The sequence below is a fragment of the Scyliorhinus torazame genome, chromosome 5 (genome assembly GCF_047496885.1).
Source record: "Scyliorhinus torazame isolate Kashiwa2021f chromosome 5, sScyTor2.1, whole genome shotgun sequence".
Lineage (NCBI taxonomy): Eukaryota > Metazoa > Chordata > Chondrichthyes > Carcharhiniformes > Scyliorhinidae > Scyliorhinus > Scyliorhinus torazame.
In genome coordinates this window covers 159533889-159593032 of record NC_092711.1, presented here as the reverse complement: position 1 = coordinate 159593032, position 59144 = coordinate 159533889, and the positions used below count along the sequence as shown (strand labels likewise).

At 47.7% G+C, this 59144-nt stretch overlaps 1 protein-coding gene and 1 long non-coding RNA gene across 2 annotated transcripts; one reads left to right on the top strand and one right to left on the bottom strand.

Moving 5' to 3' along the window:
• The first annotated feature begins 29987 nt into the window (after nucleotides 1-29987).
• On the top strand, nucleotides 29988-58760 carry LOC140422230 (uncharacterized). Its single transcript, XR_011947330.1, has 2 exons — nucleotides 29988-30284; nucleotides 56056-58760. It is a non-coding gene; the product is annotated as an uncharacterized lncRNA (long non-coding RNA).
• LOC140422195 (uncharacterized) lies at nucleotides 40629-48710 on the bottom strand. Its single transcript, XM_072507222.1, has 2 exons — nucleotides 48596-48710; nucleotides 40629-47538 (listed from the first exon to the last, which is right to left on the bottom strand). The coding sequence occupies exon 2, from the start codon at nucleotides 47215-47217 to the stop codon at nucleotides 46459-46461; it is 759 nt and encodes a 252-aa protein (XP_072363323.1). The 5' UTR covers nucleotides 47218-47538; nucleotides 48596-48710; the 3' UTR covers nucleotides 40629-46458.
• Nucleotides 58761-59144: the final 384 nt, after the last annotated feature.

Here is a 59144-nt window from a genome sequence, read left to right as displayed (position 1 = left end):
CAGCCTATCGAGTCTGCCCCGGCTCTTGGAAAGAGCACCCTACCCAAGGTCAACACCGCCACCCTATCCCCATAACCCAGTAACCCCACCCAACACGAAGGGCAATTTTGGACACTAAGGGCAATTTATCATGGCCAATCCACCCAACCTGCACATCCTTGGACTGTGGGAGGAAACCGGCGCACCCGGAGGAAACCCACGCACACACGGGGAGGATGTGCAGACACCGCACAGACAGTGACCCAAGCCGGAATCGAACCTGGGACCCTGGAGCTGTGAAGCAATTGTGCTATCCACAATGCTACCGTGCTGCCCAAAGGTCAAGGGTGGAAAGGTAAGTGTTGGAGAAAGACATGTGGAGGTGATAGAGCAGTGGAAACTAGAAGCAAAATTAATATATTTTTCCAGGCTTTGCAGAACACCTCCGGTCCATCCGCAAGCAGTTCCCAGACCTTCCTGCCGTTTGCCATTTCAACTCACCGCCCTGCTCTCAGTCCACATGTCCGTCCTTGGCCTGCTGCAATGTTCAGGTGAAGCCCAGCGCAAACTGGAGGAACAGCACCTCATCTTCCGATTAGGCATGTTACACCCTTCTGGACTTAACATTGAGTTCAACAACCTCAGACTCTCCACCACCTTTACCCCATTTTTATCTCTCAGTTTATTTTTGTTTTCATTTCTTCCATTGATCGTTTTTTCCCTCCCCATTATTCCCCTCCCCTCCCCCCATTCGAATTATTTCAAGTTGCCCTTTACACACTGCTCACCTTTATTCTGCCATTCACACATTCTAACCTTTTTATGTACCACTATCAGCCCTTCTTAGCCTTAATTACCACCATTTGCATTCCTTTTATCTTCTGTTCTCAACATCTTTGTCTATATCTCCACCTATTGCTGGCCCCTATCCAGCCACACTGCTCCATTCCACCCCTCCCCAATACAGTACAAATCTGACCCCATTTCCAGTTCTCTCTAACTGTCACAAAGAGTCATCCAGACTCGAAACATTAGTTCCCTTTTCTCTCCACCGATGCTGTCAGACCTTCTGAGATTGTCCAGTATTTTCTGTTTTTGTTTAAGATTCCAGCATCCACAGTAATTTGTTTTCACGATTATATCTAATCTGTACCATGTAAAACACTAGACATATCTCTGTCCAGCATTTATTTACTGTCCCTTTAAATTTTAGCCAATTCTAATAATAATAATCATCATCTTTATTGTCACAAGTAGGCTTACATTAACACTGCAATGAAATTATTGTGAAAAGTCCCTAGTCGCCACATTCTGGTGCCTGTTCGGGTACACTGAGGGAGAATTCAGAATGTCCAAATTTTCAGACAGTACGTCTTTCGGGACTTGTGGGAGGAAACCAGAGCACCCGGAGGAAACCCACGCAGACATAGGGAGAACTCTGGGGAAACCAACCCTTTTAGTTGTGAACATTAGGCAGCGGACCACCCTTTTAGCCAGACAAATAAATGTGTCAAGCTGAGGGAGCAAAGGATGCCAATGTCTTTGAGAGAGAGAGAGACCTGGGCCAACCTTTCCAGAGTCTGCGACCTGACTGGATTCACTTCCTTTCCGTTCAGTTGCTGCAAGTCACCAATTGAAGGTCAGAATGGGGGAAGAAAATAAAGTGTTTTACGCCCAGATGTTGGAGACAGGAGCAGGTTTCAGTCTGTGTAATGGTCAATCTTCATTAACACAAAGTCTGCGTTCAGGGATAACGAGGTGCAAGTTTTCTATACACTATCAGATCGCTCTTTTTATTCAAGAGCATCTCTCTTAAACAGACATAGATTCAGTCATTTTTGTGTCTTTGTTCAGTGACCATGTCTCTATACAGGTTGAGATCGTTATCCCTCAACGTGTTACACAATCTTATCAAAACTTCACAGGACTGTTGTCCCAATCGCTGAGCTTATATCTCTCGTTATGCACTTGATATGTCCGGCAGCATCTCGGATTTTAAGCATGGGGCTGGATTCTCCACTGTCGGGATTCTCTATTGCACCGGCAGTGCACTGACACCTGGGAATTTCCCAACGGCGTGGGGTTGCCCACAATGGGAAATCCCATTTGTCGGCTGGCAGGTCGGACAATCCCGCTGCCGGCGGGGGCGGCGCATATACAACTGGTGCAGCGGGACAGAGAATCCCACCCATGGTTTTCCTTTTAAGGTTTCAGAAGCAAATGATCAAAATATTATCAAGAAAAAGGTAACTTATTCATCTCATCTACAAGTCCCTGAATCTCACTGGAATATAGGTGGACACCAGATTGTTACATTCCAGTTAACTACACCCAAGGTGAGTTATTCTATTTCCTTTCTGTCCAGGACAATCAAGCATTCCCATCTGATCCCAGGTATTAACATATTCTGTTTGTTTATTCTTTATTGTCAATGTCAGGCTGGGGAAGTTCACCTTGGAACAGAGGGGGGTGAGGGGAGATTTGATAGAGGTGGACAAGGTTCTGACAGGTTTAGGTCAGGTGGATAAAGAAAAGCTGTTCCCATTCGCTGATGGGACAAGGATGAGTGGGACACAGATTTCAGGTTTTGGGTAAGTGTTTCAGGGGGATGTGAGGGAGAATATTTTTACACAGCGAGTGGTAATGACCTGGAACTCACTGCCCACGAGGGTGGAGGAATTGGAGGTAACGACCAATTTCAAAATGAAATTGATGGGCCCTGGAAGGAAATAAACTTGCAGGGGAACGGGGACATCGAGGGGGAATGGGACTGACTGGATTGTTCTACAGAATCAGCATGAACTCCAGAATGGACCTTTTTGAAGGTAACTTTGTGACATTGAACCCGAATCTGTGCAGCTGTTGATCAAAACGAACAACTTTTTCATCAAATATTTCTGACTCTTGACCAATGGGAAAAGTGTTACCAGCTTCCCCACAACAAATTGAGCTAATCAGCTTGGAGCCTCTTCTAACGATGAACTAAAACTTGTATCAAACAGGGTGTCCGGGAATAGCTGGTACTCTGACCCCTTCCTGACCTTAACACCAGTTTTTTAAATTCTTAAACTACAATACAGTATTTTACACTTAAAGAGACATGCCACTGAAGACATTTAATCACCCAGCTTACGTACAGTACAATTTATTAATTACACAAACGTGTTAATGAGGTGATGTCTAACTGATACTGATGGCTGTCTCCAGCTATTCTCCATGGAATCACCGCTCTTTCTAGTGACTACAATGTACTGACATCACCAAACCTAAACACGTAAAGCTTCCATAGTCATCGATCCCCAAACAGGCTGAATGTGCCCCGGTGCCCAAAGCGGGGAGTCACAGGACCAGGGAACAGAGGAGCCAAAGAGAAACCATTTGGGTCCAGAACATTGTGAACATCCTTTTACTCTGGTTGTCTTTGATCCTCAAGTCATTTTCTGTTTTTTTTAAACCATGTTCGGTTTCATTAATAAACTTGTATCAGGAAAAGTATTTGATCTGGACTCTTCATGATTAGATTGATGCACTTTAGGGACAGTGGGTGAAAGGGATTGACAGGCTCTTCAACAGAAAGTGAGTCCCTCTGAGGTAATTGGCAAAGGAGCCAGAGGGGGAGATGAGATTTTATTTTATGTTTTGACACAGCAAGTTGTTCTGATCTGCCTGAAAGCAGATTCAATAGTATCTTTCCAAAGAGTAAATACTCGAAAGGGAAGAATTTGCAGGGCTGTGGGGAAAGAGCAGAGCAGTTGGATGAATCAGAGAGACCTTTCAAAGAGATAGCAGGGGCACGATGGGCTGAATGGACTCCTCCTGCAGCCTGTGAATCTGAGCCTCCTGTTTTTGTGCAGGTTAAAAGGGACAGATTTCATTGCAGCCTCTTCCCTGTATATGTATTTAATGGGACAAGTTTCTCTTTAGCTCTGAGTGACCGATATAACAATTGGTTGGAGGCCCATTTCCCAGTCAGTCCTCCAGCACCTTCCTGTCTCTATTAGTGCAACACCCATGGCAGTTTCCCAACTGGTATGCAGGCCCCATTATTCTCAGCTAAATCCCCCGCTGTTCCCAGACTCCTAAATGACCATCTTGTGGACTGACCTCATTAACACTTCACCCTGTATGCTTCATTCGATGCCGGTGCTTATGAAACCGATTGGCACTTGGTGCCCAATTTTGGACTCTCCTGCGATCTAACTGGCGCACTTGGATTCGCACCTTGCGCATCGTGGCCATTAGATCGTGCCCTGAGTCTCATTTGCTGTAAAAAATGTCAAAGGTTACTTGCTGTGTATGAAGAAAGTGCAATGAGGATAAATGTACTGACAAGTGAGACCTTCAAGCTCTGATTAGCCTTAACATTTGAAACTGTCTGAATAAGGGATTGTATAGAATCAGATGAAGGGATAGTAAGAAACAGTTCTATTGTATTCCGGTCTAAGATAATGAGAGAAGGTGTCAGTAATTGGGGATCCAATTAAATTAATCTAGTGACCAAATTGACCAATTATCATGTTACATCAGACCCAACTCTGACGTGAGATAATGGTCACTTTGGGAATAAAAGTCGAGGTTCTGAAGGTTTTCCTTGCTGGCCAAGTACTGAAGATCCCAAGGCTGTGTTCCAAGGAAATTACTGTCAAAGAAGGAGCCAGACTCCAGAGGTTGAATTCCACAAGAATTACTGTCAAAGAAGGAGCCAGAGAGGGTTACGCTTCTACAGACTGATCACCCACATGAAGTTGCAAAAGTCAATGTCTTAAAGTTATTCAGTAAACCTTTTTCATTTAATAAACTTATTTTTAAATTTACTATCCAGAGAATTCTGCCTTTGTCTGAATTGATTAAAGTATTGTCTGAACCAAAGTGAATTTTTTAAATGGTAAGTTGGGGGTGGCTGAAATAAATTAAGTTCCAGATAACAACATCAGGTAACATAAACCTTCAATTTAAAAACTTGGATTTCTATAGCACCTTTCACAACCACAGGACGTCCCAAAGTGTTTTACAGTCAATGAAGTACTTTTGAAGTGTAGTCACTGTTGTAGTGTAGGAAACGCAGCAGCCAATTTACACACAAGATCCCACACACAGCAATGTCATAATGAGCAGATGATCTGTTTTTAGTGATGTTGATTGAGGGAAAAATATTGACCAGGACACCCGGGATAACTCCCCTGCTCTTCTTCAAAATAGTGGCTGTGGGAACTGTTCCACCTGAGAGGGGCAGACAGGGCCTCAGTTTAACATCGTATTTGAAAGAAAGCTGTTCTCACAGTGCAGACTCCTTCAGTGCTGGGCCGAGGAATATTGGAACTGGTTTTTGTCCACAGGTCCCTGACTGGGATTTGATCCCACAACCTTCTGACTCAGAGGTGAGAGAGTTGCCCACTGAGCCATGGCTCACGCTATAGACAATACAAAGTTAGAAAGGGAAAGTTACCCTTTAAAACCCCCACCCTTTGCCTCCAGTGCCTAAATCTAACAATAAAACCCCCCAGTATAAATAAGATGTTTGACTGACAAATGTTGAAGTGTTGATTTTGAGACACAAGTTTTAACTTCCCATTTGAACCTCGGGCACATTTCTGTGTCTATTTCTCATGTCAATGACAGGCAGGAGACGGAGCTATGGGTCAAATTGGATTGGATTGGATTTGTTTATTGTCACGTGTACCGAGGTACAGTGAAAAGTATTTTTCTGTGAACAGCTCAACAGATCGTTAAGTACGTGGGAAGAAAAGGGAATTTAAAAAAATACATAATAAGGCAACACAAGGTATACAATGTAACTACATGAAATGAAAATCACTTATTGTCACAAGTAGGCTTCAAATGAAGTTACTGTGAAAAGCCCCGAGTCGCCACATTCCAGCGCCTGTTCGGGGAGGCTGTTACGGGAACCGGTCTATACCCATGGGCGAATCTGGATACAATTAAGGCCAATATCCATCCCATCAACGGGAAGGACCCCCAATCTAAAGGCCTCGCTTGATTTAAGCGTCTCTCCACTGAGTGGTCACATGGACGCCGATTAGTATTGGCCCACACAGACATGGACCAGGAGTCACCATACCGAAAGGTTTCCCGCGTCACTGGATGCCTCCGACTGGTCAGGAATAGGGCATGGTGGTCCCCCGGCCCAGCCCCTGGAACGTGCGCACCTTGGCACTACCAGACTGGCACCTTGGCACCGCAAACCTGGGTATTTCATACTCGGCCCACTCACTAAGATCATTCATAAAGACGAAGTCTTGATTTTGTGCAACAACCATGTCTTTTTCTCCATTTCAAATCCCGTCTGAAAATCCAAACACAGCGTATTGTGAAATTATTAGATTTAAAACAGAACTAGTTGTTGAGATTCACTGCCTGACAAAGGTGCAGGAAGGAAATTTAACTGTAACTTTCACAAGGAAACTGGACAGATTCTGTAGGAAAAGAAACTTGCCGTGCGATTGGACTAATTAGATAGTTCACTCGAAGAGCTAGCATGGGGACAATGGACAGAATGGCCTCTTTCATAGCTCTCTGAGATTCATTTGCATTTGAGGAAAGTGGGAAATATCTGGAAGCCACTTCCTACGATGCAGGTAGAAGCAGAGATGTTGGAATGTTTCCAAAGGGAAATTTGATGGGCTTTTGAGGGAAATAAACTGACAGGAATATGGGGATAGAACGGGGCAATGGTTTGATCTACAGAGATCTACAAGTTGTTAATCTTTGGAATTCCCTACCCCAGAGGGCTGTGGGAGCTCAGTCATTGAGTGTGTTTAAAGCAGAGACTGACAGATTTCTAAATCCCAGTAACACAAAGGGATATGGGGATAGTGTGGGGGAAAAGGCATTGATGTGGATGATCAGCCATGATCGTATTGAATGGTGGAGCAGGCTCGTTGGGCTGAATGGCCAACTCCTGCTCCTATGTCCCAATGGTATAATGATAAGGAGGAAAGTAAATTGTGAAGAGGACATAAGGAGCTTAAAAAGATATATTTTAAATGAGTCAAAAAAGATCTGCCAAATGGATAATGTGAGAAAATGTATGATTATCAATGTTGGCCAGAAGAATAAAAAAGCTTATTATCTAAATGGTGAGAGATTGCAGAGCTCTGAGATTCAGAGGGATCTGGGTGTCCAAGAGCATGAATCACAAAAGGCGAGTATACAAGTACAGCAAGTAATTAGGAAAGCTCATAGAATGTTATTGTTTATTGTGAGGGGAATTGAATACAAAAATAGGGAGATTATGCTTCAGTTATACAGGACATTGGTGAGACCACATCTGGAGCACTGTGTACAGTATTGCTCTCATTTAAGGAATGATGTCAATGTGTTGGAAGCAGTTCAGAGAAGGTTTACTGGACTCATACCTGGAATTGGAGGCTGGTCTTATGAGGAATGATTGGACAGGCTGGGCTTGTGTCTGATGGAGTTTAGGTGACTTGATTGAACCGTATAAGATCCTGAGGGGCCTCAACAGGGTGGATGTGGAAAGGATGTTTCCTCTTGTGGGAGGATCTAGAAATTGGAGTCACTTTAAAAGTAACAACTTGTCCATTTAAGGCAGAGGGGTTGGAGTCTTTGGAACTCTCTTCCTCAAAGGGCAGTGGAAGCAGAGTCTTTGAATATTTTGAACGCAGGCTGGATAGATTCTTGAAAAGCAAGGGGGTGAAAGGTTATCGGGAGGGCAGGCGGAAATAAAACCATACTAAGACCAGACGTAATAGGAACAGGAGTTAACCATTTGGCCCTTCCAGCCTGGTCCATCGTTCAATAGGATCACAGCTGATCTGACATTTCTCACGTTCACTTTCCTGCCCTTTCCCTGTAATCTTCGGTTCCCTCACTGATCAAGAATCTATCTCGGCCTTCAATATACAGAAGGACCCTGTCCCCTCAACTCTCACTGTTCCAGACTCTCAGAAGAATTTCCTCCTCATCTCAGTCTTAAATTGACATCTCTTTATTCTGAGACGATGTCCTCTGGTCCTCGATTCTCCCATGAGGGGAAACATCCTCTCAGCATTTACCCTGTGAAGCTCCTTAAGAATCCTGTATGTTTCAATGAGATCACCTCTCATTGTTCTAAATTTCAATGAGTAGAGTCCCAACCTGTTTAACCTTTGCTCCTAAGACAACCTGGGACCATCCTAGTGAACCTTCTCTAAATCTCCTCCAATGAAATAATATATTTTCTTACATAAGGGGATCAAAACTGCTCTCAGTTCTCCAGATGTGGTCTCACCAGCACCTTGTACAGCTGCAGCAAGACTTCCCGACTCTTATACTCCAACCCCCTTGGAATCAGGGCTAACATTCCATTAGCCTTCCTGATTACCTGCTGCACCTGTCTGCTAGCTTTCTGTGTTTCGTGCACAAGTTCCCCCAAGTCCCTTTGTGTTGCAGCTTTCTGCAGTTTTTCTCCATTTAAATAATACTGTTCTTTTGTTCTCCCTTCCAAAATGAACTTCACATTTTCCCACATTATGCTCCATGTGGCAACTTTTTGTCCACTTGCTTAACCTCTCAATATCTCTTTGCAAACTGTTTGTATCCCCCTCGCAACTTGCCTTTCCACCTATTTTTGTGTTGTCTTCAAATTTGGGCGCAGTACGTTCGCTTCCTTCCTCCAAGTCATTAATATAAATTGTACACAGTTGCGATCCCAGCACTGACCCCTGTGGAACCCCACTGGTTACAGGTCACCAACCTGAAAAAGAACCTCTTATCCCCACTCGCTGTTTCCTGCTCATTAGCCAATTCTCTATCCATGTCAATACACTACCTCCAACTCCATGGGTTCTTATCTCATGACTTAATGTTTTGTGAGGTACCTTGTCAAAGGCCTTCTGGAAGTTTAAATGCAACACATCTACTGGTCCCCCTCTATCCACTCTGCTTGAGACTTCCTCGAAACACTCTGATAAATTAGTCAGACACGGTTTCCCTTTCACAAATCCATGCTGACTCTGCTTGATTAGATTATGATTTTCTCAATGTGCTGCTATTACTTCCTAATGATTGATCCCAACATTTTTTACAATAAATGTTAGGCTAATCGCCCTATAGTGTCTCATCTTTGCCTCCCTCCCATTCTGAATCGGGGGGTTGTCACATTGGCAGTTTTCCAATCCTCTGGTACTTCTCCAGAATCCAAGGATTTTTGGAAAATTACAATCAATGCATCCACTATCTCTGTAGACATTTCTTTGAGGATCCGAGGATGCAGCCATCCAGGGGACTTATCTTATCCCCATTAGTTTGTCCAATACAACTTCTCCAGTGATGGTATTTAATTGCTCCATTTGTATTCTTTAGAATTAATGGGATAGTCAAAGTATCTTCCATCATAAAGACTGATGCAAAAAAATCTGTTTGAAACTCCTCTGCCATTTCCTTGTGCCCCATAACTGACACAGCGGCATGGAGGCACTGTTGCTTCACAGCTCCAGGGACCTGGGTTCAATTCCCGGCTTGGGTCACTGGCTGTGCTGAGTCTCCACGTTCTCCCCAAAACTGCGTGCGTTTCCTCCGGGTGCTCCGGTTCCCTCCCACAAGTCCCAAAAGACGTGCTTGTTAGGTGAATTGGACATTCTGAATTCTCCCTCCGTTACCCGAACAGGTGCCGGAGTGTGGCGACTGGGGGATTTTCACAGTAACTTAATTGCAGTGTTAATGTAAGCCTACTTGTCACAATAATAAAGATGCTTATAATAAAGAATATTATTACGCTCTCCCAAGATGTATTTTCTAAGGAGCCTCTGTGGAGTTGAGGTGTCAATCAGATCAGCCGGGAACTTATTGAATGGTGGAGCAGGCTCGAGGGGCCGAGTGGCCTACTCCTGCTCCTAATTCGTATGTTATCACATCCTTTATAATCGATTGTAGCATTTTCCCTCCTACTGATGTCAGGCTAATGGGTCTGAGGTTCCCCGTTTTCTCTCTCTCCTTAAACATTGGGGTTATATTTACCACCTTCCAATCTGCGGGAACCATTCCAGAATCTATAGAATTTTGAAAATTGACGACCAATGTATCCACGACAGCCACCTCTGTCAACACTCTGGGATGTAGAGCAGCAGCTTTTGGGCATTTATTAACTTTCAATCCCATTATTTTTTCCAGTACTGCTTTTTCACTAATACTAATCTCTTTCAGTTCCTCGTGTTCACTAGTCCCTTGGTTCTCTCGTGTTGTTGGGACAATTTCTGAATCTTCCTCTGTGAAGACAGACACACATTCTTTAGTTTCTCTGCCATTTCCTTATTCCCCATTATAAACTCTCCTGTCTCTGCCTGGAATGGACCCACATTCGTCTTTGCTATAATCTTTTCCTTTTCACATTCCTATAGGAGCTTTTCCAGTTCTCTCCAGTTTGCTCTCATTTTATTTTCTCTTCATCAGTTTCTTGGTCCTCCTTTGCTGAATTCTAAAACAAGTTCCCAATCCCCAGGCTCACTACTATTTGGGCCACTTTATGAGTCTCCTCGGTTGATCTAATGGAATCTTTAACTTTTCTTGTTAGCCACGATAGCTTCACTTTTGCTGTTTAATCTTTGCTTCTTAAAGGAATCTATATTTTATGTAAATAAAATGCAAGTGGTTGCCTGTCTATTGTCTATCATCATACAAAGAACAACAAAGAACAAAGGACAGTACAGCACGGGAACAGGCCCTTCGGCCCACCAAGCCTGCTTGGATCATGTCGTCTGTCTAAACTAAAACCTTCTGTGCTTCCAGGGTCTGTATCCGTCTATTCCCATCCGATTCATGTGTTCGTCAAGATGCCTCTTAAACGTCACTATCGTACCTGCTTCCACCACCTCCTCCGGCAGCGAGTTCCAGGCACTCACCACCCTCTGTGTAAAAACATTTCCCTCGCACATCTCCTCTAAACTTTGCCCCTCGCACCTTAAACCTCTGTCACCTGGTAACTGACATTTCCAACCTGGAAAAAAGCTTCTGACTATCCACTCTGTCCGTGCCACTCATAATTTTGTAAACTTTTATCAGGTCGCCCCTCAACCTCCGTCGTTCGAGTGAAAAGAATCCAAATTTATCCAACCCCTTCTGACAGCTAATACCCTCCAGGCCAGGCAACATCCTGGTAAACCTTCTCTGTACTCTCTCCAAAGTCTCCACATCCTTTAGGTAATGTGATGACCAGAATTGGAGGCAATATTCCACGTGTGGCCTAACTAAGGTTCTGTACAGCTGCAGCATGACTTGCTCAATTTTTATACTCAATGTCCCGACCAATGAAGACAAGCATGCCGTCTGCCTTCTTAGCTCTTTATCCATCTGCGTCGCCACTTTCAGTGATATGTTTATTGTAATTTCCCAATCTACCAGACAACTTACCCCTCATATCAAGACAGTTTCCTTCTGCGAGAAACACCCAGATAAATTAGACAAAAGAACCCTGTAACCACCACAGCCCATCTTCATGGCAACGTGGCTGCTTTAGGAACTAAATATCTTCCAACGTGCAAACACCTTTTCATTCTGTGCTCCTCGTCAAACTTGGAACCAGGTAATCGCAACTAGCCTCAAAAATGGTCAGCCCACTGGAGGCAGAGGTGTTAGACCGGCCAGTCCAGCAGAAAGAAACCCTCCAATCATCACCATTCACCAGATGTCAGAATGAACAGAATGCAGTCCTGGATGTCAGTGAGAGCAGAAACAATCACAACGGAGCCAACATCTGTAATTTATTGTGAACTTGTTGGGAGTCACAACAGGTGTGATGAATCACAAAACCCCTCCCCACATTGAGAGCAGATGAATGGTCTCTCCCCAGAATTAACTCGCTAGTGTCTCCGAGGTTGGGACGGATCATTGAATGTTTCCCCTGCTCAGAGCAGGTGAATATGGCTTCTTCCAGGTGTGAACTCGCTAGTGTTCCCGCAGGGTGTATGGTTATCTTAATCCCTTCTCTCACTAAGAGCAGGTTAACGCCTTCTCCCCTGTGTGAACTTGCTGGTGTGTCTGCAGGCCGGATAAGTGAGTGAATCCCTTCTCACACTGAGAGCAGGTGAACGGCCTCTCCTCAGTGTGAACTCGCTGATGTCTCCACAGGTCAGATGATTGAGTGAATCCCTTCTCACACTGAAAGCAGGTGAACGGCCTCTCCCCAGTGTGAACTCGCTGATGTCTCCACAGGATGGATGAATCACCGAATCCCTTCTCACATTGAGAGCAGGTGAACGGCCTCTCCCCAGTGTGAACTCGCTGGTGTCTCTGCAGGGCGGATAACTGAGTGAATCCCTTCTCACACACAGAGCAGGTGAACGGCGTCTCCCCAGTGTGACTGCGCCGATGAGCTTCCAGCTGAGATGGGGCCCTGAATCCCTTCCCACAATCGTCACATTTCCACCGTTTCTCTAGGGTGTGGGTTTCCTCGTATCTCTCCAGGTTTGTCGATCAGTTGAAGCCTCGTCCACACACACAACACGTGTAATGTCTCTCCCGCTGTGAATGGTGTGATGTTTTTTCAGGCTGCATAACTGGTTAAAGCTCTTTCCACAGTCAGTGCTCTGGAACACTCTCACTTGGGTGTGTGTGTCTCGGTGCTTTTCCAGTCTCACTGATGTTTTGAAGCCGACAGAAAAGACAAACATTTCTCCTTCTAGATTCTAAGTCCGGTGATATTCAGTTACAAGGAATTGAGAGACTCAAGTCAGATTGAGATGTGACGTTTGAGATTTCGGTCTGTAATTCCTCCTCTTCTAATATCCTGCAAAACCAATTTACAAAAGTTACTTTTCTTCCCCTCATTTTGGAGAAGGTGCCCTGAGGGTAACGACAGTCTGGCCGTGGGGTTAATCCTCCGGGTCCTCAGTCTTATTGAGGAATGTCCCCTTGGATCTATTGTGGTGGTGATTCTTTTGTATTTTTGTTATTATGGGAGGGTTTATGTGTTGTTGACTTTATCCTACTCTGGTACAGACGGGGCTTTTATCTGTGAAAGGAGCAGTTTGGGGAGACTTTGGTAAAGAGAGTTGGAGGAGGGGGTAATGGCGCACGCCTGATTGTGGCGTGAAAATCTGTTCCTGTTCTCTCTGTCGCCTAACTTTAAAAAAAATTTTTTTTTTAATTAAAGGTTTTCATAAAATATCAATAACAAAATGAGAAAGAAAAAGAACCCAACAGGGTTAAGTACAAAACACAATCTAAAAAAGCAACCCCCCAAACCCCTCCCCCTGTACATAAATAATAAATTAACATTAACACCCCGACTTAACACAACAGGTGTATACACCGCCTCAGACCCTCCAGTGTAAATAACATAAACAAAAATAAAGTAACCCCCCCCCCCCCCCCCCCCCCGCCCCGAGCTGCTGCTGCCATTGACCAATGTCTATCGTTCTGCCAGAAAGTCTAAGAACGGTTGCCACCGCCTAAAGAATCCTTGCACCGACCCTCTCAAGGCGAATTTCACCCTCTCCAATTTAATGAACCCTGCCATATCGCTGATCCAGGATTCCACGCTTGGGGGCCTCGCATCTTTCCACTGTAGGAGAATCCTTCGCCGGGCTACCAGGGACGCAAAGGCCAGAATTCCGGCCTCTTTCGCCTCCTGCACTCCCAGCTCCTCTGCCACCCCAAATATTGCGAGCCCCCAGCCCGGTCTGACCCTGGATCCTACCACTCTCGACACCGTCCTCGCTACGCCCTTCCAAAATTCCTCCAGCGCTGGGCATGCCCAGAACATATGGGTGTGATTTGCTGGGCTCCCTGAGCACCTAACACACCTGTCCTCACCCCCAAAGAACCGGCTCATCCTTGTCCCAGTCATATGTGCCCTGTGCAGCACCTTAAACTGTATGAGGCTGAGCATCGCGCACGAAGAGGAAGAATTCACCCTCCCTAGGGCATCTGCCACGTCCCCTCTTCGATCTCTTCTCCCAACTCCTCCTCCCTCTTACCTTTCAACTCCACCACCGAGGCCTCCTCCTCCTCCTGCATCACCTGGTAAGTTTCCGAGATCTTCCCCACTCCCACCCAGCCCCCCCGAGAGCACCCTGTCCTGTACTGTGTGTGGCAGTAGCCGCGGGAATTCCACCACCTGCCGTCTGGCAAACGCCCTTACCTGTAAGTACCTGAAGGTGTTCCCCGGGGGGAGCCTGTACTTCTCCTCCAGCTCACCCAAGCTCGCGAACTTCTCGTCCACAAACAGGTCCCCCAACTTTCGTATCCCTGCCCTTTGCCACCCCGAAAACCCTTCACCTGTTCTTCCTGGGGTGAACCGGTGGTTCCCCCGTAATGGGGTCCACGCCGAGGCCCCAACTTCCCCCCTATGCCGCCTCCACTGCCGCCAAATTTTGAGGGCCGCCACCACCACCGGGCTCGTGGTATACATCCGTGGAGGGAGTGGCAGCGGCACCGTTGCCGGTGCCCCCAGACTCGTACCCATACAGGACGCCGTCTCCAGCCTCTTCCATGCAGCCCCCTCCCCCTCCATCACCCACTTGCACACCTTCGTCGCATTGGCGGCCCAGTAGTACCCACAGAGGTTGGGCAGCGCCAGCCCCTCCCTATCTCTACTCCGCTCCAGGAACACCCTTCTCACCCTCGGAGTCCCTCGCGCCCACACAAACCCCATTATACTCCTGTTCACCCGCCTGAAAAAAGCCTTTGGGATAAACACGGGGAGGCACTGGAACAGGAACAAAAACCTTGGGAGCACCATCATTTTGATTGACTGCACCCTACCCGCCAAGGACAGCGGCAACGCGTCCCACCTCTTGAACTCCTCCTCCATTTGCTCCACCAGCTTTGTAAAGTTAAGCCTATGCAGGGCCCCCCAGCTCCTGGCCACCTGGACCCCCAAATATCTGAAGCTCCTCTCCGCCCTTTTTAGTGGGAGCTCGCCAATCCCCCTCTCCTGGTCCCCTAGCTGAACTACGAACAGCTCGCACTTCCCCATATTGAGCTTGTACCCCAAAAAGTCCCCGAATTCCCTAAGGATCCTCATTACCTCTGGTATTCCTCCTACCGGGTCTGCCACATACAGCAGCAGGTCGTCCGCATAAAGCAACACCCTATGCTCGTCCCCACCCCGCACCAACCCCCTCCAGTTCCTCGACTCTCTCAGTGCCATAGCCAGGGGTTCAATCGCCAGTGCGAAGAGCAGGGGGGACAGGGGACACCCCTGTCTTGTCCCTCGGTGCAACCAAAAGTACTCGGACCTCCTCCTATTTGTGGCCACACTCACCATTGGGACCATAAGACCATAAGAGATAGGAGCGGAAGTAAGGCCATTCGGCCCATCGAGTCCACTCCACCATTCAATCATGGCTGATTTCAACTCCATTTACCCGCTCTCTCTCCATAGCCCTTAATTCCTCGAGAAATCAAGAATTTATAAACTTCTGTCTTAAAGACACTCAACTTCCTGGCCTCCACCGCCCTCTGTGGCAATGAATTTCACAGACCCACCACTCTCTGGCTGAAGAAATTTCTCCTCATCTCTGTTCTAAAGTGACTCCCTTTTATTCTAAGGCTGTGCCCCCGGGTCCTAGTCTCCCCTGCTAATGGAAACAACTTCCCTACATCCACCCTATCTAAGCCATTCATTATCTTGTAAGTTTCTATTAGATCTCCCCTCAACCTCCTAAACTCCAATGAATATTGGAGGGAGCGTGGTGCGGAGCGGGGTTGGCATCAATGGGGTCTTCAGGGACTTCTACGAGGAATTTTACCGATCCGAGCCCCCACGGGAGGAGGGAGGGATGGGCTGTTTCCTGGACCAATTGAGGTTTCCAAAGGTGGAAGAGGGACTGGTGGCGGGACTGGGGGCCCCGATTGGACTGGAGGAGCCCAATGGAGGAACTCCAATGGGACCTCATACAACAGCCTAACCCACCTGACAAACCCCTCCCCAAACCCGAACCTCTTCAGCACCTCCCACAGGTACCCCCACTCTACCCTATCGAAGGCTTTCTCAGCGTCCATCACTATCTCCGCCTCCCCCCCCCCTCGCCGGCATCATGATAACGTTCAAAAGCCTCCGCACATTCGCGTTCAACTGTCTCCCCTTCACAAACCCTGTCTGGTCTTCATGGATGATCTGCGGCACACAATCCTCAATCCTCGTGGCTAAGACCTTTGCCAGCACCTTGGCATCTACATTTAACAAGGAAATCGGTCTGTAAGACCCACATTGTAGGGGATCCTTGTCCCGCTTCAGGATCAAGGAGATCAGTGCCTGGGACATCGTCGGGGGTAAAGCCCCCCCCTTCCTTGCCTCATTAAAGGTCCTAACTAACAGCGGGCCCAACTGGTCCATATATTTTTTATAGAATTCGACCGGGAAACCGTCGGGCCCCGGTGCCTTCCCTGCCTGCATGCTTCCTATCCCTTTGATCAGCTCCTCCAGCCCAATCGGGGCCACCAGTCCCTCTTCCACCTTTGCAAACCTCAATTGTTCCAGGAAACGGCCCATCCCTCCCTCCTCCCGTGGGGGCTCGGATCGGTACAATTCCTCGTAGAAGTCCCTGAAGACCCCATTGATGCCAACTCCACTCCGCACCACGCTCCCTCCCCTGTCCTTAACTCCCCCGATCTCCCTAGCTGCGTCCCGCTTCCGAAGTTGATGCGCCAGCATCCGGCTTGCCTTTTCCCCATACTCATAGACCGCCCCCTGGGCCTTCCACCACTGCACCTCCGCCTTCCTGGTGGTCACCAGGTCGAATTCGGCCTGGAGGCTGCGCCTCTTCCTCAACAATCCTTCCTCAGGCTCTTCCGCATACCTCCTGTCTACCCTCACCATCTCCCCCACCAGCCTCTCCCTCTCCTTCCGCTCCCTCCGCTCCTTGTGATCAGCTCTCCCCTCACCACCGCCTTCAGTGCCTCCCATACCATCGCCACTCGGACCTCCCCGTTGTCGTTGGTCTCCAAGTACCTCTCTATACTTCCTCGGACCCGCTCGCTCACCTCCTCGTCCGCCAACAGCCCCACCTCCAAGCGCCACAGTGGGGGCTGGTCCCTCTCCTCCCCCATCTCCAAGTCCACCCAATGCGGGGCGTGGTCCGAAATGGCTATTGCCGAATACTCGGTATCCTCTACTCTCGCTATCAGCGCCCTACTCAAAATGAAAAAGTCGATTCGAGAATAAGCCTTATGGACATGTGAGAAGAATGAAAATACCCTAGCCCCCGGCCTTGCAAATCTCCAAGGGTCCACCCCTCCCATTTGGTCCATAAATCCCCTCAACACTCTAGCCGCTGCCGGCTTCCTACCTGTCCTAGACCTGGAGCGATCCAGTGCCGGATCCAACACCGTGTTAAAGTCTCCCCCCAATATCAGGCCTCCCACTTCCAAGTCTGGGATCCGACCCAACATACGCCGCATAAAACCCGCATCATCCCAGTTCGGAGCATACACATTGACCAGTACCACCCTCTCTCCCTGCAACTTACCACTTACCATTATGTACCTACCGCCATTATCTGCCACAATGCTCGACGCCTCGAATGACACCTTTCCCACCAAGATCAAGATTTTTGGCATCTAGCCCCGAGTGGTTAGCATAATTGCTTCACAGCTCCAGGGTCCCAGGTTCGATTCCCGGCTTGGGTCACTGTCTGTGCGGAGTCTGCACGTTCTCCCCGTGTGTGCGTGGGTTTCCTCCGGGTGCTCCGGTTTCCTCCCACAGTCCAAAGACGCGCAGGTTAGGTGGATTGGCCATGCTAAATTGCCCTTAGTGTCCAAAATTGGCCTTGGTTGAGTGGGGTTACTGGGTTATGGGGATAGGGTGGTGTGGGCCTCGGTAGGGCGCTCTTTCCAAGAGCCGGTGCAGACTCGATGGGCCGAATGGCCTCCTTCTGCACTGTAAATTCTATGAATCTATGAAACACCTGACCTACCCACCCTTTCCTCAGTCTTACCTGGTCTGCCACCTTCAGGTGTGTCTCCTGGAGCATAACCACATCCGCCTAAAGCCCCTTCAGGTGCGCGAACACGCGGGCCCGTTTAACCGGCCCATTCAGTCCCCTTACATTCCAGGTTATCAGCCGGATCGGGGGCTACCCGCCCCCCTCCCCCGCCGACTAGCCATGACCCCTTCTCGGCCAGCCACGCGCCCGCACCCCACACCCGGCCCGTTCCCCACAGCGGCATACCCCTGTCTCGACCCCCCCCCCCCCCCACTCGCTCCAGCTCCTCCTTGACCTTAGCAGCAGCAACTCGATCCACCCCCCAGCTAGGACCCATCCTAGCTGGTGTACTCCCCATTGCACTTCCGCAAGTCAGCTGACTCCTGCTGACCCCGGCCACTCCCGCCTCCCCTTCGACTCCTCCCATTGTGTGGCAAACCCTCCTCTCCCGCTCCCCATCGACAGGCTCTCCCCCTCCCCCCCTCCGTTCTAAGCGCGGGAAACAATCCTCGCTTCCCCGTCCCGGCCCCGCCCCCCAGTCTTCGGCGTGGGAAAAAAGCTTGCGCTCTCCACCTACCAGGCCCCGCCACCAACCAAAACAGTGCCCAACCCGCCCCATCCACCCTCCCCAACCCGAAAGAGAAAAACACAGAGAAAAAGAAACCCAAAACAATGCAAAGCCCCCCCCCCCCCCGGCGAACCAAATATAGGCATAACATATCCACCGCAGTCCCCAATCGCCCATCCCGACCCTCAGTCTGTGTCCAGCTTCTCGGCCTGAACAAAGGCCCACGCCTCCTCCGGAGACTCAAAATAATGGTGCCGGTCCTTGTAGGTAACCCACAGTCGCGCCGGCTGCAACATGCCAAACTTTACCCCCTTCCTGTGCAGCACCACCTTCGCTCGATTGTACCCGGCCCTCCTATTCGCCACCTCCGCACTCCAGTCCTGATATATCCGAACCTCCGCGTTCTCCCACCTGCTGCTCCTCTCCTTCTTGGCCCACCTGAGCACACACTCCCGATCGACGAACCGATGGAACCGCACCAGCACTGCCCGTGGAGGCTCGTTAGCCTTGGGCCTCCTCGCCAACACTCTATGGGCCCCTTCCAGCTCCAGGGCCCCCTGGAAGGACCCCGCTCCCATCAGCGAGTTCAACATGGTGACCACATAGGCACCCACGTCCAGCCCCTCCCGCCCCTCCGGGAGGCCCAGAGTCCGCAGATTCTTCCGCCTCGACCGATTCTCCATCTCCTCAAACTGCTCCTGCCATTTCTTGTGGAGTGCCTCGTGCGCCTCCACCTTTACCGCCAGGCCTAAGATCTCGTCCTCATTGTCAGAGATCTTTTGTCGAGCCTCTCGGATTGCCACCCCCCTGGGCCGTCTGTGTCTCCAGCAGCTTATCAATAGAAGCCTTCATCGGCTCTAGCAGGTCCGTTTTAATCTCTCTGAGGCAGCGCTGGATACCCTCCTGTTGCTCCTCCGCCCACTGCCTCCACGCTGCCTGGTCTCCGCCCGCCGCCATTTTGCTCTTACCTGATTGTTAAGCCTCTTTCGAATTGAAGCATTTTAGAGGGTCAATTTGGAACTGAGTAAATAAGGCACCTTCAACCAAATTAAACCGAATCTAAATATTTATTATATACCCTTTAAAACAGAGATAGGGCCTCTAGGATGTGCAAGAAAGATTAGCAAGAAAGGATGATATCAGAACTGAGAGTGTAAGTTTCAGGAGGTATTGAACAGGTTGGGGATATATCCCCTGGGGAAGAGAAGGTTGAAGACTGACCTGATAGAGACTTTAATGGGTGTGATAGGATTGACATCATCAGGGTGGCATAGTGGTCAGCACTGCTGCCTCACGGTGCTGAGGATACGGGTTCACTCCCGGCCGTGGGTCAGTGTCCATGTGGAGTTTGCACATTCTCGCCATGTCTGCGTGGGTCTCACACCCACAACCCAAAAAGATGTGTAGGTGAGGTGGATTGGCCATGCTAAATTGCCCCTTAATTGGAAAAAAATAATTGGGTACTGTAAATCTATATTAAAAAATGTTTTTTTTTAAAGTCATCGCTGTGATTACAGAATAGAAATTCACAACTGACAATTCTAGTTGTCACAGAAAAGCCTTCTTCCTCTCAAACTATAAATGTCTGACCCCCCCCCCCCCCACCCACCCATGCTCTCCTCACTATTGATTTTAACACTAATTTATCCTTCTGTCCTCCTGCTTTTCCCCAAGTCTCCTCCCGTGAAGATGCTGACTCTCGGATTCAGTTTCACTCTCACCTATTGCCTTCCCCAGATGCTAAGGGCGAACGACACAATCAATCCCCGTGACTACCAACATGAACTTTGTGTCAGGGTGAGGTCACTGCACCTCCTCCATTTTTCATCCCAGTCCCAGGAGTTTGGACAGTGTCGGCCGCAGCTCCCACAATCCCCCGCGCGGGTGAACCCGCTCTATCCGCCGCACGGGCGGGTGATCAGGTACTGCGCATGTCCAAGAGTGAGGGGTAGCTGCGCATGTGTGGAGGAAAGCCCGCCCTCTGACCTGCCTGCTGAGGTATTGGCCAATGGAAAAGTGGGAGGACCGGAAGGACTCTGGTCCTCCAGCCAATCAGAAGGCAGACGTGTTAATGAAGACACAGGCTGAAACTTCTTCCTGTCTCCAACATCTGTGAGTAAAACACTTTCTTTTCTCTCTCTTTTCATTTATTTTCTCGTTCTGACCTTCAATTGGTGACTTGCAGCAGCTGAACGGAAAGGAAGTGAATCAAGGGAGGGTGCAGACTCTGCAAAGCTTGGCCCAGGTCTCTCTCTCTCTCTCTCTCAAAGACATTGACATCCTTTGCTCCCTCAGCTTGACACATTTATTTGTTTGGCTAAAAGGGTGGTCTCTTTCCTAATGTTCACAATTAAAAGGGTTGTTCCCCAGAGTTCTCCCTGTGTCTACGCGGGTTTCCTCCAGGTGCTCCGGCTTCCTCCCACAAGTCCTGAAAGACATACTGTCTGATAATTTGGACATTCTGAATTTTCCCTCTGTGTACCGGAACAGCACGGTAGCATAGTGGTTGGCACAATTGCTTCACAGCTCCAGGGTCCCAGGTTCGATTCCCGGCTTGGGTCACTGTCTGTGCGGAGTCTGCATGTTCTCCCGTGTGTGCATGGGTTTCCTCCGGGTGCTCCGGATAACAGGCGCCGGAATGTGGCGACTCGGGGCTTTTCACAATAATTTCATTGCAGTGTTAATGTAAGCCTACTTGTGACAATAAAGATTATTATTATTATTAGAGTTGGCTAAAATTTAAATGGACGGTAAATAAATGTCGGACAGAGATATGTCTAGTGTTTTTACATGGTACAGATTAGATATATTATGAAAACAAATTACTGTGAAGGCTGGAATCTTAAACAAAAACAGAAAATACTGGACAATCTCAGAAGGTCTGACGGCATCTGTGGAGAGAAAAGGGAACTAATGTTTCGAGTCTGCATGACTCTTTGTGACAGTTAGAGAGAACTGGAAATGGGGTCAGATTTGTACTGTAGTGGGGGAGGGGTGGAATGGAGCGGTGGGGCTGGATAGGGGCCAGCAATAGGTGGAGATATAGACAAAGATGTCGAGAACAGAAGATAAAAGGAATGCAAATGGTGGTAATTCAGGCTAAGAAGGGTGCTGATAGTGGAGATGCCAGTGTTGGACTGAGGTGAGCACAGTAAGAAGTCTTACAACATCAGGTTAAAGTCCATCATGTTTGTTTCAAGCACAAACACTAGCTTTTGGAGCACTGCTCCTTCCACAGGTGAGTGCTGATAGTGATACATAAAAAGGTTAGAATGTGCAAATGGCAGAATAAAGGTGAGCAGTGTGTCACGGGCAACTTGAAATAATTCGAATGGGGGGAGGGGAGGAAAATAATGGGGAGGGAAAAAACGATCAATGGAAGAAATGAAAATAAAAATGGGGTAAAGGTGGTGGAGAGTCTGAGGTTGTTGAACTCAATGTTAAGTCCGGAAGGGTGTAACATGCTGAATCGGAAGATGAGGTGCTGTTCCTCCAGTTTGCGCTGGGCTTCACCTGAACATTGCAGCAGGCCAAGGACGGACATGCGGACTGAGAGCAGGGCGGTGAGTTGAAATGGCAAGCGACAGGAAGGTCTGGGAACTGCTTGCGGATGGACTGGAGGTGTTCTGCAAAGCCTGGAAAAATATATTCATTTTGCTTCCGGTTTGCACCCCTCTATCACCTCCACATGGTCTGTCTCCGACACTTCCCTTTACTTCCTTGACCTTTCTATTTCAATTTCTGAGATAGACTGTCCACTAATACCAATTAAAGACTTACGACTCCCACAGCTACGTCAACTACAGCTCTTCACACCCCACATCCTGTAAGGGCTCCATCCCATTCTCTCAGTTCCTTCACCTCCGTCGCATCTGTTCCGATGATGCCACTTTCCAAAACGGTGCTGCTGACGTGTCTTTATTCTCCCTTAACCGTGGCTTCCCACCCACTGTGGTCGACGGGGCTCTCAACCGTATCCGACCCATCTCCCACACCTCTGCCCTCCCCCTCGCTCCTCTCTCCCAGAACCAGAATAGATCCCACTGTCCTCACTTTTCACCCCACCAGCCTCCGCATTGAAGAAATCATCCTCCGCCAGTTCTGCCAACCCCAGCATGATTCCACCAGCAAACCCATCTTCCCCTCACTTCCCCGGTCAGCATTTGGAATTCTCTACCCCAGAGGACTGTGGAACCTCAGTCATCAAGTATATTCAAATCAGAGATTGATAACGTTTCAAGGGAGTGAAGATATCGAGGGATATGGGGGACTGTGCAGGAAAATGCTGCTGAGGTAGATCGGCCAATGCTGTCATTGAATGGTTGAGCAGGTTTGATGGACCGAATGGCTGACTGCAGCTCAGATTTGTTCTGGTCTTTGTGTCCAGGACAGGAAGCAGTGAGCATGGATCTGTCAATCAGCCTGAATCGGCACCTTCAGGAGAATTGGGAGGGTGAATATTAGATACAGCAGAGTGAGAATGGAGGGAGAGTGCGTGGGACGGAGATTTACAGATGTTGCGGAATGCAAGAGGAAAGAATGTTCCAGAGAAACTAGAATTTTCTGTTCTGAATTTCTATCCTGTACTTGCAGTGATGTCTTTTGTAAATTGTTTTAACAGGAGATTCGAAGAGGACGAATTACAGACAGAAATCTAAAACATGTCTGGATCTGACAGTCACTCAATTCCTTGGGACCTGAATATCATTGGCCTTCGAATCTAGAAGGAGAAATGTTTGTCTCATCTGTCAGCTTCAAAGATTTTAAACACCATTGTGACTGGAAAAACACCGAGTCTCACACACCCGAGTGAGAGTGTTCCAGAGCACTGACTGTGGAAAGAGCTTTAACCAGTTACACAGCCTGAAAAAACATCACACCATTCACAGCGGGGAGAGACTGTACACGTGTTCTGTGTGTGGACGAAGCCTCAACTGATTGTCCGAACTGGACAGACACGAGGAGACCCAAAACATGGAGAAACCATGGACATGTGAGGACTGTGGGAAGGGATTCATAGCTCCGTCTGTGCTGGAAATTCATCGGCGCATTCACACTGGGGAAAGGCCGTTCACGTGCTCTCAGTGTGGAAAAGGATTCACTCAATTATCTGACCTGCAGAAACACGAGCGAGTTCACACTGGGGAGAGGCCGTTCACCTGTTCTCAGTGTGGGAAGAGATTCACTCGGTTATCCAGCCTGCAGACACACCAGAGAGTTCACACTGGGGAGAGGCCATTCACTTGCTCTCAGTGTGAAAAGGGATTCAGTCATTCATCTACCCTGCAGGCACACCAGAGAGTTCACACTGGGGAGAAGCCATTCACCTGTTCCCAGTGTGGGAAGGGATTCACTCAGTTATCCCAACTGCGTGCACACCAGCGAGTTCATACTGGAGAGAAACCTTTCATCTGCTCTCAGTGTGGGAAGGGATTCACTCACTTATGGAACCTGCGGACACACCAGCGAATTCATACTGCGGAGAAACCGTTCGCCTGCTCTCAGTGTGGGAATGGATTCAGACATTCATCCGCCCTGCAGAATCATCTGCAAGTTCACACTGGGGAGAGGCCATTCACCTGCTCTCAGTGTGGGACGGGATTCGCTCGGTTATCCAGTTTGCGGACACACCAGCGAGTTCACACTGGGGAGAGGCCATTTGCCTGCTATCAGTGTGGGAAGGGATTCACTCGATTATCCCACCTGCAGAGCCACCAGCGAGTTCACACTGGAGAGAGGCCATTCATCTGCTCTCAGTGTAGGAAGGGATTCACTCAGTCATCCAGCCTGAAGTCACACCAGCGGGTTCACACTGGAGAGAGGCCATTCACCTGCTATCGGTGTGGGAAGAGATTTGCTTGGTTATCCAACCTGCGGACACACCAGCGAGTTCACACTGGAGAGAGGCCGTTCACCTGCTCTGAGTAGGTGAGATATTCAGTGATCCATCCCAACTATGGAGACACCGCCGAGTTCTCACTGGAGAGAGGCCGTTCATCTGCTCTCAGTGTAGGAGAGATTTTGTGTTTCATCGCACATGCTCACACCCCAAGTTCACAATTGATTACAGGGGTAGGATTCCGCTGTTTTGCTCTCAATTGCATCCAGGACAGCATTTTGTTAATTCTGTCAGTTCAATAGGGATGGGCGGAGGGTTTCGTCCTGCTGGACTGGTTGGTCTCACAAATTTGCCTCCAGTGGCTGATGATCATTGAGCCACGTTGTGAATTCCTGGCTTCAGCTTTCACGAGGATCTCAGAGCGAAAGGGTGTTTGGTGGTTGGAAGATATTTAGTTCCCATTTCTGTTTGGAACCTCTGAAAGCATGCCACGTTGCCATTAAGATGGGCTATGGTGGTTACATGGTTCCTTTGTTTAATTATCCACATGTTTTTCACAAAGGAAACTGGCGAGGTTTGAAAGGCAAGTTGTCTGTGGTAGATTGGGACATTTCAACAATAGATATGACAATAGACAGGCAATCACTAATTTTTAAGGTATTATTACATGTTGACATCAAATGTAGACTCCTTTAAGGAACAAAAAGCCACAGGAAAAGTGATGCAACTGTGCCTAACGAGAAAATTTAAGGATTCCATTAGATCAAAGGAAGAGGCTCATAAAGAGGCCAAAATAGCCGTACGCCTGTGGATTGGGAATTGATTTAGAATTCAGCAAAGGAGGACCAAGAAACTGATAAAGAGAAAATAGAATATGAGAGCAAACTGATGAGAAACATAAAAACCAACAGGAAAAGCACCTATAGGAATGTGAAAAGGAAAGGATTAGCAAAGACCAATGTCTTTTGGGTCCATTCCAGACAGAGACAGGAGAGTTTATAATGGGGAATAAGGAAATGTCAGAGAAACTAAACAATGTGTATCTGTCTTCACAGAGGAAGACACAGAAATCGTCCCAAAAACACGAGAGAACCAAGGGAACTAGTGAGCACGAGGAACTGGGTGTGGTCAGTTAATCCTTGTTCCACTTTTCTTCAATATTCTCTTGGCTGCCTGGGCGTGGCAGTGGTCACTTGATTGGCTCGGGCAGGGCAGGAATAACTGTGTTTATTGGGTCAGGCGGAGGGTCTGTTGGGTGGTGGAGTGAGTTTCCCTCCCTGAGTTGTCCCCTTTGGAGGCCCCTGGTCTGCTCCTCCTCTGGTCCTCCTCCACAGCCTGTATGGCAACTGCTCGAGGCAAGACCATTAGAAACTACAGAGAGTCGTGAACACAGCCCAGTCCATCACGTGAACCCGCCTCCCAACCACTGACTCTGTCTACACCTCCCACTGCCTTGGGAAAGCAGGCAGCAGAATCAAAGACCTCTCCTACCTGGGTTATTCTCTCTTCTAACCTCTTCTATCGGGCATGAGATACAAAAGTCTGAGAACACGCACTAACAGATAAAAAACAGCTTCTTCCCCGCTGTCACCAGACTCCTGAATAACTCTCTTATGGACTGAACTGATCTCTTCACACACCTTCTCCACTGAGTAGTACTGCATTCCATATGCTTCACCCGATTCCTGTGTCTATGTATTTACATTGTGTATTTATCTATGTCCTATGTTTTGTTTTTCATGGATGGATGGATTTGTATGGACTGTACGCAGAACAATACTTTTCACTGTACCTCAGTGCACGTAACAATAAAACCAATCAATCAAATCATCAATCAATCCTCTCTGGATAGGTTCCACTGGGGAGGTAGTAACCTGTGGGTTGGAGGGTTTGAGTGAGAGTTTGAGTGTTGTGGATCAATGATGTTGGAGCCCTCATTGAGTCTGAGGGTGAGGCTGAGGGGGGGGGATAGGCACCCTGCTCCAAATGGGATTATATAGTGACTTCCTGAATGCCCTCCTTGTTGAAGCAGGGTCTCCCGTGGGGAGGCAGTGTTTTGACGCCAATGAGGCTACGTAGCTCTGCCCCGAGTATCCTTTTTATGACGGTGCACGGTGCAACGTTCTTTCATTGGGCTGATGTTGAATCTTGATATTGTCATGTGAATAAAGAACATTAGACTTTGTTTCATAAACATAGTTATTTATTACTAAGACTACACAAACAAATTACAAAAATGTCTAGGATTAATACAGTTGGAAATAATGGTCTAACACTAACTTACACTAAGATACTACAGAGCTACTCTAATATGCGACTGCTGCAAACTCCTCACCAACACCTTCTCCTGGAACCCATGGTGTCCGGGTCATGTGTCTGCATACTCATACCACCTGATGGTCGTATGTTGGAACTACAACAGTTATACATATATTATTATTTACGTACAGATGATAATATAGATGACAATCTACTTATCATCACATACGATGCTGGTTCTTGTCTGGCATCCTTTGGCCAATCCTGGTGTTCCTCTCTTTTGGAGTTACTTTTCCTTGAGGAGATAGCGTGCTGATGTAGGCCCCGATTTGGTACATTGTATCTCGGGGGTTTCCTTTGCCGTGAGCGGGGATTGAGGATCGCACTCCTCCCGTGATGCTGAGTTGTTGGGTGTCTTGACGAATTTTCCTCTCGTGGGTGGAATCTCCTTGGTGGAGGACGGCGTGAATCTTCTTGTGTGCGCTGCCCTCGGATGTGGTGAGAGAGGAGTGAGGTTGGGTGTCCTGGCACAGTGTGACTATCCTTGCTTTCCTGACTCCTGTGTACGAGGGTGTACAGGGCTGGGCCAGGTCTTGTACTGTGGTCACTTTCCTGTTGCCCCCTTTTGCTTAGGAGGTTCCTTCTTGGGCGGGGTGTCCTGAGAGGCTGAGTGATGTTTTGAATGAGCAGCTTTTTCCCTTTTTGTCTTGTGGTGAGGGGCGTACGTCAGGGGACCGTGTGCTCAGGGCTGTATTCTGGTCCCTGTTATCCTGAGATCCTCTGCTTTTGGTAGTACTTTTTAAAGTCCTGTTATTGTTAGTCTCTTGGAAGCTGCATCGATTAGAATTTGAACCAATTGTGTGAATATTTGCTGGTCTTCTCTGTGTAATTGTGTTGAGTGATGATTGTTCTGTGCTGTTCCGGTGTTGGGGCTTTATTGCGTCCTTTTAGGATGAGTGTCCTTGTTGATTTTTTTCCTGAAATTTAAGTATGTTATTTTGGGGTTGAAGAATCGTTGACCGTTTCCTGTAATGGTAGACAGGTCTTGTACCCGAGAAGGGGACATAAGGATGTGTTATTGATGCCTCTGGTGTGACTGGACCTGGGGGTTCAGTGTGTTCTGATGCCCGCCCGAACATGACGCCGTGATCTTATTCTGGTGGGTGGTGCGAGCACTCGCTACGTGGGAAGGTGTGCACCATGTTTTCATGGCCTTTTCCTCCTCTCCCTTGTTCTCCAGTATATCCATTGGTACATACGGATGCACCAAGCTTAATGATTATACTGACCCATCTGTATTGTCGTCCTCCTGTCCTCTCCTGTACTTCTGTATTGCTGAGAAATTTATGCTGTGCTGCACCAATCCTGAGCTTTTGTTGGATATATATAAATACAAAAACCTGCAAATGGCTAAAACATTGGCTCTTGTTCCTCCCAGACTAACTCACTCTCCGTGTCTTCCCCCATCGTGGAAGTCTCACTGCTGGAAAGATGGATCTCCCGCAACAGTAAACCTCCCTCTGAAGGAACATTCCATTAGACTTCGGATTCTGGACACATGGAAAACCATGACTTGGATTTTATTGTGGTCATTCCTGGAACCCTCTTCCTTTTTCCTCATCCCCCGTTTATTGTACGAATGCAAAAGTGGGTGGGTGTTGGGAAACCCCTCTCACCTAGTGTGTGTAGAAATAAACCAACCTCTTTATTTCATCTTACCTTGAGTTTGCTGTGCAAGGTATTCACAGAGAATTGAAACATTCTCCTTGGGAAAAATGGGCGAGGCCCCAGCACCGATCCTCTGACCGGAGAGGGGCTCGCAACCACGGACGTAAAACGCATGGCCTCCACAAAATAAATGGCCAGAGAATTGACGGGTCCTAAGCCGCGCATGTGCATGGCGATGACCTGCAGCAGTCGCCCTGTACAACATGGTGCCGACCGCGCGCGGACCTGACCTACCAGATAGTGCTCCCCTGGACCTTGCCTGGGCCACCAGTTCCCCATGCCCTCGCTGAAGTGCCCCCCCCCCCCCCCCCCCCCCCACTGTGGAGCCGCTGGACACAGTTTGCCACCATGCGGCTTCTCACACAGCTGGGACCACACGTCAACTATGCGGTCGGGAACTCGGCCCATCGGGGGTGGAGCAGCGGGGGAGGGCCTTTAGCTAACATCCTGAGGCCGTCCTAATGGCATGCGCCGTACTCCTCGATGACGCCGTTTTGGAGGGTGCGGAGCGTCCAAAAACAGGTGCCAACCCCCCCCCCCCCCCCCCCCCCCCCCCCCCCCCCCCGATTTGGTTGGAAAAAGGAATTCTCTGCCTGATCGTTGAACCCCCGGCGGGGGTGAATGGGGTGTTTAGGGACTTCTATAGCAAGCTGTATGAGTCGGAATCCCCAGCCGGGGTAGAGGTGGTTTTTAGAGGGGTTGGAGTTCCCGAAGGTGGATGAAGAGCTGTTGGAGGCCCTGGGGGGCCCAATTGGACTGGTAGAAGCGGTGGAGGAGCTTGAAGCGATGCAATCGGGCAAGGCCCCAGGTCCGGATGGGTTGTTAGAAATTCTCGGGGGTATTGGGACTGCTGCTAGTAAGGGACTCGAACAAGGCAAGGGAGCTGGAAGTGCTCTTCCCCTGACGTTGTCGCAGTCTTCGATCTCCCTCATTTTGAAGCGTAAAAAGGACCCGGAACAATGTGAGTCATACAAACCGATCTCCCTGCTAAATGTGCATGCCAAACTATTGGCTAAGATCTTGGCCTTGAGAATAGAGCATTGTGTCCCAGGGTGCCAGGGGAGGACCAGACGGGGTTTGTGAAGGGGAGGCATCTAGCGGCCGACATCAGGACGCTACTCAATGATACCTCCAGAGGGACGAGAGGTAGAGGTGGTGGTTGCCATGGATGCCGAGAAGGCCTTTGATCGAGTGGAGTGGGATTATTTGTGGGAGGTCCTAGGGCGGCTTGGATTATTTGTGGACTGGGTCTGGTTGTTATACCAGGCACCGGTGGCATTTATACAGACAAACCGGGCGAGTTCAGATTTTTTCAGGCTGCATGGGGGGACTGCCCTGGCTATAGAACCGTTGGCAACGGCACTGAGAGCGGCAGGGGTCTTGCAGGGGATAGTGGACATTATATAAGAGACCATCCTTTTAGCCAGACAAATAAATGTGTCAAGCTGAGGGAGCAAAGGGTGTCAATGTGTTTAAGAGAGAGAGAGAGACCTGGGCCAAGCTTTCCAGGGTCTGCACCCTCCCTGGATTCACTTCCTTTCCCTTCAGTTGAGGAAAGAAATGGAAAGGGGGAGAAAAGAAAGTGTTTTCCTCACAGATGTTGGAGACAGGAGGAAAGCTCTTTCTCGCTCGCGCTGATTGGTCAATACCTCAGCAGGAAGGTCAGGGGGTGGGTTTTCCCTCACACATGCGCAACCGCTCCTCTCTCTTGGACATGCGCAGTCCCGGGCCGGGGGGAAGATCACCGAGAGGCTTCTCGCTCTGGCCGGAGTTGTCAGCCGGTTGCCTGGAAACCTTGTCTCGGGGAGTGGGGCGGAGCTGATGTATCCGCCCGCCGGGCCTCCGCACTGGGACCGTGAGACGTCACCGCGGATGCCAATGCGTGCACCGGAAGGTTGCTGACCAATGGGAAGAGTTGGTGAGCCGGAAGGACTCTCTTCCACCATCCAATCAGCTCCCCCGTTGGCTGAATGCGGAAGCAAAACTGGGGCCTCGCACAGACTGAAAACTCCTGTCTCCAACATCTGTGAGTAAAACACTTTCTTTTCTTCCCCTTTCCATTTCTTTTCTCATTCTGACCTTCAATTGGTCACTTGCAGCAACTGAAGGGAAAGGAAGTGAATCCAGGGAGGGTGCAGACTCTGGAAAGGTCCAGGCCTCTCTCTGTCTCGTAAAGACATTGACATTCCTTTGCTCCCTCAGCTTGACACATTTATCTGTTCACAATTAATCAGTGGTTTCTCCAGGCGATTGCTGACATTTAAGAAGACAGTAAATTAATGTCGGACAGAGACATGTCTCATGTTATATGGTACAGATTAGATATATTATTTATGGTTCTCTATTAAAGTACATTTATTATTAGTTCTAACCGTGTAATATTGTACTGTCGCTATCATAGATTATCATAGAATTTACAGTGTAGAAGGAGGCCATTCGGCCCATCGAGTCTGCACCCTACCCAAGGTCAACACCTCCACCCTATCCAGGCCAATCCACCTAACCTGTTATTATTATTAGTCTCTGGATTTCTCTTCCACAGGGGCCAGTGGGGCGTGGGGGTCATTGAATATATTCATGCATGAGTTGGACAGATTTTGAATAAATTGTTATTTTTTAAAATCATGTTTTAAACAATGAATGCAACAGAGTAACAGAAAAAGTGGTGGGAAATGGGCACAAAGCGGAACAAGAGATATTGCCAACATAAATACAAGCAGCATATTGCAGAATTATTTTGGAACAGGATGTTTGAGGGCCCAGAGCCTCGAGATGAAATGCCAGATTAATTGAACAACCAATTAACAGGTTAAAATAGTGAATGGGGAAAGAAGGTAAGATTATATAAAAACGGAGGATAACAATTCAGTTTATAAACCCAAAAATATTGCAAACAGACTAACGGCTTAATCAAATTAAAATGAATAACACAACATAGATGACATAGAACTATAGTGCAAAAGGCCATTCACCCCTCAAGTCTGCAGTGAGCCTCAGAAAGAGCATTTCACTGAAGCCCACTCCCCATTCTATCCTCGTAACCCGGTGCATTGATCATGGTCAACCCACCTAACCTACACGTCTTGGACAATATGGGCAATTTAGCGTGACCAATCCACTTTAGCTGCACATCTTTGGACAGTGGGAGGAAACCAGAGCACCCGGAGCAAACACACAGATACACGAGGAGAATATGCAAACTCCACACAGACAGCCACCCAAGGCTGGAATTGAACCTGGGTCCCTGGCGCTGAGATAGCAGTACTAACCACTGTGCCCTACTCCCAGCCTAAGTTAAATTGAATTCACTCTTGGAAAGCCCAGGAGGAGCAAGTCAGTCAAATTGGAGCCGATGTATTTGAGATGGGAGTCCCGTACTTGACCCAATGCATCAGACTCAGAATGAATTACAGACATTAAAAATTGCATGGAGATGCATTCCATAATCAGCCTATGCCAGTTTTTAATAGAGGGAGAACTGACTGGTCTGCTTCCGAATGAGCCTGATGAATGTTGGTCCATCCTCACCCAATCCATAAGACGAGAGCCCAATTGACGAAGCCTGATTTTCAGGAGACCATACCCTCCCTTAGCGATTGGAGCTTAACAAACTTGAGGCGAGGTTTCTTTTTGTTCCAGGTAGAGTTATAGATGTTTACAGCATGGAGCCAGGCCCTTCGGCCCAGCTAGTCCATGCCGCCCAATTTCTATCGCTAAGCTAGTCCCACCTGCCAGCATTTGGCCCATATCCCTCTCTACCCACCCTGCCCATGTAACTGTCTAACTGCTTTTTAAAGGACAAATTGTACCTTCCTCTACCACTGCCTCTGGCAGCCCATTCCAGATGTTCACCATCCTCTGTGTGAAGAAATTTCCCCTCTGGTCTCTTTTTTTTGTATCTCTCTCCTCTCACCTTAAACCTATGCCCTCTAGTTCTAGACTCTTCTACGTCAGGGAAAAAATGTTGGCTATCTTCCTTATCAATGCACCTCATTATTTTCTAGACCTCTATAAGATCACACCTAAGCCTCCTACGCTCAGGGAAAAAAAGTCCCAGCCTATCCAGCCTCTCCTTATAACTCAGATCATCAAGTCCTGGCAGCATCCTTGTAAATCTCTTCTGCGCCCTTTCTCATTGAACAATATTCTTCCTATAATAGGGTGACCAGAACTGAACACTGTATTCCATGTGTGGTCTTACCAATGTCTTGTCCAACTTCAACAAGACATCCCAACTCCTGTATTCAATATTCTAACCAATAAAACCGAGCATACTGAATGCCTTCTTCACCATCCTGTCCACCTGCGACTCCACCTACAAGGAGCTATAAACCTGTACTCTTAGATCTCTTTGTTCTGTAACTCTCCCCAACTCCCACCCATTAACTGAGTAGGCCCTGCCCTGATTTAATTAATTCCCCTAACGACTCTGGTTGACAGCAGCATAGGCAGCATCTGCAGAGGGTACAACAATCTGGGCAACACATTCACTTTAATGAAGGCGATCCTCCCTCACCATGAAATCGGAAGAGCCGACCACTGGGCAAGGACCCACCTAATAGTCACCATCAGCTTTGGAAAGTTGGCCCCATATAGCAGTCTCAACGAGGAGCCATTGACATTCCCAGGTTTTTAAATGGCATGGTGTGGGGGGGGGGGGGGGGGGGGGAGGACATCTGAAGGGGAAGTTAGCAAGAGGAGGGGGCTTACCCCTCAACCTCTCCCCACCGGCATGGCCTCAGACTCAGTAAAATTGATCTCGATACGAGAGAGGATACTAAATCTATCCAATAATGTCCGGGCCTGAAACACTGGGATCGACACAAACAGCAGCCCGTCATCTGCACACAGCATGATCTTGTGCTGCCTCACCCCACCCCCCAATCCAGATATCAGAGGATCAAATCTAATATCCTCCGGCAAGGGCTCAGTGGCCAACTGTTGCTAACTTTTGCCTTAGTTTGTTTGTTGTTTTATCACCTTTGCTCTTGAGTCGCCAGGTATCTTTCTGATACCGCCACGTGGTTCAAGTCCGAGTAATGATCAATAATCCAATACACCGCTTAGTAAGATTTAAATCAAAGCACATTTATTATACACAGTAATCACTACTCGTGCATAAATTCTACGTCTAAGCTACTTCTACCACTAACAGGCCTATACTTAACTTGGAACTGGCCCACCAGGTCAGGGAAACGAATGGCCTTTCGTTCGGGTTCTGAGCCTGCGGGATTCGAAGTTGGTACAGATTGGTAGCTAGGAGCACCTATCTCATAGCGAGCGTTGAAGTAAGACTTACTAGTTTTCAGCGATGGCTGGACACCCGGTCACTGTCAAGGGTTGGTTCGCGTTGCTGAGTAACCCGGTCAAGAAGAGCGATTTGAACTTGGACTGTATTCTTATAGTCCCCAGGGGCTTCCTGCCTTTCGGGGCGGACCCTGTACCTGGTTCCAAGTGATTGGACTTTGTCCCAATCACTTGGTTCAATTTTCTCCAATGCTGGAGTGATTCCTTGATCGATGGGCGGTCTTGAGGTGGTCGCACACCTCCCTTTGTGTAGGCTTCTGCTGGCGCCACGGAGTCTGGGTTGGCTTTATGTTTCTAAATGTTGCTCATTGTTCCCGGGGATTGCTCATTAATATGCAGATGGCTGGTGTTTTGTTATGCTGATGGTTGCCGGTATCGACCTCGTCTGGCCTTTCCAGCCAGAGGTAAATATACACTCAACCCGCAGCTGCTTGTTTGTGTCTTGTTGGCTGACTTTCTCATCAGCCTTTGCCGTTCGGCATTTTAAATCGGGAGTTAGCCATTCTAAATCGGGAGTTAGCTATTTTAACTGGCTACACAATGCAAACAGCAAGGGAGACAGAGGGCAGCCCTGTCCCGTCCCTCTCTGAAGCTCAAACTTCGACACCCTTATACCATTGGTGAGCAGCGCCGCTGCCGGTCTGTGATGTAACAATTGAATCCACTCAATATAATCCTCACCCAACCCGAAGCCTCGCAGCGGATACACCAGATAATTCCACTCAACTCAAGGAAAAGCTTTCTCTCATCGAAGGAGATCACCAGCCCATCCAATGCATATTTCTGAAAAGCCTGAATCACATTCAGCTCCCTTCCAACATTGTTACTGGAAAATCTTCCCCGTATAAACCCAGTCTGGTCCTCCCGCACGATTGTCAGAAGGATGTCCTCCAGCCTTATCGCCAAAACATAAGATCGCAGTTTCAAGTCAACATTCAAAAGAGAGATTGGGTGAGGAGAGGCCCACTCCTCTGGGTCCTTGTCCACCTTCAGAATCAAAGAGATATTAACCTCATGAAGAGACGGTGGCAGTATCCCAGAGTCAAAAGAGTGACAATACATATCTACCAACGGGTCCAACAACAAATCCGCAAACCCCCGATAAAACCCCACAGCCATCTGGTCCCGGGGCTTTACCCGGCTGCAGCTCCTTCATGGCCTTTGACACATCTTCCCTAGAAAGGGGAGCATTCAGATTTTCTGAGGCCTCCAGAAGCTTCAGGGAAGAGAACGACTGTTCCACACCCACCAACACATTACCAGACTGCTCAGACTTGTATAATCCTGCATAGAATTCCCAAAATCCCTGTTTATCTCCTCCGTCTTCATGACCCTTTTCCATCCCTTTGTCAAACGGACCAAGTATTTGCTCGGCTTATTCCCAAACTGGTACAATTTCGACCTCTCAAACTTTCAACTTTTCTCGACCTGCTGAGTAAATAGGGAGTTCAAAGCCACTCTTGCTGCGTTAACCTCCTTCAGCAATAGCTTACTCGGGCCCTCCATATGATTCTCCTCCACCTTCACCAAACAAACCTCCAGACGCCGCTGGTTCTCCAGCATTCTGCACCTTTTATTAGCAGTGTGAGAAATGATCAGCCCCCGAGCATAAACTTTACACGTCTCCCACAAAATGGAGGGGGAAATACCAGGAGTCAAGTTAACCAAAAGGAAGAACTTCCTTCTGCACTATAAATTCCATGAACTCAAACTCTTCCTGAAAGTGCATAATAAATGAACTCGGGGAGGCTCCAAACCTCCACATTCTCGACCTGGGGGTGAGCCCTCGAGCAGAAACTCCAGACAAAAAGGGAAGGTCTGCGATTACGATGCTCCCTGTGGTGCAAGTGGACACCAGGTGTAGGATCGTCCTCGGCACAAAAAAGTTGTTGATTCTAGTCTGACACTGCTGTGGGGCTGGAAAGAAGGTAAAATCTCTGCTCCTCGGGTACAAAGTTCTCTAAACAACCACATAACCCACCTCCTCACTGTTATGATCCCAGACCAGACCCCAACAGTGGCTCAGATACTGGACACAAACCCCAATATTTTATTTGTGTTTTGTAAGATTGTGAGGAAAGGATACCTCACTCCAGGAGTGATGTCACGAACAATAGGGCCATGCTATATGAAAACAAACTTTATTACTGACACAATATTAAAATAAATTTAACATCACACCAGAAAACAGCTGACAATTAGCCCTTAAACAATGCTAATCAATACAATGAATACAGTAACCCTTAACTGCTACCTTTATTCCCACTCAAACAACAAAAACAAAAACACCATGTCAGCTCTCAATCCACCAGGAAACAAAGTTAGCCCTCAGAGATGTTCTTTGAGAAAGAGAGATCTTGTGTCACTGCTTTAAAGAAAAGATCTGAATCTTGTTAGTACCATGCAGAAAGTCTGGCTGTATTTCATCGGAAGCTGTTTAAGCTTGTTACAGCTCACCTTCTAATTCCACTCTGCTTGGAAAGAAACTGCTAATTTGGCTCCAGACATATCTTTTCAACTGAACTGGGATGCTTGACCTCTGCTCATATCTTCAACTCATTCTCAACTAAAACACTGCTTTCCTGCAAAAAGCCTGAAACCGTGGCTCCTCCCAGTACTGACATCATCTTACCAAGATTAAATCTAATTAACTCCACAGGGAATCCCCTTCATCCAAACAACTTTCCACTAGCCCATGTTTTTTACGATGCTTTAATTGCACCTCTGGCACCAAAACTTAGTTTTCTTTCAAACTAGGATTTCTTTTAGAAACTTGACTGCCGCAGTGACACACACTAACTCAGGTTTTTAACCCTGACTGCGCTAAATACCCAGAATACAAAAACTCTAAAATTCCTACAGTCATCAAATTACAAGCCGAGGCCAACGCCCAAGCCTGCAGCGTGGGGGTGTTGGTGGTACCGGGAGTTTATCTACCAGAGGATTTAAGTGGCAGTTGAAGTCACCAACCACAAAAGAGTTAATTGAAGCTAACTCTGCAAAATCCTTTATAATTAACTCCGGGGAGTAATCCGGGGATCCAGAAACATTCACTATTGAAACAACATCTCCATGCACCGAACCTCTAATGATCATATATCCACCTGCTTTGTCCTTGGTGCAGGTTTCAACCTTAAAAGTGATATTTTTATTAATAAGCATTTCCACACCCTTGCTACTAGACGAAATGGAGGCAAAAAACGTGGCCCACCCAATCCTGCCTCAATTTATAGTGTTCCTCATCATCCAGATGGATTTCCTGTAATGAAGCTATGTCGACTTTCTCCTTAAGAAAGGAGAGGATCTTTTTCCTTCTGATAGGGTGATGGATGCCCCGTACATTCCCTGAGAAAATTTGCAGATTGACTGCCGCCATTAGTTAGGCGACAGAGAGAACAGGAACAGATTTTCACACCACAATCGGGCGTGCGCCATTACCCCCTCCTCCAACTCACTTTACACCAGAGGCACCAAAGTCTCCCCAAACTGCTCCTTTCACAGATAAAAGCCCCGTCTGTACCAGAGTAGGATAAAGTTAGCAACACATAAACCCTCCCATAATAACAAAAATACAAAGAATCACGAGCACAATAGACCCAAGGGGACATTCCTCAATAAGACTGAGGACCCGGAGGATTAACCCCACGGCCAGACTGTCGTTACCCTCAGGATACCTTCTCCAAAATGAGGAGAAGAAAAGTAACTTTTGTAAATTGTTTTTACAGGATATTAGAAGAGGAGGAATTACAGACTGAAATCTCAAACATCACGTCTCAATCTGACGGAGTCTCTCAATTCCTTGAAACTGAATATCACCGGACTTAGAATCTAGAAGGAGAAATGTTTGTCTTTTCTGTCCGCTTCAAAAGATCAGTGTGACTGGAAAAGCCCCGAGACACACACACCCGAGTGAGAGTGTTCCAGAGCACTGACCGTGGAAAGAGTTTGAACCAGTTACACAGACCAAAAAAAAATCACACCATTCACAGTCTGAAAAGACCGTACACGTGTTGTGTGTGTGGACGAGGCTTCAACTGATTGTCAAATCTGGAGAGACACGAGGACACCCCACCCTGGAGAAACGGTGGAAATGTGGGGACTGTGGGAAGGGATTCAGGGTTCCATCTGCACTGGAAGCTCATCGGCGCAGTCACACTGGGGAGAGGCCGTTCACCTGCTCTGTGTGTGGGAAGGGATTCATTCAGTTATCCGCCCTGCAGAAACACCAGCGAGTTCACACTGGGGAGAGGCCGTTCATCTGCTCTGAGTGTGAGAAGGGATTCACTCAATCATCCGACCTGCGGAAACACCAGCGGGTTCACACTGGGGAGAGGCCGTTCATCTGCTCTGAGTGTGAGAAGGGATTCACTACTTTAAGGAGTCTGCAGATTCACCAGCTAGTACATACTGGGGAGAAGCCGTTCACCTGCTCTCATTGTGAGAAGGGATTCAGTCAATCATCTGACCTGCGGACACACCAGCGAGTTCACACTGGGGAGAGGCCATTCATATGCTCTCAGTGTGAGAAGGGATTCACTCAATCATCCCACCTGCAGACACACCAGCAAGTTCACACTGGGGAGAGGCCATTCACCTGCTCTGTGTGTGGGAAGGGATTCACTACTTCATCAAGGCTGCAGAGACACCAGCGAGTTCACAACGTGGAGAGGCCATACACCTGCTCTGTGTGTGGGAAGGGATTCATTCAATCATCCGACCTGCGGAAACACCAGCGGGTTCACACTGGGGAGAGGCCGTTCATCTGCTCTGAGTGTGAGAAGGGATTCACTACTTTAAGGAGTCTGCGGATTCACCAGCTAGTACACACTGGGGAGAAGCCGTTCACCTGCCCTGAGTGTAAGAAGGGATTCAGTCAATCATCTGACCTGCTGACACACCAGCGAGTGCACACTGGGGCGAGGCCGTTCATCTGCACTCAGTGTGAGAAGGGATTCGCTCAGTTATCTGCCGTGCAGTCACACCAGCGAGTTCACACCGGGGAGAGGCCGTTCACCTGCTCTCAGTGTGAAAAGGGATTCACTACTTCATCGAGCCTGCAGAGACACCAGCGAGTTCACACTGGGGAGAAGCCATTCATCTGCTCTCAGTGTAAGAACGGATTCGCTCAGTTATCCCACCTGCAGAGACACCAGCGAGTTCACACGGGAGAAGGTGTTAACCTGCTCTTAGTGAGAGAAAGGATTCAGATATCCGTACACCCTGCAGGAACACTAGCGAGTTCACACCTGGAAGAAGCCATTCACCTGCTCTGAGCAGGAGAGACATTCAATGATCCGTCCCAACTACGGAGACACGAGCGAGTTAATTATGGGGAGAGACCTTTCATCTGCTCTCAATGTGGGATGGGGTTTTGTGATTCATCGCACCTGTTGTGACTCCAACAAGTTCACAATAAATTACAGATGTTGGCTCCGTTGTATTGTTTCTGCTCTCACTGACATCCAGGGCTGCATTTTGTTCATTCTGACATCTGGTGAATGGTGATGATTGGAGGGTTTCTTTCTGCTGGACTGGCCGGTCTAACACCTCTGCCTCCGGTGGGCTGACTATTTTTGAGGCTAGTTGCGATTCACTGCAGTGGTCCTGTTTTTATTTTAAAGAAGGCTCCTGTTTTGCAGGGCCTGGGTGTTTTTAGTCGCCAGAAGGTGAAATTGACAAAGGAATGTGTTTTGCAGTCTGGGCTAATGGACTGTGGTTTGACTGGGATAGTACTTGTGGAATGAATGTACTTTGCAGCCGTCAGGGATCATTTGTTTTCCAGCTTGGGATGATGAGGTCATAGCTGGGTGGAACCAAGGAAGGCAGAAAGACATTTTAAAAATCTTTAGAGAGCAGTTTTTGGGGAAAGATTTGGAGGAGTTGAATTCTGGGTCCACAATTCTCCCACAGTGAGACAGATTGAGAGCTGTATCTTTCTTTTCCTGTTGTTTAATGAGAGATTCAGTAGTTGTGGTTAAATGGGTGATTGTAAGCTGTTGTTTTTGGGTGTGATGTTAAAATGTTTAATATTGTCGCCATAATAAAATTTTATTTTAAAAATAACCAAGCCCTATTTCTTCATGTGATCACTCCTGGAGCGAATCATTCTTTCCGCACAGTCTGACAAATAAACTGAAATATTGGGGTTTTGGTCCAGTATCTCAGCCACTGTTGGGGTCTGGTCTGGGATCGGAATAGTGACCGATGTAACAATTGGTTGGAGGCCCATTTCCCAGTCAGTCCTCCAGCGCCTACCTGACTCTCAATTAGTGCGACACACATGGCAGTTTCCCAACTGGGATGCAGACCCCGTTTTTCTCAGCTAAATTCAGCCCACAGCTCCATCTCCCGGCTGTCATTGATATGAGCAATAGAGACAGAAAGGTGCAGAGGAGCAAGTGGAAAGTCAAAACTTGTGGCTCGAAATCAATACTTCAACATTTGTCAGTGAAATATTTTTATACTGGAGTTTTTAATTATTAGACTTAGGCATCGGAGGCAAAGGGTGGAGGGTTTTAAAGTATAACTTTTCCTTTCTATCTAGTGTCCGCCATAGCTCAGTAGGCAGCTCTCTCACCTCTGAGTCAGAAAGTTAAGACCCAGTCGGACCTGTGGACAAAAACCAGTTCCAACATTCCTGGTCCGACCACGGAGTGAGTGCTGCACTGTCAGAACAGCCTTCTTTCAAATAAGATGTTAAACTGAGGCCCTGTCTGCCCCTCTCAGGTGGGTGTAAAAGTTCCCACAGCCACTATTTTGAAGAGCAGGGGAGTTATCCCCGGTGTCCTGGTCAATATTTATCCCTCAATCAACATCACCAAAAACAGATCATCTGCTCATCATCATATTGCTGTGTGTGGGATCTTGCTGTGTGTAAATTGGCTGCTGCGTTTCATACATTATAACAGTGACTGCACTTCAAAAGTACTTCATCGACTGTAAAGTATGTTGGGCCTGTTGCTCTTTTTAATAATGATGCTCTTTAAAGTCGCCAGATATCAAATGATACCACCACAAGGCTTTACCGGATATCGATCAAAGGACCACATAACCAGTTAGTCAGTTCAAGTTCAAAGATGGTTTATTTACGCACAAGGATTACTTCGACATGCAACACAAAACACGACAAGTTAAACTACACCTAACAACTACAATAACCTCTACTTAGCTTCAGGGCAACCGACTCTATGCAGATGGACAAGGCCTTTGTCTGGATCTTGTGTGGCTAGGTGGAAGAAGTGGCTCTTTCTGCTGGGCCCATCCATCTGGTAGCGATCGTTGGTCTTGAACTTGTCTGTCTGGTCGTTATACTGCATTTGGGTTGGCATAGGCCGGATCCAAGAGAGACCGAGCATGGCTGTGTCTCTTCTTATCCCTCTGGGATTTCGCGCTCTGGGGCGGTCCTTAACTTGGACCCAATAATGCGACAGGCTTCGATCACTGCCTTCGATTTTGGCCCATAAAGGGGCGCGTGCCTTGATGGCTGGGCGTGTCCTCAGCGGTCATTGACCTTGGCTGTTTGGGCTCCCTGACCAAAGGGAGTGGCGTTACTTAGTCTGTATCTGTATCGGTTACCTGAGTACAGTTCTTTTGTTCTGGGGAAATGGGCATTAGAATGCAAACGAGCGGGGGTTTTGATCGCGTCTAGCTATCTGGGTTGCAAATACACACACAAGCTCGGAGTCTGTCTGAGTCCTGGGTTGGCCATAATTCCCATGGTCCTTTGCACATGGCCATCTGAGCTGGCTACAGGACAACCTCAGGTGTGAAAGGCGCTATAGAAATGCAAGTTTTTAAATTGAAGATTTCTATTATCTGAACTTTTATCTGGAACTTAATTGATTTCAGACACCCACAAATTTCCATTTAATAAATTCACTTTGGTTCAGACAAACCAATTAAGGCAAGATCAGAATTCTCTGGATTTAAAAGTTTATTAAATGAAATGATTTACTGAACAACTTTCAGACATTGACTTTTACAACATCATGTGGGTGATCAATCTGTAGAAGCATAACCCTCTCTGGCTCCTTCTTTGACAGTAATTCTTGTGGAATTCAGCCTCGCGAGTCTGGCTCCTTTGACAGTAATTTCCTTGGAACTCGGTCTCGGGAATCTTCAGTACTTGGCCAACAAGGAAGACCTTCGGAACCTCTACCTTTATCCCCAAAGTGTCCATTAACTCATGTCAGAGTTGGGTCTGTTGTAACATGATAATTGTCAATTTGGTCACAAGATTAATTGAATTGGATCCCCAATTACTTATACTGCCTACTCTCATTATCTTAGACAGGAATACAATAGAACTGTTTCATACCCTTAGTGTTGGGTGGGGTTACTGGGTTATGGGGATAGGGTGGAGGTGTTAACCTTGGGTAGGGTGCTCTTTCCAAGAGCCGATCCAGACTTGATGGGCTGAATGGCCTCCTTCTGCACTGTAAATTCTATGATACTATCCCTTTATCTGATTCTGTACAATCCCTTATTCATACAGTTTCAAATGTTGAGGTTAATCAGAGTTTGAAGGTCTCTCTTGCCAGTACATTCTTAATTTATAAAACAATAATTTGGCCATTACAATATTATCTATTACATTGTTTTGCGAATTATAACTTAATCAGAGTTCATTGTTGCATAATCAACTGTTTTGTGACTGGCTTCTAACATGAAATCAATATGTGATTAACAAAGAAATGTTCCATAATCTGTGCTAGAAGCTAGATGTTACGAGTTTAAAATGACTTCCTTGACCTTGTTACTTATAGCCATGAATATGGAATTATAAAATTAAATGGATTTCCCAGTCCTACCTACAGTTTTGTACATTACAACAATGATTACACTTAGCACTACATTCATTAAGCTTCACCCGATGTCTGTGTATTTACATTGTGTATTTATTGCATGTCCTCTGTTTTCCATGTATGGAACGATCTGCTTGCACTTTACGCAGAACAATACTTTTTACTGTATCTCAGTACACGTAACAATATATTTAAATCTAAAATCTAAATCTTTTGGAGGTTCTATGATGTTATAGAAAAGGATTTTTTTTTTTTTTTAGATTTTCCTCAAACTTGGGATATATTACAGTTGGTCCCCTCATTAAAATGATTGATGAAGATTGAGGTTTAATTTTGAGTAATATTTTGATTCTCTCTGAAATTCTCAATGAAAATCTAAACATACTATATCCTGAATAATTTGTTTTTAAAATACAGGCAAGTTGTTGTGATCAGGAGTGCATTACCTGAAAAGGGTGCAAGAAACAGATTCAACTCTTTCTTCAAAAGGGAATTGGACAGATCCTTGAAACGAAAAGAACATTTCTGGACAATGGGATTAATTGGTTGGCTCTTTCACAGATCTGGCATTAGCACGATCGGCCGAATGGTCTCACTCTGTGTGACCTGAGCCTCGTATGCAGTTAACGTGAGTGGTAATGAGGGTAAAGAGACCTGGGTATAAATGGACCAGGGCATCCTGGTAATAAGTCACTGAAGGCTATCATGCAGGTGCAGGAAGTTATTAGGAAGGTTAATGGGATGTTGGCCTTTATCACAAGAGGATTTGAGTCCAGGAGTAGTGAAGACTTGCTTCAATAGTGTAGAACCTTGGTTAGACCGCACCTAGAGTACTGTGTGCAGTTTTGCTCCCCTTACCTTAGGAAAGATAGTATTGTCACAGAGGGAGGGTAATGAAGGTTCACCAGACTTGTTCCGGGGATGGCAGGACTGTCCTATGAAGAGAGAGTGGGGAAACTGGGTGTGCAGTCTCCAGAATCTTGAAGAATGAGAGGTGATCTTATTGAAACTTATAAAATACTTAAAGGAATTGACAGTCTGGAATCAAGGACCGGTCTCGGAGGAGACATTTCTTTACTCAAGAGGGCTATGGAAGCGCAGTCATTGAGTGTGTTTAAAGTAGAGACTGACAGCTTTCTAAATACCAATAACACAAAGGGATATGGAGATAGTGTGGAGAAAAAGGAATTGAAGTGGATGATGAGCCATGGATGTATTGAATGATAGAGCAGGCTTGATGGGCTGAATGGCCAACCCCTGCTATGTTCCAATGATACAAAGGTAAGCAGGAAAGTAAATTGTGAAGAGGACATAAGGTTAAAAAGGAAGATGTTAAATGAGTGGAATAACACCTGCCAAATGGAGAATAACGTGGGAAAATGTTTAATTGTCCATTTTGGCCAGAAGAATAAAAACTTATTATCTAAATGGTCAGAGATTGCAGAGCTCTGAGACTCAGAGGGATCTGGGTGTCCAAGAGCATGAATCACAAAAGGCGAGTATACAGGTACAGCAAGTAATTAGGAAAGCTAATAGAATTATTGTTTGTGAGGAGAATTGAATACAAAAGTAGGGAGGTTATGCTTCAGTTATACAGGTCATCGGTGAGACCACACCTGGAGCACTGTGTATAGTATCGCTCTCATTTAAGGAATGATGTAAATGTGTTGGAAGCAGTTCAGAGAAGGTTTACTGGACTCATACCTGGAATTGGAGGCTGGTCTTATGAGGAATGATTGGACAGGCTGGGCTTGTGTCCGATGGAGTTTAGGTGACTTGATTGAACCGTATAAGATCCTGAGGTGCCTCGACAGGGTGGATGTGGAAAGGATGTTCCCTCTTGTGGGAGGATCTAGAAATTGGAGTCACTTTAAAAGTAACAAGTTGCCCATTTGAGGCAGAGGCTTGGGAGTCTATGGAACTCTCTTCCTCAAAGGGCAGTGGAAACAAAATCTGAATATTTTGAAGGCACAGCTGGATAGATTCTTGATAAGCAAGGGGGTGAAAGGTTATCAGAGGGGTCGGCGGGAATGTGAAGCTGAGGTTACAATCAGATCACCTCTGAACTTATTCAATGGTGGAGCAGGCTCGAGGGGCCGAGTGGCCTACTCCTGTTCCTAATTCGTATGTTATCACATCCTTTATAATAGATTGTAGCATTTTCCATCCTGCTGATGTCAGGTTGTGGTTCTTCGTTTTCTCTCTCTCTCCTTAAATAGTGGGGTTACATTTACCACCTTCCAATCTGCAGGAACCATTCCAGAATCTATAGAATTTTGAAAGATGATCACCAATGTATCCACTATCTCTACAGCCACCTCTTTCAACACTCTGGGGTGTGGATCATCAGCTTTTGGGGGTTTATTAACTTTCAACCACTGGGTTACGGGGTTAGGGTGGAGGTGTGGGCTTATGTACGGTGCTCTTTCCAAGGGCCGGTGCAGACTCAATGGGCCGAATGGCCTCCTTCTGCACTATAAATTCTATGAGAATTTCTCCAGTGCTACTTTTTCAGTTCCTCGTGCTCACTAGTCCCTTGGTTCTCTGGTGTTTTGGGGACAATTTCAATATCTTGCTCTGTGAAGACAGACACACATTGTTTAGTTTCTCTGCCATTTCCTTATTCCCCATTATAAACTCTCCTGTCTCTGCCTGGAATGGACCCACATTGGTCTTTGCTAATCTTTTCCTTTTCACATTCCTAAAGTTGCTTTTCTAGTCGGTTTTCATGTTTCTCCCCAGTTTGCTCTCATATTCTATTTTCTCTTTATCAGTTTCTTGGTCCTCCTTTGCTGAATTCTAAAACAAGTTCCCAATCCTCAGGCCCGCTACTATTTTGTCCACTTTATGAGTCTCTTCCTTTGATCTAATGGAATCTTTAACTTTTCTTGTTAGTCAGGGTCGCATAACTGTTCCTTTTGGAATTTTTGTTCCTTAAAACAAGCTATATTTAATGTCAACAGGTAATAATTCCTTAAATGCTGGCAATTTCCTGTCCACCATCGTGCCTTTTATTGTAATTTTCCAGTTTCCCACAGACAACTTGCCCCTTAGCTTGGCAGTTTTCTTCTGTGAAAAACACCCGAATAAATTAAACAAAGGACCATGTAATCACCATTGTCCATCTCTATGGCAACGAGCATAATTTAGGGGGTTCCAAAATGAAATGTGAAGTAAATATATTCTTACTTTCAAACATCCTTTCACTCGGTGATACTTGTGAAATTTGAAAACAAGTATTCACAACAAGGCTCAAAGAGCATCAGCCCACTGACGGTCTGGAATGCACTGCCTTTTCCTTCGATCTAATGGAACCGTTAACTTTTCTTGTTAGCCATGGTTCCATCACTTCTGTTGGATTTTTGTTCCTTAAAGAAATCTATATTTATTGTATAGATGTGATATGAAAGTCTCCAAAATCCCAGAGGGCCATAGGTTGTTCTCCGCTTTGACAGAGAGAGCTGACTGGTGGTGATTTAACCTGAGGGTCAATGCACCTCAGGTGATGGGCAATGTTGAGAAGCTAGACCCTTCACGGATAACCTCAGCCGGCACTGGAGATGAAGTTGTGCTGTTGGCCCCTTCGCATCATGAACCAGCCATCCAGCCAACTGAGTTAACTGACCCACTGGTAGGTATATAATACTTCCATGAATATTAGCTGTTGCCTGTGTCCCATCATACCATTTAATGTGGTTTCCCAGTCCACCTCAAACAACATGTCCCGCATACCCTGATAGTTTTCTTCTGCGAGAAACACCCAGTTAAATTAAACAAAAGAACCATATACCACCATAGCCCATCTTCATGACAATGTGGCATGCTTTGGGAGGTTCCAAACAGAAATGCAAATTAAGTACCTTCTGACTTCCAAATATCCTTTCAATCTGTTCTTTGTGAAATTTAGCCAGGTATTCACAACAAGGCTCAAAGAGCATCAGCCCACTGGAAATAAAGTTATTAGTCCAGACAGTCAAGCAGAAAGAAACCCTCCAACCATCGCTATTGACAATATGGCAGAATTAACGAAATGCCATCCTTGATGCAATTGAGAGCAGGATTAACAACAGCAGAATACAATTCCTGTAATCACTTGTGGACTTGTTGGTGCCTCCGTAGGTGGGATGGATCACTGAATGCCTTGTCACAGTGAGAGCAGGTAAATGGCCTCTCCCCGGTGTGAACTCGTAGGTGTGTCTGCAGGGACGATGAATCACTGAATCCCTTCCCACACTGAGAGCAGATGAATGGCCTCTCCCCGGTGTGAACTCGCTGATGTGTCCGCAGGGTGGATGAATCAATGAACCCCTTCCCACACTGAGAGCAGGTAAATGGCCTCTCCCCGGTGTGAACTCGCTGGTGTACCCGCAGGTTGGATACATGAGTGAATCCTTTCCCACACTGAGGGCAGATGAATGGCTTTTCCCCTGTGTGAGCTCGATGATGTGTTCGCAGGGTGGATGAATCACTGAACCCCTTCCCACACTGGGAGCAGATGAAAGGCTTCTCCCCAGTGTGAATTCGTTGATGTACCCGTAAGTTGGATAAGTGAGAGAATGCCTTCGCACACTGAGAGCAGGTAAATGGCCTCTCCTGTGTGTGTACTCGCTGGTGTGACTGCAGGTGCGATAACTGAGTGAATCGCTTCCCACACTGAGAACAGGTGAACAGCCTCTGCCCAGTGTGAACTCGCTTATGTGTCTGCAGGTGGGAGAACTGAGTGAATCCCTTCCCACACTGAGAGCAGGTGAATGGCCTCTCCCCAGTGTGACTGCGTCGATGAGCTTCCAACTCCGATGGGGCTTTGTATCCCTTCCCACAGTCTCCACATTTCCATGGTTTCCCCATGGTTTGTGTCTCGTTCACACAGAGAAAAAGGGTAGGGTCTCTCCCCACTGTGAATGGTGTGATATTTATTCAGACTGTGTAACTGGCTAAAGCTCTTTCCACAGTCAGTGCTCTGGAACACTCTCACTCAGGTGTATGTGTCTCGGTGCTTTTCCAGTCACACTGATGTTTGAAATATTTTGAAGCCGACCGATCAGGCAAAGATTTCTCCTTCCACATTCAAAGGCTGATAATATTCAGGTCCCAAGGAATTGAGAGACTCTGTCAGATGTAGAGATTTGGTTTGAGATTTTTGTTTGTATTTCCTCCCCTTCCAATGTCCTGTAAAAACAAATTACAAAAGACATCTGTCAGTACAGGACAGAAACTCTGAACAGACAATTCTACTTTCACTGGAACATTCTTCCCTCATCTGTTCCCAAATACCATCTCCGTCCCACACACTCTCTCTCCATTCTCACTCTGCTGTATCTAATATTCACCCTCCCAATTCTCCTTAAGGTGCTGATTCACATATCCAGAGTTGCCACTTCCGCTCCAGGACACTGGGACCATAAAAAGTAGCAGCTGCAGCCAGCCATTTGGCCCATCAAGCTAGCTCAAACATTTATGAGATCATTGGCCTAACTACCTCAGCACCATCTTCCCCCACTATCCCCCATATTCCTTTATATATTCAACATCTAGAAGCCTATCAATTTCTTGAAAATAATTGACGACTGAGGATCAATAGCTCTCCAGAGAGAGAATTCCAAAGCTTCACCACATCCTCGAATGAGGAAATCCCTCCTCACTTCAGCACTCTCTCCATTTTCCTACCTGTTCCCCACAACTTTTGACTCCCTCGTCAATCAGAAATCTGTCAAACAAATCATTGAAAATATTCAATGACCCCCAGACTCCAGTGGTCCCTTTGGAAGAGAAATCCAGAGACTATCAACCCTCTGAGGGAAGAGATGACTGGAATATATAATGTAGCTACAGCACAACATAGCAAGACCAGAAATAATAATAAACATACTTTATTACAGAACCATAAATAAGATACCTAATCTGTACCATGAAACAACACGAGACATATCTCTGTCCGATATTAATTTACTGTCCCTTAAATGTCAGCCATCTCCTGGGGAAACCAGCCCTTTAATTGTGATCATTAAGGAAGAGACCATCCTTTTAACCAGACAAATAAATGTGTCAAGCTGAGGGAGCAAAGGATGTCAATGTGTTTAAGAGAGAGAGAGACCTGGGCCAAGCTTTCCAGAGTCTGCATCCTCCCTGATTCACTTCCTTTCCCTTCAGTTGCTGCAAGTGACGCATTGAAGGTGAGAATGAGAAAATAAATGGAAAGGGGTAGAAAAGAAAGTGTTTTACTCACAGATGTTAGAGACAGGAGGCGGTTTCACTCTGTGTGAAGCTCAATGGACATTCCCACAAAGCCCGCGCAGGAAGGTCAGTGAGCGGCCTCTACCCCGCACATGCGCAGCTTCCCCTCACACTTGAACATGCGCAGTCCCGGGGAGAAAGGGAGGGCACGGGGGATGCTCGCCCTGGCCGGAGCAGCCGGTTGCCTGGAAACCATTTCGTGGAGTTGCAGGGGGAGGGGGAAGAATGGGTGGGGGCGGGGCTCCCGTATCCGCGCGCCGGGCCTGCGCACTGGAACCCCGGGACGTCACTGCGGAGCAGAGTGATTCCTATTGGCTCGTTCAGGCAGGGTTCCATTTTAACGTTACGTCACAACACAGAAGTTGGAGGAAAGCTTCCCCCTCTGGGCAACATCTGGGAGGAAATCCATACAAAGAACAAAGAAATGTACAGCACAGGAACAGGCCCTTCGGCCCTCCAAGCCCGTGCCGACCATACTGCCCGACTAAACTACAATCTTCTACACTTCCTGGGTCCGTATCCTTCTATTCCCATCCTATTCATATATTTGTCAAGATGCCCCTTAAATGTCCCTATCGTCCCTGCTTCCACTACCTCCTCCGGTAGCGAGTTCCAGGTACCCACTACCCTCTGTGTAAAAAACTTGCCTCGTACATCTACTCTAAACCTTGCCCCTCTCACCTTAAACCTATGCCCCCTAGTAATTGACCCCTCTACCCTGGGGAAAAGCCTCTGACTATCCACTCTGTCTATGCCCCTCATAATTTTGTATACCTCTATCAGGTCGCCCCTCAACCTCCTTCGTTCCAGTGAGAACAAACCGAGTTTATTCAATCGCTCCTCGTAGCTTATGCCCTCCATACCAGGCAACATTCTGGTAAATCTCTTCTGCACCCTCTCTAAAGCCTCCACATCCTTCTGGTAGTGTGGCAACCAGAATTGAACACTATACTCCAAGTGTGGCCTAACTAAGGTTCTATACAGCTGCAACATGACTTGCCAATTCAATTCATATTTCCCCCTTTCCATTTATTTTCTCATTCTGGGGGAACATTGGTGACTTACAACAACTGAAGAAAAGGAAGTAAATCTAGTCTATATGTTACACACATTTTCAGTCCAGTTATGTAGGCATATATCTGTCTGGCAAGCCAACATGAAGATTTTCAGATCTCTGTGTCCAAGACAGGGAGCAGTGAGCATGGATCTGTCAATCAGCCTGAATCAGCACCTTCAGGAGAATTGGGAGGGTGAATATTAGATACAGCAGAGTGAGAATGGCGGGAGAGTGCGTGAGATGAAGACTTACAGCATTTGGAAAATGAGAGAGGAAAGAATGTCCCATAGAAATTAGAATTGTCCGTTCTGAATTTCTACCCGGTACCGATATTGATAACTTTTTAAAACTCAGTTCCATTGTATTTAAAGGTACAGGTTTCTCTTTGGCTCTGAGTGACCGATATAACAATTGGTTGGGGCCCATTTCCCTGTCAGTCCTCCAGCTCCTTCCTGTCTCTCTATTAAGTACGAAGTCTTACAACACCAGGTTAAAGTCCAACAGGTTTGTTTCGATGTCACTAGCTTTCGGAGCGCTGCTCCTTCACCTGAGGAAGGAGCAGCGCTCCGAAAGCTAGTGACATCGAAACAAACCTGTTGGACATTAACCTGGTGTTGTAAGACTTCGTACTGTGCTCACCCCAGTCCAACGCCGGCATCTCCACATCATGGCTCTCTCTATTAATGCAAAGCAGTGTCCCAACTGGGGTGCAGGCCCCGTTATTCTCAGCTAAATTCAACCCTCAACTCCGTCGCCTGGTTGTCATTGACACGAGCAATAGAGAGACAGAAATGTGCCCGAGAGGCGGCATGGTGGCGCAGTGGTTAACACTGCTGCCTCATGGCACCAAGGCCCCAGGTTCAATACTGCCCCAAGTCGCTGCTCGTGTGGAGTTTGCACATTCTCCCCGTATCTGCGTCGGTCTCACCCCCACAACTCAAAGATGTGCCGGCTACGTGGATTGGACATGCTAAATTGACCCTTAATTGAAAAAACAATTGTGTATTCTAAATTTATTTAAAGGAAAGAAAGGTTCCCAAGGCTCACATGGGAAGTCAAAACTTGTGGCTCCAAACCGACACTTCTACATTTGTCAGTCAAATCCATGTTCATAGATTATCCTAGAATTTACAGTGCAGAAGGAGGCCATTCGGCCCATTGAGTCTGCACCAGCTCTTGGAAAGCGCACCCTATCCAAGGTCAACACCTCCACCCTATCCCCATAACCCAGTAACTCCATCCAACACTAAGGGCAATTTTGGACACTGAGGGCAATTTATCATGGCCAATCCACCTAACCTGCACATCTTTGGACTGGGAGGAAACCCACGCACACACGGGGAGGATGTGCAGACTCCGCACAGACAGGTTATTTATACCTGGGGTTTATTACTAGATTTAAGCACTGGAGGCAAAGGGTAGGGGATTTAAAGGGTAACTTTCACTTTCTAACTTTGTATTGTCTATAGTGTCAGTCGTGGCTCAATGGGCAGCTCTCTCACCTCGGAGTCAGAAGGTTGTGGGTTCAAATCTCAGTGTAGAGGCCTGAGAGCAATATTCATCCCAGCAATGAGGGAGTGCTGCACTGTCAGAACATCCTTCTTTCAAATAAGATGTTAAACTGAGGCCCTGTCTGCCCCTCTCAGGTGAATGTAGAAGTTCCCACAGTCACTATTTTGAAGAAGAGCAGGGGAGTTATCCCCAGTCTCCTGGTCAATATTTATCCCTCAATCAACATCCCAAGAAACAAATCATCTGCTCATTATCACATCGCTGTGTGTGGGATCTTGCTGTGTGTAAATTAGCTGCTGCATTTCCTACATTACAACAGTGACTACACTTCATTGGGTGCACAGCACTTTGGGACATCCTGTGGTTGTGAAAGGTGCTATAGAAATGAACGTTTTTAAATTGAAGATTTGTGTTATCTGGAATTTAATTGATTTCAGCCACCCCCAACTTACCATTTAATAAATTCACTTTGGTTCTGGTTATCATCAACTGCTAGGGGGGAGGAGGGGGTAGGGAGGGGAGGGAGTGAGGTGGGGAGGGGAGGGAGTGAGGTTGGGAGGTTGGTTCGGGTGTTGGGGGTGGGGTGGGTCTGGGGGTTTTGTGTTGGTTTTATTTTGTAATGTTCTGTGCTGTAATCGTTAAAATGCTAAAATCTGAATAAAAATACTTTTTTAAAAAATCTATCCACTACTCCAATAATGGCCAGGACTGAAACACTGGAGGTCGACACAAACAGCAGCCCGTCATCTGCACGCAGAGTGATCTTGTGCTGCCTCACCCCACCCTCCAGTCCTGATATCAGAGACTCCGATGAAATATCCTCCGGCAAGGGCTCAGTGGACAACGCAAACAACAAGGAGACAGAGGGCAGCCCTGTCTAGTCCCTCTCTGAAGCTCAAAATTCAACGACTGTAAACCATTGGTGAGCACCAAATGTTCAATGAAAGGTTTCCACCTCCGGGTGAGCCCCTCTACTGACCCCCACAAAGTGAACGTGACCTTCTCCAGCCGCAGGCATTCTGCCAGGTCGCTCACCCACATTCCCGCTTCCGGCCGCTCCGAGTCCCGCCAGCACAACAAAATCCGTCTCCGGGCTATCAAGGAGGCAGAGGCCAAAACATCGGTCTCTCTCCCGACCTGGAGTCCCGCATCCTCCGACACACCGAATATCACCACCTCCGGACCCAGGGCCACCCCCACACCCATAACATCCGAGAACCCCTGCCAGAACCCCTCAATCTCAGACACGCCCAGAACATGTGGCCGTGATTCACGGGCCCTCCGCACACGGCCACACCACCTTCCACCCCTGCGAAGAACCGGCTCATCCTCACCACCATCATGTGGGCCCTATGCACTACCTTAAACTGGATGAGGCTCAACCTCGCACACGGCGAGGACGCATTCACCCTCCGCACGGCCTCGGCCCATGTCCCGGCTGCACCTCCCCTCCCAATCCCTCCTCCCATTTGCTCTTAATCTCCTCCCCAGGGGCACCCACCCTCTCCATCAATTCCCTGTAGATATCCAACACCGTCCCCTCCCCTATATCATCCTCTGAACTTGTCCTGCAACACCGGAGGCGGCAGCCCCGGGAAGAACGGCACCTCTCTCCTCAAGAAATCTCTCACCTGCAGGAACCTAAAGCCGTTCCCTTTTGGCAACTCTCACAATTCCTCCAACTCCTCCAGTCTCGCAAATTTCCCTCCTGTGAACAAGTCTCTAAAGTTCTCTCTCCGACCTGCCGCCACCCTCGGAACCTCGTATCCAGCCCCGCCGGCACAAAGCTGTGGTTGTCAGGTATCGGTGCCCACACCGACATGTCCTCCAGCCCGAAATGCTGCCAGCACTGACCCCACACCCAAAATGCTGAAACCACCACCGGGCTCACGGAGTTCCTGACCGGGGAGAACAGAAAAGGTGCCAACAACAGTGCCCTCAAACCCGTGCCCCTACACAACGCTGCCTCCACCCGCCCACCCACCGATCTCTCTTCCATCACCCATTTCCTCACCATCGCAATGTTCGCCACCCAATAATAATTTGTCAAATTCAGCAACACCCCGCCCCCTCCCATCCCATCTCCAGGAACACCTGCTTCACCCACGGGGCCCATACACATACTCACAGACCTCCTTCAGCCCCAAACCCTCACCCCCTCCACCTTGGGGAACTCCAATCCATCCAGGAACCGTCTCGACCTCTCCTTCCTGGTTGGGGCTTAATCACATACAGCCTCCTATAGAAGGCCTCAAATGCCCCATTCACCCCCTCCAGATGCCCCTCTCGTTCCTCACCATACCAATCTCCCTCGCCGCTGCCTGCTTCTTCAGCTGATGGCCCAGCATCCTGCTCGCCTTTTCCCCACTCATACATTGCCCCTCTGGCCCTCCGCAACTGCCCCGTGGACACCAACCAAAACTCCATCTGGAGCCTCTGTCTCTCCTTTAACAACCTCTCCTCCGGTGCCACCGAGTCCCTCTGATCCACCCTCAGAATATCCCCTACCAGCCTCGCCCTCTCCTCACGCTCCACCCTCTCTCTATGCACATCGATTGAAATAAATTCCCCCCTAATTACTGCCTTAAGTGCCTCCCACAGCGTGGTGGCTGTGACCTCCCCGTGTCGTTGAACTCCACATAGCCCCGTGTGGAAGCCGTCACTCGCTCACACACTCCCTCATTCGCCAACAGCCCCACATCTAACCTCTACTGCGGCCATTGGGCCTCCCGCTTCACCACCCACAAATCCACCCAGTGCGGCGCGTGGCCGGAAACCACAATCACCGAGTAGTCCGAGTCGGCCACCCCGGCCCACAGCACCTTGTCCATAACAAAACTGTCGATCCGGGAATACACCCGGTGCATACGGGAGAAATACGAAAACTCCTTCTCCCTCGGCCTCCCAAACCTCTGTGGGTCCGCCCCCTGAGGTGCTTCATGACCCTCCTCCCCCCTCCGACTTAAAACTCGACCGATCCAAACTCGGATCCAGGATCGTATCAACATTACCCTCCATAATCATCCGGTGCATTGTCCAGGTCTGGGATCTTCCCTAACACCCGACTCATAAAGTCGACCTCGTCCCAATTCTGGACATTAATCAGGAATACCGGCAACCCCCCCAACTTCCCACTAACGGTCACACACCTACCCCTCGAATCGGCCAAGATGCTCCCCACCTCAAAAGCCACTGTCATATTAACCAACACCACCACCGCCTCGTCTTCATGTCGAACCCCGAGTGGAACCCCTGCCCCACCCACCCCTTCCTCAGCCTCGTCTGATCCGCTCGTCTGAGCGGGGGGGCTCCCTTGCTGATCAGCCAGATCCCATTTTAAGCCAGCCCCCAACCCGGGTCACCAGGCCTGCCTTCTGAAATCTGCCACCATCTCTCCCTTCCCAACTGCGCCTCACCAACCGCCGTCAATTCAGAAACACTCTTGCCCCCCACCCCCATCACCCAAACAAAAAAACAACCCAATCACCCCCCCCCCAGAGAATTCTCTACCCCAGAGGACCGTGGAGCCTCAGTCATCAAGTATTTTCAAGACAGACACTGATAGGTTTCTCGATATTGAAGAGACCGAGGGAACTGGGGAATAGTTTGGGAAAATGGTGCTGAGGTAGATCGGCCAATGATCTCAGTGAATGGTTGAGCAGGCTCGATGGGCCGAATGGCCAACTGCAGCTCCTATTTCTTATGATCTCTGTGTCCAGGACAGGAAGCAGTGAGCATGGATTTGTCAATCAGCCTGAATCAGCATCTTCAGCAGAATTGGGAGGGTGAATATTAGATACAGCAGAGTGAGAATGGCGGGAGAGTGCGTGAGATGAAGACTTACAGCATTTGGAAAATGAGAGAGGAAAGAATGTCCCATAGAAATTAGAATTGTCCGTTCTGAATTTCTACCCGGTACCGATATTGATAACTTTTTAAAACTCAGTTCCATTGTATTTAAAGGTACAGGTTTCTCTTTGGCTCTGAGTGACCGATATAACAATTGGTTGGGGCCCATTTCCCTGTCAGTCCTCCAGCTCCTTCCTGTCTCTCTATTAAGTACGAAGTCTTACAACACCAGGTTAAAGTCCAACAGGTTTGTTTCGATGTCACTAGCTTTCGGAGCGCTGCTCCTTCACCTGAGGAAGGAGCAGCGCTCCGAAAGCTAGTGACATCGAAACAAACCTGTTGGACATTAACCTGGTGTTGTAAGACTTCGTACTGTGCTCACCCCAGTCCAACGCCGGCATCTCCACATCATGGCTCTCTCTATTAATGCAAAGCAGTGTCCCAACTGGGGTGCAGGCCCCGTTATTCTCAGCTAAATTCAACCCTCAACTCCGTCGCCTGGTTGTCATTGACACGAGCAATAGAGAGACAGAAATGTGCCCGAGAGGCGGCATGGTGGCGCAGTGGTTAACACTGCTGCCTCATGGCACCAAGGCCCCAGGTTCAATACTGCCCCAAGTCGCTGCTCGTGTGGAGTTTGCACATTCTCCCCGTATCTGCGTCGGTCTCACCCCTACAACTCAAAGATTGGGAAAATGGTGCTGAGGTAGATCGGCCAATGATCTCAGTGAATGGTTGAGCAGGCTCGATGGGCCGAATGGCCAACTGCAGCTCCTATTTCTTATGATCTCTGTGTCCAGGACAGGAAGCAGTGAGCATGGATTTGTCAATCAGCCTGAATCAGCATCTTCAGCAGAATTGGGAGGGTGAATATTAGATACAGCAGAGTGAGAATGGAGGGAGAGTGTGTGGGATGGAGATTTACAGCTTTTGGGGAACGAGAGAGGAAAGAATGTTCCAAAGAAATTAAAATAATCTGTTCTGAATTTCTATCCTGTACTGACAATGATGTCTTTTGTAAACTCCTTTTACAGGATGTTAAAAGGATAGGATTTACAGACAGAAATCTCAAACATCACGTCTAGATCTGACAGTCACTCGGTTCATCAACCATTAAATCTGGAAGGAGAAATGTTTGCCCGACCTGTTGACTTCAAAAGATTTTAAACATCAGTGCGACTGGAAAAACACCGAGACACACACACCCGAGTGAGAGTGTTCCAGAGCACTGACTGTGGAAAGAGCTTTAACCAGTTACACAGCCTGAAAACACATCACACCATTTACAGCGGGGAGAGACCGTACACGTGTTGTGTGTGTGGACGAGGTTTCAACTGACTGTTGGACCTGGAGAGACACGAGGAGACCCAAAACATGGACAAACCGTGGAAATGTGGGGATTGTGGGAAGGGATACAGTTTCCCATCAGAGCTGGAATCTCATCGACGCAGTCACACTGGGGAGAGGCCGTTCACCTGCTCTCAGTGTGAGAAGGGATTCACTCAGTTTTCCCACCTACAGACACACCTGCGAGTTCATACTGGGGAGAAGCCGTTCATCTGCTCTCCATGTGGGAGGGGATTCCCTCAGTTATCCCACCTACAGACACACCAGCGGGTTCACACTGGGGAGAAGCCATTCACCTGCCTTCAGTGTGGGAACAAATTCGGACATTCATCCACCCTGTGGAAACATCAGCGAGTTCACACTGGGGAGAAGCTATTCATTTGCTCTCAGTGTGGGATGGGATTTATTCAGTTATCCACACTGCGGATACACCAGCGAATTCACACTGGAGAGAAGCCATTCACCTGCTCTCAGTGTGGGAAAGGATTCAGACATTCATCCAGCCTGCGGAGTCACCAACAAATTCAAAGTGGGGAGAGGCCATTCATCTGCCCTCAGTGTGGGAAGGGATTCAGACATTCATCCAGCCTGCAGAAACATCAGCGAGTTCACACTGGGGAGAGGCCGTTCACCTGTACCGTGTGTGGGAAGGGATTCACTCAGTCAACACACCTGCGGAGACACCAGCGAGTTCACAAGTGATGACGGGTTGGATTCTGCTGTTATTGCTGCTGTTAATCACATCCAGGACTGAACCATGTTCATTCTGACAGTGGGTAAGTTTGTGAATAGGAGCTTAAATGTAATTTTAGTGGAGTCTTGTTATTCCCAAATTGATGTTTTATTGTTGCTAAGTCCCTCCTCCCTTCAGTGGCGGCAGCCGAATATTCGGCAATTGTCATCTCTGACCACGCCCCTCATTTTGTTGATTTTGGCCCTTCCCAACGCCCACCTTGGAGACTCGACACCACGCTGAGGTCTGATGACAAATGTTGTGAGTGGTTGTCTGCGGCCAAAGCTCAACAAATCAGAGTCAATATCTCCTTCCACACTCTGGGAGGCCCTAAAGATGTAATCATGGGGGAAATGATCTGACATAAAGCTCACACCATGAAAACAGAGATTGGAGCGACAAAGACTGGTGGACTCCATTTTGGAAGTTGACCACCAATATTCACTTGTCCCAACACCGGAGCGACTGACGTACAGGAAGAAATTACAGCTCCAATTTGAACTGATATCTATGGATAAGGCTGTGGGTCAGTTACGCTGTTCCAGGGACACCTTGCACAACCATGGGGAGAAGGCTGATCACCTTCGGAATAAGGAAGGTAACCTGGATCAGCTCCTCTCCAAGTTAATGCAGCTTTCGGTTCATACCACCGTGAGGTGTATGTGTCGGAGCCTCCAAACACATCAGGTATGATGTTTTTTTTGGATGGTTTACATTTCTCGACTGGAGAGGGAGGCAGGAGATGGGAATTGGATTCCCCCCACTGTGCCGGGCAGGAATATTGATGTGTATTGGGCAGCTGCAATCTGGCAAAGCCCCAGGTCCGGACAGCTTCCCAGCTGAATTTTAGAAATGTTCTCGGAGCAGCTCATACCTTTGTTAATGGACATGTTTAACCACTCGCTGTGCAGGGGGTCACTACCCTTGACCCTCACTCGAGCCTCAATTTCTTTGCTCCTCAAGGGGGACAAGGACCCAGTAGAAGGTGGGTCGTACCGACCCATTTCACTTCTGAACACCGATGTTAAGCTGTTGGCTGAGGGCGTCGTTCCAGCTGGAGCCGTGTCTCCCAGTTATAGTGCCTGAAGATTGGACAGGCTTTGTGAAGGGATGGCCGTTGTCGGCCAATGCTCAACGCCTCTTAAACATTGTCCTCTCCCCCTCCACTGCTCTGGAGCCTGAGGTCATTGTGTCTTTGGATGCTGAAAAACATTTGATAGGCTGGAATGGAACTATTTGAGATTTGGGGGAGATTTGCAATCGGTCCTACATTTGCCTCCTGGATTTGTCTGCTGTATAATGCCCCCGAGGCCAATATTCATACAGATTTTGAAAATAAATAAATTCAGAGTACACAATTTTTTTTTTCAGTGAAGGGGCAATTTAGCATCGCTAACCCACTTACACTGCACAACTTTGGCTTGTGGGGGTGAGACCCACGCAGACACGGGGAGAATGTGCAATTTCCACACAGACAGCGACCCAGGGCCGGGATCGAACCTGGGTCCTCGTCGACTGGTGTGTAAGGGAACCCTTGGGTGGAACTGAATGTAGAATGGGATTAGAACTTAAATAATTACCAATCATAGTGTTAGGTTAGTAGCATGAACTTTATTCATTTTGTTTAATTTCCATTAAAGTTTGTTTTGCTAAGAGGAATGTAGTCCTGTGGTTCGGTTCTTTTAGTTAATTACTGAGTGTTTGGATTTCTCTTTAAATATTAACAGTCCCGACCAGGATTGTAACAGCCCGGGAGAGCATATTTCCACTGAGATTACCCTAAAAAGCTGATGAAGGACATTTATTTTACCCTGGATAGTAAATAGTGGTTTCCCCCCACTACAGTTGGATCTAAAATAAATACATTTGCCTCTGTTACATTGAGTCTACAGCACAGGGTCAGGCCAGTCATCTTGATTGGTCTCTGTCAATATTAATGCTCCACATGAGCCTCCACCCAGCCATCTTCATCTCCCCCATCAGCATCTCCTTCTATTCCTTTCTCCCGCATGTATGTATCTAGCTTCCCCTTCAATGTATTCA

Coding starts and splice junctions, on each gene's coding strand:
- LOC140422195 (XM_072507222.1), bottom strand. CDS start 47,217: ATGGGGAAACCATGGAAATGTGGAGACTGTGGGAAGGGATACAAAGCC.